Here is a 72,089-nt window from a genome sequence, read left to right on the forward strand (position 1 = left end):
GCTGTTTAGTGCTGTGCTGTGCTGTGCTGTGCTGTGCTGTGCTGTGCTGTGCTGTGCTGTGCTGTGCTGTGTTCTGCAGTATCAGTTCAGTGGTGCTGTGTGCTGTGCTCTGTCCTTCTGAGGTCAGTGGTGCTGCTGGGTCCTGTGCTGTGTCCTGTTCAGTCCAGTGGTGCTGTGTCCTGTGCTCTGTGCTTCTAAGGGCATAGTTATTTCCCCAATATTCCCCTGTGTTTAAAAAAATAAAAAAAAGTTATTTTAAAAAATACCAAAAACTACTTTAATATTTTTTAATTACCACAAAATTTTCACAACCAATCCTGCAGTATAAGCCCATTGGTACTGCAATATTACCAAGTTCACACATTCAGCAGTAAAAGTCCAGTGGTACTGCAATATTACAAAGTTTACACATTCTGCAGTATCAGTCCAGTGGTGCTGTGTCCTGTGCTCTGTCCTGCTGAGTTCCGTAGTGCTGCTGGGTCCTGTGCCGTGTCCTGTTCAGTCCAGTGGTGCTGTGTCCTGTGCTCTGTGCTTCTAAGGGCATAGTTATTTCCCCACTATTCCCAAGTTTTGTAAAAATAAAAAAAAAGTAAAAAAAAAGTAAAAAATTAAAAAAAACAAATAAATATAATAATTATAACCAAATTTGCAAAACCAATCCAGCATTATAAGTCCATTGGTACTGCAATATTACCAAGTTCACACATTCTGCAGTATCAGTCCAGTGGTGCTGTGTCCTGTGCTCTGTCCTGCTGAGTTCCGTAGTGCTGCTGGGTCCTGTGCCGTGTCCTGTTCAGTCCAGTGGTGCTGTGTCCTGTGCTCTGTGCTTCTAAGGGCATAGTTATTTCCCCACTATTCCCAAGTTTTGTAAAAATAAAAAAAAAGTAAAAAAAAAGTAAAAAATTAAAAAAAACAAATAAATATAATAATTATAACCAAATTTGCAAAACCAATCCAGCATTATAAGTCCATTGGTACTGCAATATTACCAAGTTCACACATTCTGCAGTATCAGTCCAGTGGTGCTGTGTCCTGTGCTCTGTCCTGCTGAGTTCCGTAGTGCTGCTGGGTCCTGTGCCGTGTCCTGTTCAGTCCAGTGGTGCTGTGTCCTGTGCTCTGTGCTTCTAAGGGCATAGTTATTTCCCCACTATTCCCAAGTTTTGTAAAAATAAAAAAAAAGTAAAAAAAAAGTAAAAAATTAAAAAAAAAAAAATATATAATAATTATAACCAAATTTGCAAAACCAATCCAGCAGTATAAGTCCATTGGTACTGCAATATTACCAAGTTCACACATTCTGCAGTATCTTGTGCTACATATAATGGAGACCAAAAATTTGGAGGATAAAGTAGGGAAAGATCAAGACCCACTTCCTCCTAATGCTGAAGCTGCTGCCACTAGTCATGACATAGACGATGAAATGCCATCAACGTCGTCTTCCAAGCCCGATGCCCAATCTCGTAGTACCGGGCATGTAAAATCCAAAAAGCCCAAGTTAAGAAAAAGTAGCAAAAAGAGAAACTTAAAATCATCTGAGGAGAAACGTAAAGTTGCCAATATGCCATTTACGACACGGAGTGGCAAGGAACGGCTTAGGCCCTGGCCCGTGTTCATGACTAGTGGTTCAGCTTCACCCACGGATCTTAGCCCTCCTCCTCCTCCCCCCCCCTACAAAAAATTGAAGAGAGTTATGCTGTCAGCAACAAAACAGCAAACAACTCTGCCTTCTAAAGAGAAATTATCACAAATCCCCAAGGCGAGTCCAAGCGTGTTGGTGGTTGTCAAGCCTGACCTTCCCATCACTGTACGGGAAGAGGTGGCTCGGGAGGAGGCTATTGATGATGTAGCTGGCGCTGTGGAGGAACTTGATGATGAGGATGGTGATGTGGTTATTGTAAATGAGGCACCAGGGGGGGAAACAGCTGATGTCCATGGGATGAAAAAGCCCATCGTCATGCCTGGTCAGAAGACCAAAAAATGCACCTCTTCGGTCTGGAGTTATTTTTATCCAAATCCAGACAACCAATGTATGGCAATATGTAGCTTATGTAAAGCTCAAATAAGCAGGGGTAAGGATCTTGCCCACCTAGGAACATCCTCCCTTATACGTCACCTGAATAACCTTCATAGTTCAGTGGTTAGTTCAGGAACTGGGGCTAGGACCCTCATCGGTACAGGGACACCTAAATCCCGTGGTCCAGTTGGATACACACCAGCAACACCCTCCTCGTCAACTTCCTCCACAATCTCCATCAGATTCAGTCCTGCAGCCCAAGTCAGCAGCCAGACTGAGTCCTCCTCAATACGGGATTCATCCGAGGAATCCTGCAGCGGTACGCCTACTACTGCCACTGCTGCTGTTGCTGCTGTTAGTCGGTCATCTTCCCAGAGGGGAAGTCGTAAGACCGCTAAGTCTTTCACCAAACAATTGACCGTCCAACAGTCGTTTGCCATGACCACCAAATACGATAGTAGTCACCCTATTGCAAAGCGTATAACTGCGGCTGTAACTGCAATGTTGGTGTTAGACGTGCGCCCGGTGTCCGCCATCAGTGGAGTGGGATTTAGAGGGTTGATGGAGGTATTGTGTCCCCGGTACCAAATCCCCTCGAGATTCCACTTCACTAGGCAGGCGATACCAAAAATGTACAGAGAAGTACGATCAAGTGTCCTCAGTGCTCTTAAAAATGCGGTTGTACCCACTGTCCACTTAACCACGGACATGTGGACAAGTGGTTCTGGGCAAACGAAGGACTATATGACTGTGACAGCCCACTGGGTTGATGCATCCCCTTCCGCAGCAACAGCAACAGCTGCATCAGTAGCAGCATCTACAAAATGGCTGCTCATGCAAAGGCAGGCAACATTGTGCATTACAGGCTTTAATAAGAGGCACAACGCTGACAACATATTAGAGAAAATGAGGGAAATTATCTCCCAGTGGCTTACCCCACTTAGACTCTCATGGGGATTTGTGGTGTCAGACAATGCCAGTAACATTGTGCGGGCATTAAATATGGGCAATTTCCAGCACGTCCCATGTTTTGCCCACACCATTAATTTGGTGGTGCAGCATTACCTCAAGAGTGACAGGGGTGTGCAGGAGATGCTTGCGGTGGCCCGCAAAATTGCTGGACACTTTCGGCATTCAGCCAGTGCCTACCGCAGACTAGAGGCACATCAAAAAAGCTTGAACCTGCCCTGCCATCACCTCAAACAAGAGGTTGTGACGCGCTGGAACTCCACCCTCTATATGCTGCAGAGGATGGAGGAGCAGCAAAAGGCCATTCAGGCCTACACAGCCACCTACGACATAGGCAAAGGAGTGGGGATGCGCCTGAGTCAAGCGCAGTGGAGACTGATTTCCGTGTTGTGCAAGGTTCTGCAGCCATTTGAACTTGCCACACGAGAAGTCAGTTCCGACACTGCCAGCTTGAGTCAGGTCATTCCCCTGATCAGGCTGTTGCAGAAGCAGCTGGAGAAAGTGAGGGAGGAGCTGGTAAGCCATTGCGATTACACCAAGCATGTAGCTCTTGTGGATGTAGCCCTTCGTACGCTTTGCCAGGATCCGAGGGTGGTCACTCTTTTAAAGTCAGAGGAATACATTCTGGCCACCGTGCTCGATCCTCGGTTTAAAGCGTATGTTGTGTCTCTGTTTCCGGCGGACACAAGTCTACAGCGGTGCAAAGACCTGCTGGTCAGGAGATTGTCCTCTGAAGAGGACCGTGACATGCCAACAGCTCCACCCTCATTTTCTTCCACATCTATGGCTGCGAGGAAAAAGCTCAGTTTTCCCAAAAGAGGCGCTGGCGGGGATGCTGATAACATCTGGTCCGGACTGAAGGACCTGCCAACCATTGCAGACATGTCTACTCTCGCTGCATTGGATGCTGTGACAATAGAAAAAATTGTGGATGATTACTTTGCTGACACCATCCAAGTAGACATGTCAGACAGTCCATATTGTTACTGGCAGGAAAAAAAGGCAGTTTGGAAGCCCCTGTACAAACTGGCTCTATTTTACCTGAGTTGTCCCCCCTCCAGTGTGTACTCGGAAAGAGTTTTTAGTGCAGCGGGGAACCTGGTCAGTGAGCGGCGAAGGAGGTTGCTTCCTCACAACGTTGAAAAAATGATGTTTATAAAAATGAATAATCAATTCCTCAATGAAGTACAGCACTGCCCTCCAGATACTACAGAGGGACCTGTGGTTGTGGAGTCCAGCGGGGACGAATTGATAATGTGTGATGAGGAGGAAGTACACACTGTAGGGGGAGAGGAATCAGAGGTTGAGGATGAGGACGACATCTTGCCTCAGTAGAGCCTGTTTAGTCTGTCTGTACAGGGAGAGATGAATAGCTTTTTTGGTGTGGGGGCCCAAACAAACCAATCATTTCAGTCAAAGTTGTTTGGTAGGCCCTGTCGCTGAAATGATTTGTGTGTTAAAGTGTGCATGTCCTATTTCAACAGCAGACCTCTCAACTGCAGCTCATCCCTCCTCTGCGGGGATAATGTCTCCTGTGCTCTGACACGTCACTCTGTGTACTCTCAGCCTCAGGATCTGAGACTACAGCTACCATGCCTCTTGTAGCAGCCCTCACTCCAGGGCCTCTTCCATGTGCAGTGTCCCCCTCTCTCTTGGGTTCACTATAGTGGCATGGAGTTCTCCCCCTCATCCAGGGCACACATTCCTTGCCCTGGCTCAGTCACCACGCTCAGACTTCCAGGCAATGCTGGGGGAGCCTGGGAGCTTCCACCCCAGGTCCCCAGCTACAACTCTCCTCTCCTGTGTCTTCTCTCTCTTTCTGACACTTTAAAGATCGTGCCTTTAAATGAAAAAGTCAGTCTTCATTGCACGACTATGTGCAACAGGGACATTTTTTTGGGTTTACAAAGTCAAACAATAACACTACGACCCTGTCTGTCTGGGGTCTGTCAATGACGAATTGTCTGGAGCATGTTTGGAGGAGGTATTGTGGCCCCGGTATCAAATTGGGTACCGGGGCCACCCCACTATGCAGTCCAGATACTTGTTTGGTGGAATTCAGACACGTGGAGGGTTTTTAAATTATATTGTGGCCTCGGTACCAAATTGTGTACCGGGGCCACCCCACTATGCAGTCCAGATACTTGTTTGGTGGAATTCCGACACGTGGAGGGTTTTTAAATTATATTGTGGCCTCGGTACCAAATTGTGTACCGGGGCCACCCCACTATGCAGTCCAGATACTTGTTTGGTGGAATTCCGACACGTGGAGGGTTTTTAAATTATATTGTGGCCTCGGTACCAAATTGTGTACCGGGGCCACCCCACTACGCAGTCCAGATACTTGTTTGGTGGAATTCAGACCAGTTGAGGGTTTTATTATTATATTGTGTGGACCACTCTATCTATACCACACTACAACTCTATACCACTCTATTTCCTACTTTAATTCTATTTAATTCTATTTCCTACTTTAATTCTATTACTAATTAATTACCATAAAGAGGAACAAAAAAAACCAATTTTACCCAAAGTATAATATGACTTAGACTTACAAACACTACACTTGAAAGATCGTGCCTTTAAATGAAAAAGTCAGTCTTCATTGCACGACTATGTGCAACAGGGACAGTTTTTTTGTTTACAAAGTCAACTAATAACACTTGGACCCTGTCTGTCTTTAACATACTTGATGGGATCTCAATGACGAATTGTCTGTAGCATGTTTGGAGGAGGTATTGTGGCCCCGGTATCAAATTGTGTACCGGGGCCACCACACTACGCAGTCCAGATACTTGTTTGGTGGAATTCTGACACGTGGAGGGTGTATTTATTTTATTGTGGCCCCGGTATCAAATTGGGTACCGGGGCCACCCCACTACGCAGTCCAGATACTTGTTTGGTGGAATTCTGACACGTGGAGGGTGTATTTATTTTATTGTGGCCCCGGTATCAAATTGGGTACCGGGGCCACCCCACTACGCAGTCCAGATACTTGTTTGGTGGAATTCTGACACGTGGAGGGTGTATTTATTTTATTGTGGCCCCGGTATCAAATTGGGTACCGGGGCCACCCCACTACGCAGTCCAGATACTTGTTTGGTGGAATTCTGACACGTGGAGGGTTTTTTAATTATATTGTGGCCTCGGTACCAAATTGTGTACCGGGGCCACCACACTACGCAGTCAAGATAGATAGATGCGTATCATAGATAAAGTACATTCAGTGGTGTGGGGCAAATTGAAAAATATTCCAAATGCACTGACATTATCAAAAACAAGAGGTTGTGACACGCTAAAACTCCAACATGTATATGATGGAGAGGATGGAGGAGCATCCGTATGTGTAGTGTAATGCAGATCTGTTGAAGGTTTTTTATATATTTTATTGTGGTGCCCAGTGCCCACTCCTCTACGCAGTCCAGGTACAATTATTGGTGCGAATCATAAAAGTTCAGGGTTTTTAATATATTGTGGTGACCCACTCCTCTACGCAGTCCAGGTACAATTATTGGTGCGAATCATAAAAGTTCATGGTTTTTAAGATATTGTGGTGACCCACTCCTCTACGCAGTCCAGGTACATTTATTGGTGCGAATCATAAAAGTTCAGGGTTTTTAATATATTGTGGTGACCCACTCCTCTACGCAGTCCAGGTACAATTATTGGTGCGAATCATAAAAGTTCAGGGATTTTAAGATATTGTGGTGACCCACTCCTCTACGCAGTCCAGGTACAATTATTGGTGCGAATCATAAAAGTTCAGGGTTTTTAATATATATTGTGGTGACCCACTCCTCTACGCAGTCCAGAAAGATACCTTGTTGCAACGTTTTGGACTAATAACTATATTGTGAGGTGTTCAGAATACACTGTAAATTAGTGGAAATGCTTGTTATTGAATGTTATTGAGGTTAATAATAGCCTAGGAGTGAAAATAAGCCCAAAAACTTGATTTTTAAACTTTTTATGTTTTTTTCAAAAAAAATCCGAATCCAATACCTTAAATCCGAACCGAGACCTTTCGTCAAGTGTTTTGCGAGACAAATCCGAACCTCAAAAATAACGAAAATCCGGATCCAAAACACAAAACACGAGACCTCAAAAGTCGCCGGTGCACATCCCTACTTTAAAACAAATAATAGCACATTGTTTGAAAATTTCTGTGGAAAAACAACCTACATTAAAACAAACAAATGTGCACTACATGGTAAAACTAACAGTTAATACAAAGAAGTATTATTAAAAAAAAAAATTGAAAATATAGAGAACAAAGGATCTATGTGTTGTCTGCCGCTCACATATTGAACACTTGTTAAAATATTTAGTACAGTTAACACATCTGTTCTCTTGAGAACCAAGGTCAAATTACTGTAAAACTCTATTACACATTCACAAACATCTTGCTATCAAATCCTTATAAGAAAAAGTATTTGCTCAATTAATTCTTAACACCATTTTTAAACATCACACCACAGACACACAAGCACACACGACTCAATAACAAGTAGAAGGAAAAATAATAACATTTGTGGTCACTTCATAGTATAATATCTATGCCATAATATTAAAACAAAGTATTTGTGTCAAGATCATTGCATGATGTGGACACAGACTTCCTCCAAAAACATACACACCAAACATAACATCCACCTGCCATATAACACACCTTCATACACTCACATATACACTGCATAAGAAAGATTACTTTCAGAACATTTACTTATATTACTTCTTATGACCAAACAACGATTTGGCCCATCAGCTACTCCTCTACATTGTCTCTTTACCTCCTCCTCAACCCTATATCAGCTGCCTTAACCTTGCTTAGCTAACCTGCTCCCAAATCCTCCAGTTAACATGCTCCCAGCTACCCCAGCTGCAGAATTAATTTAGACCATGGCTTGAGCCTTTAGATCTAAATGTAATATATGAAATGGAGACAGCACCCAGATGGTAGAGTAGTCCCACAGAAGAGGTATTAATACTAATGTAGGCCATAGCCTTGGCCCAAGCCTTAGCCTAACTTTGTAGTGTATCCAGGTGATGGGTCTGAGAGGAACTTTATCCCATCGCCCAGGTACCTAGCAGTGGTTTGCCCATGGGTAGAGCATGGCACTTGAACAAGTAGAGTGTGCCCAGGAGATGTGCCTATGACCCAGCAGCGCTTAGCCAAAGGGGTTCCGCACTGTTCATGGGAGTCCAGAAATAAGGAATTTATCTGTTCAACAAATGAGTCACATTTGCTAGTGACAAAAGCATTGAAAACCTACACCATAAAACAGAAATACTATTATATTTTTTATACACATGTGCACAAGTAATGCCCACTATAAGAAATGTTGCTACATCTACAACCTGATAAATAGAGCTGTTATTTGCCCATTCATCATTCCAAGTGGCTAATATACAGAGTTCTCGTCTCTAGTTTACAAAGCATAACTCATTCTACACAACTGTACAAAGGAGAATCTAGTCTTATGGGAACTATGCAAGGCTGTTCCAATTCCACTGTCTACTATACAAAACAGTCCCCACACGGGGTCCATTCTGATGGCAATTGTAAAATGCAGTGCCAATATTAGGATTTAATGTATAAAAGATATCTATTATCTAATTAATCTGCTCCAATCTGATTGCAATTATATAAAGAAGACAATCCAATGGATACTGTTTAATTCAGTTTGTAATATGCTGTCATAAAATGAATTAAACTGAAAATACTGTAAAACAGAAGTCTTTCTAGGTGCTGTCCTGAGCAGAATTTCGACTGCTTAAAAACTGGTGAATCTTGCTGTGTTCTACATGCAGTGTTGGACTGGGGCATGAAGGGCCCACTGGGAAACCAATGACTGGGGCCCATATAATAGCATGTAGCACAGGGGCAAACACAGGATTTGAGGAGGGGGGTTTCAACGCCATGCCACCAGGGGTAGTGACCAACATGCATGGGGGCGTACTTATAATTTTAGACACTAATAGGCTGCTCTCCAACTCTTCCAATTCTCCTTCAAATACATGAGCAATGCTGCTTGCACTACTGTTAGGTGAATGAGCAGAGCAGTGTGAAGCGGGACATACCTCCCAATTGTCCCTGTAGTTGGAACAAAGTCCTAAGTGAGTGGGTCACTCCCCAAACTCAGTACTGACCCACCCGATCAGGACAGTTGGCAGACTGTCCTGCTCTTTCCTACCTGTTCTTGCTGCTGCTGCTGCTCGTGTCCTAAGCTCAGTTGTGCTTGTCTGGATACCAGAATATTGAGTCCCTGTTTGGAAAAAGGATAGGTACATGAGATATAGAAAGCCTAGCAATGAGTGAACATTGTAGGGCTCCCTCCCTTCTTGTAATCCGATGGGACGGGTCCACATCGACTAGAAAGAAGGTGGCTGAGGAAGAGGACCAGCTACCTTCCTTGTTGTTTTTTTTAAAAATACAATGCAAAAAAGAAAAAAAAAACATCAGGCGTCCCAGGCAGAACATGGGTTTCCAAACACTAGGAAACCCTCCCTGGGTGTGCACCTGTAACGCTGCAAAGAGAGTGTTGTGGGCGTGCTCAAGTAAAAAATATATTTACATTACTCATTTACAGTGAAGGTGTAAAAAATTGAAAATTGTATTATTATTCCTACCTGTACTTGACAAATATCTGTGACCTCCTGATTCTCAGACTGTGCTAAAGATGGATTCAGTCTGTTCTGGTCCAGATACCCTAATGGAACTCATTTCCTGTCATTTCTGTGCTCTCTCCCAGATCACTGTCATTCCCTGTTGATTTGGATCTATTTTCAATTTTCAGTCCATAACACCCCTGAACCCAGCCTCGGACTGGCCTGCTGGGGAGCCGGGCTATCCACAGGTAGGCCCAGCGGCATTGAAGCTCCGCCCCCTCCATTGTTAGGGCGGAGCTTCCATGTGGCTGACTCCCGACCCTTCCGAGGGCAACACTTGTTTTAAGCACACTACCGCAAAAGTGCAGAGAGCCACTTCTGGGCTCTCTACACTTGCACAGTAGTGTGTTTTTCAGTTTCAGCAGGGGAATGAAGAGACGGCGACGAAGAGGTCCTGTTATCCAGCCGCTCAGAGGAGCAAGAATAAGGGACGCCAGAGCTTTGCACAGATAAGTGCGCACCCAAGGCAGCAGGCATGAAAGAGGGAGAAGGGGGGGCCAAGGCAAACAGACATGACAGAGGGAGAAGGGGGGGCCAAGGCAGCAGACATGACAGAGGGAGAAGGGAGGGCCAAGGCAGCAGACATGACAGAGGGAGAAGGGGAGCCAAGGCAGCATGGCAGAGTGTGAAGGGGGGCCAAAGCAGCATGGCAGAGTGTGATAAAGGGGGACCAGGAGAAGGGGGGAGCAAAAGCAGCATGGAGGGCGCAGTGTGTTCATAAGGGGGCACAGTAATGTGTGTGTGATGGCACAGCGGGCTTGTGGCAATGTAATGTGTGTGAGGTAGGTGGTGGCTAACTAATGGGTTATTTGTTTGTGGGATGATATTAGGGCAATTTCATTTTATAGTGGGGACTATTCATTTTAGATGGGGTGGTATGGGGACTGGTAATTTGGTAATTGAATGTGGGGCTGAGTTTGAGGAGCATGAGGTCTATTTATTAAATGTGAATATGAATTATTTAATGGCAGTGACGGTTGCGGAAAATAGGTATATTTATTATATGTAAATGCTATTAATTTATTGCTGGGCTTGTTTGGAGGAGGGAGATGGTTTATTTATTAAATGTGAATACTATTATTTTAATGTTAGGGCAGGAGGAAAGTATTAATTGTGGGCCCTATTGATTTAACGTCGGGGCTGTTTTGAATTTTCTAAATGTACCCATTTTTTTTCCAAATAGGGCCCCCAACATTCCAGGATCCAGACAAGCCGCAACTAAAGAAACCAGCAGCCACAGGTGGTGACAAGAACAGGTAGGACAGTCTGTCAAATGTTCTGATTCTAGTGGGACAATCCCAATTTTTGGTGACTGTTCTGCTCAATCTAAAGGGCAGGTCAAGACTGTGTACTCTTTATATATACACACTGCATTCTTTATATACTACACTATGGTGCTAGCTGTCCTTCACTGTCCACTCCCCCTCTAGTGTCCGGTCTCGTCTCTATGATGGCTGGCCACACCCCCTCTGGTGGGCCCCTAGCGTTGCAGTCCCCCGGTGGGCCCTTCATGCCCCAGTCCGACACTGCCTGAACCTCATACCTTATGTCTGCCCCTTTGTTGGCCCTGCTTCTTTGCCTTTATGGGCTAGATTTACTAAGGTGCGGGTTTGAAAAAGTGGGGATGTTGCCTATAGCTACCAATCAGATTCTAGCTATCATTTTGTAGAAGTACTAAATAAATGAAAGCTAGAATCTGATTTATTGCTATAGGCAACATCCCCACTTTTTCAAACCCGCAGCGTAGTAAATCTAGCTCTATGTCTGTTTCCATTGCCCCATTGTCTCTCACTGACTCTTCTGTCAGTTTATTTACATATAGTTTATGTTAATAGAATTGCAGGTATAAAATTTCACTTACCGAGACTCACCAATCAACTGTGCACATCCATAAATCCTTGCCATTCATAGACACACAGCCTTATTGAAAATAAACTTAAAAACTAATCATATGCCAGCAGCATATTTGCATAGTATCAACTGTAGGCCTTATACTTTTTGGTAATCTACATGTATGTCTGGACTTTTCATACATAAAACTGCAAGAAATGTCATCAAACAAGACATTAAATTAAGTACACATAGACCTGCAGCATGAAAGCTGTCCTGGCTTGATAAGTTAAAGGATTGGTGAAATACATTTTATTTTGACTATACTGGGTTATTTGACACCTGTTCTGGATATTTTAATTAAAGGGTTTGATGGCAATAGAAGCAATATTAAAGGTCTCAGTTACATTTGTTCTAGATTTAAATTATCTGTTATCAAATCTTAATCAATATTGTGATACTTTAGGTCTGGACTGTTTAAACCTAGCTTAGAGCAACTAAATGTACTTAGAAATGTATTTTTTGAATTAAAATGTTCCCACCAATAACCAGTATGTCCCTGTGCACATATGCCTGCATACAAATTAAATGTGCTTAAGAAATTAAAAACAGAAGAAAGATACTCACAAAGAACAATACTCTCAGGTGGGATACACAAAATTTTAGTGTTCCTTACAACTATCTGTCCTCTTCTTCAGATCCAAAAAAGGCCTTATTAGGTAGGAGGAGCTGCTGCCACTGGGCATGTACAGCAGTTCAGTTTCGCCCATTTTAGTATAAATGCTGAACTTGCAGTGCTTCTCAAATGTAGTTCTCACTCACTAACTACATTTGAGAACCACTGTTGCTGCTGTGCTGATATTAAATTGGCTGAAACAGAGTGCAAATGTAATCAGTGTGCCAGAGAGCAGAGCTATATTAAGGCTCTGGGGGGCCTGGTGCACTTAAGACAGGGGGAAGTTATCATTTTTGGCAAATTTTTGACAAATACAAAGGCAAAACTGTGTGCAATACTGTTAGGTGCACGCAGCTCTGCCTTCACGAGCAGTACAGTGTGAAGCGGGACATACCTCCCAACTGTCCTTGTAGTCGGACAAATTCTGACTAAGCAAGACAATCACCCAAATTTTGGACTGCCTCACCAGATTCAGGACAGTTGGCAGACTGTCCTGCTCTCTCCTACCTGTCATGTCACTTTCACCACCTGTGGCTGTTGGTTTCTTTAGATCAGTTGCTGCTTATCTGGATCCTGGAATGATGGAGGCCCTACTTGGAAAAAAATGGATACATGAAATTTAGAAATCTCCAACTATCCTCGACATTAAATTAACAGCAACCACATTTAATAATTAGGCCTTTCTCCAGCCCAACATTAAAGTATTAGTACTCACATTTGATAAATAGATCTATTGCCCTCCAAACAATCGCAACTTTAAATTACTAGTATTCCCATTTAATAAATAAACCTATTACCCTCCCTCCAAACAGCCCCAGCAATAAATTAATAGCATTTAAATTTAATATAACAATTTCCCACAACCATCCCTGGCATTAAATAATTAATATTCACATTTAATAAATAGCCCACCTCCCCAAACTCAACCTCACATTCAATTATAGATTCAAACCACTACAGCATTAAATTAAAGGTCGCTTCACCCCATCTTAATTTATTAGGCTCCACCAATAAATTAAATTGTCCCACTATCATCCCACAAATAAAATAGCATCCATTAAATAATTAGCCACCCCCTAAACTCCACCATTAAATTAATAGCCTACCTCCCACCCAAGAACTATTAAGACAGCCCCCTATACTCTCACACATTATAGCAGCCCCCCTCCCTATACTTTTCTCTGTGCAGCTCCCCTCCCTATAGTTTTCTCTGTGCAGTCCCCCTCCCTATAGTTTAGTATAGACAGCACCCCGTTCTCTATAGTACCCCCCTTATAGTGTAGTATAGGCAGCAGCCTCTCTTTCTATAGTATAATATAGACATCAGCCCCCAAGACTTTAGTTAAGGCAGCAGCCCCCCCTATAATTTAGTATAGTCAGCAGCCCCACCTTTCGATAGTTTAATATAGGCAGCAGCCCCCCCCCCACTAAAGTGCAGTATAGGCAGCTGTAACCTCCTCCCTACAGTTTAGTGTAGGCACCAGCCCCTCTACCTATAGTTTAGTAGAGACAGCAGCCCCCCTCCCTATAATTTAGTATAGTCAGCAGCCCCCCTTCCTATTGTTTAGTATAGGCAGTACCCCCCATCTCTATAATTTAGCATAGGCAACAGTCCCCCCCTCTCTATAGTTTAGTATAGTCAGCAGCCCCACCTTTCCATAGTTTAGTACAGGCAGCAGCCCCCCTAAAATGTAGTATAGGCCGCTGTCCATCCTCCCTACAGTTTAGTGTAGGCAGCAGCCACTCTCCCTATAGTTTAGTATAGGCAACAGTCTCCCCCTCCCTATAGTTTTGTATAGGCAGCAACCCTCCCCAAGAGTTTAGTATAGACAGCAGCCCCCCTCCCTATAATTTAGTATAGTTGGTAGCCCCCCCTTCCTATTGTTTAGTACAGGCAGCAGACCCCCCTCCCTATAGTTTGGTATAGGCAGCACCCATCCTCCCTATAGTTTAGTATAGGCAGCCCCCCTCCCTATAGTTTAGTATAGACAGCCCCCTCCCTATAGTTTAGTATAGCAGCCCCCTTACTCCATTACCTTCAGTTGAGCTGGCCTGTGTTGCTCCACAGATCAGACAGACAGGAAGTGAAGTGAGACTTCCTGTCTGCCGCACAGCACTGTGGGACCCCATACAGCAACAGGCAGCCTAGCGGTTGGCTGTCTGTTGCTGTCCACTGACCACCAATACTTTTAATCTCTTTCCTCCCTCCCAGCCCCCCCGCGATTGCGCCTCCCCTCTGCACGTAAAAACCCCCCAAAAATAAATAAATCACCAGCTGCTCACTGCTCCGGCCCACCAACGAAGGGGGTGGGTCTATCAGGCATCGGGGCCCCCTTTGGGGAATACACCATCGGGCAAGTCCAATGTGGTCTATATGGGCCCCCAAATGCATGAAAAATATCTAAGAATCAGGAAAAAACAACTGTGCTCGGTCCATCCCTTTTCATCCGCTTCTCTTTTCTTCAATGTTCCCTTCAAACAGTCTAGCCCTGCAGAAGTGATAGACTGTTCTCAAACCCTGTGCTTCTCTTTCCTATCTGGTCTTGCAGCTTTGACTACCTGGTGCTTCTGCTGATGGATTAAACTGCAGTTGCTGCTTTTTCCCAGATCTTGGAATGCTGGTGCCCTATTTTGAATATAGATAGTTATTATATACCTCCTGGAAAGCTGATCAATGAGTGTACAGTCTAGGCCACCTACACCCAACCAGATCTCAAATTAAATTAATAGCATTCCCATTTAATAAATTCCTCTTTCCCTGAATCAGTCGTGACGTTAAATGAGTACCACCAGCGTTTATTAATTAGGGTTTCTTTCCCCCAACCAGTGCAGCATTAAATTAATAGTGGCTACATTTAATAAATATGCCTCCTTCCCCTAACATTAAATTAATAGCATTTCCATTTAATAAAAAGTCCTATACCACAAAACATCCTGAATATCAAGTCAATAGCACACAAATTTCCAGCCATTTAACAGACATCACTGCCTCTTGAATATATTAACTATTAAGTGCTGTTATATTTGTATCTTTTATTATGTTTAATAGCATTTTATGTAACATAATAATTAAATATTTTTGTCAGGGAACTATTTACCTAAGGATGGTCATGCCATATTTAATTTTTATTTTTCTTCTACCTTGAATACTTCTTTCCTCGCTATTATCTTATGTATTCACCTTCCCTTTTCTCTTTGAGCACCAACTTCAATGCTATCTTATTTCACCATCAGAAAAGAGAAAATTTGGTATAAATATGAGAAGAAAGTACCATTTACAATTTGCCATACAAAAAAATTAGGACATAAAGCTATATGGTGAAAGCTTTTTTATAGGTGCTGGATAGAAAGAGTAAAAGATTAAAACTGTTCAGTAACATATTAATTTCCTCATTTTGCTGTAGAATTTTGTGCATTTATTCAGCAGTATTTGCCCTTAAGTGTTCTGCACAGAATTCTTCCAGGACTATTTTTCTTATTGGTTGCATTAAAAGTCATAACATACCATGATTTGCACCAGGAAATGTGAGACACACTAGAACAGCCTATGTCACTCTAAGACAGGTTGGCCCAGCACGCCTGTAAATGTGGCCCAGAAGGAGTTTTGGTTGTGGAAAAAAAAATCCTGAAAAAAAAAAGAAAAGAAAATACTTATCTGCGGTCACGTCAGCTGGTACTCCGGGTCCCTCCCTTGTCTCCTCCTCCATGCGGTGCTCGCAGTGAATGTTGGGCGTGATGTCATCACGCCCAACATCCATTGCGGAGCGCAGCACAGAGGAGTCACCCGCGTGAGAAGAACAATCAGCAGCACAGAATTGGAGAAAAGAAGAGAAGAGGACAGGAGAACAAGCCGATTAAAAGGTAAGTTAAGGGGGATTTTTTTAATTATTTCAAGGGACGCTGACCAGTGAATAAAAGTCACCTGGTCCTGGAGCATCATGGACCTTATCTCCCTGCTACATACTTCTACTTGTAATACTAATGGGGCATTATATATTATTCTCTTTGGCCTTTGGCCCATTATAAGTTGTTATCCCTTAACTAACATAGTGGTGTAATTAGCAAAGCAGGTCTATAGGGGGATTTGAAAAAAAAGTGATATATATATATATATATATATATATATATATATATATATATATATATATCACTTTTTTTCTCATATATATATATATATATATATATGTTAACTATGGTTTCTATGGTTTTTTGGATGATCAGCTATCGTTATTGCTAGTGTATCTTATGTGCGGCCCAAGCCAACTCGTCATCTTCCAATGTGGCCCAGGGAAGCTAAAAGTTTGGACACCCCTGCTCTAAGAGATGCTTTGAGAAAGTGGTCTTCATATGATGAACCTGGCCCTTCATCCAGAGGCACCACTCTTCCCTTCCCGAAGTCACCATCACCACCAGCAGGTCAGGTAGAAGAGGGATAGGAAGCTGTAGGTTATTCACATCCATTTAATAAAATGTAGTCCTATTTATCTGTCTATATGTATTTCAATATTTTAAGGTCTTTCTTGTAGAGTGATCATGTTTTTGAACATAAACAAGAATGTTAAAGAATGTTGAGTAAGCGACCAGAGGACCAAGGGCAGATTAGTTCTTGGTAAGAGTGGAGGTGTAGAGAGTCATAGTTTTGTGCTATCTTCAGATTTAGAGAACCATAAAAGTTTGCAGAACCACAAAAGCTTTGTCAGGGCTCATTTAGAGTAGGACACATTTGCTCTTAAAATGTACATAGGCAAAGACCCATATAAAGTATGAGTATTTATGTTCATGTGTTCAGTTGGATGCATCCCAAGATGTTTCTAGATCAAACCAAGTAGTGTTTGCGCCAGGCCATGTTAAGTATATATACTTATGCCCCACAAAAGCGTAGGGATATCATAAAGAAAGCATAGAAACAGATGTGGCTTGACAATGCTAATAGTAAATGTGAAACCCTATTTGTACACAAGTGTTATATACACACAAAAAAATAGTTTATTGAAAGGTAATAATAAAAGTAATTTTTCCATATAAAACGTAAATATATATACAAATTAAAGTAAATTAAGTTTAAAAAAAAATACTATTAAGGTGTCCTAGAATTCTGGAATTTTAACGGAGACGCAATTATAGCCAGAGGGAGGCAGTTTTGCTTGCCACGAATAGACCAATACTGGATGCAGTGTACAAAATGGCATTCACTGGTTTTGCCTAGAGGTGAACAAAAATCGGATGTTTGCCAAACTGTCTTTTACCAGCATACATTTTATTTACCTGGTCACCTTAAAGCACCTGCAAGCACCATTAGTTTCTGAGTCTCATAATTCTTTATCCAGATTTAATTTGGATAACATTAGACTTTTCCTCCTTTTAAAGTGTTTGTCATACATTCATTCCTTTGCCTCCATGATCCTGTGTTCACTATGGGTGGGTAACAATGTGTCTTTTAATACCAATATGCCACTGGTATTTAGATTGCAATTTGCCCATGTCCCCAGAGGTTTTTTAAAATATGGGATTGTTGTATAATGTGCATCATTATATTATATGCTGGTAATTTTGGCCCAGACTCCCTGGACCACACATTGTATAGCGGCATCTGGTATTCAAGAGGTATTCAGAAGATGCTTCCCTACTGTTCTGATTCCACTTTCTGATTATTAAGTCTTTTCCTAAACCAGATATATTGTTAATCATGCTTACATATTCCAGGAAAGATATGACAGTATCATTATTCATCTGATTTTTTCATGCTATTTCAATTTTCACAACAAACATCCTCTGGTATGTATGAGTTTTAGTCTAGCAGAGACATAATTTCTTCCCAGACAGCAAAAACTGGTGTTTTAGGAAAATCCATCTGCAAAGTAGTTTTGTGGTGTTCCCCAAACACTTTTATCAAGTCTTACAAGCTAGAGGCTAGCAACATTTGTTTCCCTCCCTACTTTACTGCTCAGTCAGGAGAATATACCAGATTACCTTAGAATATAATGCTATGACCATACCTACCAACTGTCCCGATTCCAGCGGGACAGTCCCGATTTCAGTGGACTGTTCTGCTGTCCCGCCTGACTTACAGTTTGTCCCGACAAGTGAGGAGAGGGAGGTTTGTTTTGCTTTTTTTCAATCTTTCGAAAACAGAATTAATAATATTCCCACCAAAAAACAGAAACTTCCTGCCTGACATTTCTATTTCTGTTGATAACAAGCTCACTGCCTAAGTGTAATTCTTGACTCACAACTGTCCTTTGTTCCCCACATCGATTCTATATCTAAATCATGTTACATACATCTAAAGAACATTTCCAGAATACGCAAATATCTCACACAAGACACTGCAAAAATCTTAATTTATGCACTCATTTCCCGCATCGACTATTGCAATTCCCTCCTTACTGGTCTTACCAAAATCAGACTCGAACCTCTACAATCTATTTTGCATGCAGCGGTTAGATTGATTTTCCTTTGCAAAGAGTTTTCCCTCTGCTGAGCCACTCTGTCAGTCTCTACATTGCCTGTTATTCAACAAATCCAATAAAAAATTCTTCAACTAACAAACAAGTCCATCAACAAAATTGCACCAACATATATCTCCTTACTTGTCTCAAAATATCTCCCAACTCGACACCTCCATTCTGTACAAGATCTGCGTCTCTCTTCCACTCTCATCACATCCTTCAATTCCCGGTTACAGGACTTTTTTCAAGCTGCACCCACTGTGTGGAATTCACTACCTCGCACAATAAGACTTTCCTCTAGTCTTCAAACCTTCAAGCATTCTCTGAAAACCCACCTCTTCAGACAGGCTTATAATATGCCTCAACCACCATCTTAATCTCCCTAGGTTACCCTATTACAACCCTATACACAGCTAACACAAGGCAGCAACCCTCTGACCAACATTGCTGTGTGACTGATCATACAGCCCACTCAATACTGTTTACCTTTGCATTCTAGCTGGTCCAATGTGCAATATGATATAGCACGTGCCCTTATGTATCAAACTCCCATTATCCCATAGATTGTAAGCTTACTAGCACGCCCCTCTTACCTCTCTGTATGTATTACCCAGTATTATTTTATTAACGTTTGTTCCCAATTTAAAAGAGCTACGGAATTTGCTGGTGCTATATAAATAAATGTTGATGACGATGATGATAATGAATTGAAATGTACCTGGTGGTGTTAGAGGCTCCGTGATGGGTTGGCTATATCCTGTGTCAATGCGTACCACCACTTGCACCATCTTATCATCTAAACAAGCCAATGCTGTGGTCTCAAGGGGACTGAGGTCTATTTCAGCCGTGGGGACCACCACCTGTCCCGTGAGCAAACATGCTGTGGTCCCTCAACTTGTCCTTAACTCAACGCTTAAAGTCTTGCCACCTGAGAGAAAAGTTTCCAAAAGAGAATGATGAAATTATTCAAAAATACCCTTACACATTTTAAAGAAGAAAAAACAAATTAGAGTTGTACAGTTCCAAAGTTACCTTTTTTTGGCCTCAGCCACCGTGCGTCTTATAGGAGCCACGGCATTGACCTTAGCAATTATTTCATCACAAATTCTCATTTTGGGTGGTGTGGTAGGCTGATGAGTGGTGGAGTGGAGCCTATCAAAAGCCAACTTCACCAATACCTGGATTTCAGGGTTTGTAAAATTGGGCTGACCCTGCTTCCTTCATGCAGAGGTGGAGGAGCCAGAGGGCTGACTATGTTCTTGTTCAGACATACCTAGAAATATAAACCATAGAGTGTTAGTTCTACATGCTATGTAAAGTGTCACACATAGGGCCATATTACTTATCACAAAATGGAAGGTAAGGCTTTGGCAGACTGGTCAGCCAGATATGTAGGCAATGTTAATGGAAAGCTATAGAAAATATAAGAAACATTAATTAGTCCTTCTCCTTACATGCTATGTAAAGTGTCACACATAGGAAAATATTACATACCACAAAATCACATGGAAAAATCCACTCCCCAACAGCTCAAATGTTAGGGCCATGCACAAATTGTACAAATTGTCAAGGCTGAATAATTGATTCAGCTGCAGTTTATAGCGGGTACCAGTGCATTCTTCTGCGTAAGCGTCAGTAGGCTAGGCCAAAGTCCCACCCCCTGATTGTCTAGATGTGGCACAGTACTTTATTTAATTGACAGGTTAGTCAGCCATCTTAGTAATGGCATGGAACTGTTCCACAAGTGACGTGAAGACACACCTACATGCATTACGAACCAATAGCTATGCACAATGTTGAAAATATTCATTCACTGCAAACATGCATGCAGCAACGTTCATGTGTGCCGAGCTGTGCGTGCTGACAACAACAATTGACCATTTGCTTTCAACCCGCAGCTCGGTATGTTACAAATGAGCAAAAAGTCAATGCTTACAGGGCAGTCTGCAGGCGGCTGCATTTCTGTAAATCGTTCAATTGTACAGCTGCAGCAGTGATGGAGCCATTTGAGGAGGAGACAGCCGACCTCCTCTGTGAATTAAGGGTAGAGATAGCTATGCGTAAGTTCGCTATTAATTTTATTGTCATATGCAAGTGCTCCATTAATATAATCTATATTATACTACAACATATAATATCACATATAATATATTTTCCAATCAGAAACAAGATGGCTTATAATAAACTTAATTGCTCCAAAGACCACCTTTGCTAGGCTTTAGTAATGTGTGTGATAAACTATGTTACCTGTCAAGTAAATTCCATATGAAACTGCTGTACATTTAAAAATAATATAACGGGTCCTATTTGTCAATGCATCCCCCACCACCACCGCCGCGAGGAAGCTCCACATGACCAGTTGGTCCGGAAGGAGGAGGAGGTGGCCCAGAAGGAGGAGGCAGCCGAGGAGGAGGAGGCAGCATTGGCCCTTAAAGAAAGCCGCAATTTTTACTACCCAGTCCTCAACCCCCCAACACCCCGCAAGCTGTCACCAGCTCCATGCTGATAGCACTAGGACTCTTCCCACAGCCCTGGGTGGAGGGTGTGTAACATTGATTTAATTATGACCAGAAGTGGGTTAAAGGATGATGGGGAAACAGACCAGGCATGGTCTCTCAATCGTAGGGGCGAGCCTCCTATTAGTGCCATGCCTAGTGGCAAAGTTTGCCAATTTTAGTAGCAACAAGCACCTACTCATGGCTGCCAGGGCATATTCACAATTTTTTAAAATGACATCCAAATATAAATGTTAAATCAGGATACTGGCCCATCCTCAGTGCTTATCCTTCTTCGGACCTAATTGTCCCTCTGCAGTATGTCTGTAAGCAGAAAAGCTGTTTCAGCAAGTTTTTGCTGATAATATCAAGTAACCTATTTTACCCACCTTCTTGCAGTTATACAATAAAATATTCAATTGGTTCTCTTATAGAATGTAGAACTTTAACAGTTTAGCTCTTTCAGGTTCTGTGTCACTAGTTACAAAATGACAGGGACATAGTTTTTTTTCTCTCTTATTTATAATGGTCAGCAGTTGCACTGTTTGTTAACAATAGAATGATAAACTCTCTTTTTTCTTTTTGGAAAGCACTAGATGCAAAAACAGTGGTACAGCAGCCATGAGTCATGGTCCGGTGGTGGAACTACCATCATGGCAGGGGCAGGGTATGCAGCCACTACAGAGCCCAGAGGTGAAAGGGGGCCAAGCGATAGTGGCCCATCTTCCTAAGCCCAAATGAGGCATGTGCCAGCCCTTTGCGTCCTCAGAAGAGCAGAACAGGGGCCTTGAGAGGGTGGACCTGCACCACCGGACCCTCGCATAAATTTTGCTATGGGTCCTTGTCATGCTGTGTTCTACCTTTGAGCCAGTAGTTAGGTTAACAAGATGAAAAGAGCATCAAATATCTCATCAAAGCTTACTAGTTATTATTCTCAATTATCAAATTAATTCCCTAACTTTAAATTACAGGGTATGTGGTTTGCAATTTTTTACATTGCAACTGGCATATACATTTCTGGGAAATTTCCTTTTTGATAACAATAAGTAAATATAACACTGAAACCGGATTTATTGAATAAAAAAAGAAGAAGACTGTTATGATCTGCCTTGTTTCTCTGTGTGCATATTACCCTGCAGTACCTGTGATCCTCCAGAGGTGCTGCTGTTAGGCCAGGTTAGCAAGTGGTTCACGCCCTCATCTTACCAAACGCAGAAGGATTAACAAATTATGTCTTTACTGTGCTAGTAAAGTGCATTTTTTACAAGACTGTCCATTCCACAGACCATGACAGCCTATGGAACTGTCTTCTGTTACTGCAAATTGGCTTCAGCTAAGTTATTTGCTGTGTTTCATTATTGTTTACCTATTTGGCAATATCTGGAAGCCATTGTTTCATTCAGCCTGAACTAGTTTCTGTTTATTTGCTTTCCCTGGACTATGCTTTTGCTGCATTAAACAGTTTAAACGTTTTATATCAAGTGTCTGGCTCCATGGCTGTAAGTAAGGAATTTGTTTTGAACAGAACCATAACAGAGACTTCACTTGTTCTTTCACTTCTGGAAATTCATAAAGGAAATTGAGGCTATTAGTGGGTCCTACTGGTTAAATATGTGATGAGGTAATCGGTACAAATGTATATAAGCTGTCACATATTGCTACAGACAACTGTCTACACTAGCTCATAGTCAGGGAAGATCTCTGCTCCAGCTGTCATCATGGACTCCAAGTGTGTTGTCATCATTTGCTTTCTCTTGTTCTCTGCTACTCTTATACAAGGTACAGTCATGTAAAGATGGGGTATCTTTTGTATCTACCTTTGTTACTTTCTTCGTAATACTTCATTGTTTTTATTTCTAATCAGGGTTTGCTGCACCTCAAGGGAACCGGTGTATGTGCATAAAACTTGCCAATAGGCTTGATTTGGAGAAACTGGAAAAGTTGGAGATTTTCCAAAAAAGCTCTGCATGTGAAAACACTGAATATATGTAAGTAGCTAGAATGTGGTCCTTAAATGTTTATTGCTATTGGAGTGTCAGATCACATAAATACCCATAGTCATATCTATCAATATGAAAAGGTTGTTACTGAAAAATAATACACAATAACTTTCAGTTAGTTAAGGGAAAAACATACCAAGGTATGAGGATCATCACATAAAAGCAATTCGTTAATGTAGATTTGTTGCTTCTAAATCTGTCATGACAAAAATATTACATGATATTATGTGGTAAGTGTAGCTCTCCAAATTCTATGGTACAATTGTATTGCAAATGTGATACTAAAGGTAAATACAGAGGATTAATATAACAACAAGCATTAAGAGTGATAACATTTCTGACAAGCAGACTATCATCTGTGTCAGTGATGTATACAGTATAATTACTGTTTTTGAAGAATCATCCCTATAGGTTGATAAGTTAAATAAAACATAATAAACAACCACAAACAGTCAACTGACAGTCTACTGTCTTACAATGTTCTAAGATGCTGTTTAAGATGTTTTTGACAAGAACATTGCACAGGCAATAACACAAATTCCAGGTATATGAAACATGGAAACGTCGGACTTTAATAAGTGTAATGTGTTATGATGTATTGTATTAGTAATTATGCTAATAGTCTTTTTGATGTCATTGTTTCACAGTGCTACTTTGAAAGGCTCAAATCTTAAAAGATGTGTTAGACCTGACTTAAAAGAAGTAAAGGCACTACTGAGTGGAAAAAATCAGTAGGTATTACTTTCTGTGTTGAAAAATATTTTTTCCCCAGTGTCATCTTGCAACTTTTCCAAGAACTGAATGGGTGGTGCCTACAAATCGTGTGTACATTTGCTGTACAAAATTCTATATACTTTAGAAAAAATATGAAATGATAATTTGAGATTTTTTTAAATTGCATATTAAAAAAAGGCACTTCTGATGTATATACATAGCAACAGTGACCGCTGGGACTCCAGGCTTTGAAAGAGTCCACTCGCATACTTCTGTTACAAATAGTGTCCCAAATGGAGGAATCGAGTACAAGGGAGGCTTAGCTGGGTGATTATACACAGTCAGTATGTACGAAGGCACGTAATTTAGGTTACGTATTTATTTATTGTTAGTAAATTTAACTAGGGCTGTCATTTTCTTCTGAATGCATTTTTTTCTTTTGGGAGTTAACAGCTGCTTGTCAATTATATTTGTTGATCACCTATATAGGGCTTTTTCTGTTTTTTTTATGTTGTCTGACATATTTGTACATCAACCTTTCTGTCCTCTACAAGTCACAATGGCCATGAGTCTGAAAGTGGTGGGTCATACTCTATAAGACTACAGAAAATAAATATTACTTAATTGCTGTATATTTTTTCTGTTTTGTATATTTTTAATACACCAAGAAAAAGATCCATATTCCATGTGTTTATTTAATGTGACATGCATCATTATAAAGTGTATATTTGTTAAAATATATAATATGTGATGCTTGAATAAGTATTAATGTCACATGACCCATATTTTAATTCCTCCAGGCACCTCAAACATATTCCAGTGGTCTGGCACCAATGAATGTAAGGATGAATGACAGGAAACCAAACAGATAACCTTTATAGTTAAATGCTGAACTATCTGATTCTGTACACATGAAAATGGTACACTGTAGTGACACAAGCAGCTGTAATATGTAAAGCGATATTGTTTGTGTCTTTATTTTTTACTAATGCATGCAAAGATCTGTATAAAATATAAAAAGATTAATTTGTATCTTATATGTCTGAGTCTCTCTTCTTTTATTCTTTATTCTTTAAAATGTTTAATAACTAATCGTGTAAGAAAAAAAATATGCAGTTATTCTGAAAAGTATGTATATGAAGCCTCAGAATATATTGTCATTGTGCTGCTCTTAACCTTAAATAATTAATAGGTCTAGCTAATTTTAAGTTGTAATACTTTTAGCACATTTTATTTAGACAGCATGGAAAAATATTACAACAAAGTCCAAACTAGCATCATTTATGTTGCTTAAATTAATCATAAGTGTGAGAGGACATCTGGAATTTTATTTATTGCATACCATCTCTGTTTGAATGTTTTAATTATATTAATTGAGATTTGCTTACAAATGCATTCTCTTGTAAAAGTGCAACTGTAAGGTGCAAAATGTTATCTCAGAGGTCATGGTTAAGTTCTGTTGTAACCATTGTAGGTGGAAAAATCTAATTTTTGTATGTGGTCGCCTACATAAGTGCACTCATGTGCCTAGCCCACCCTCGGCACAGAAAACTCCCAATCCACCCAGCGCCTCCCATCCAAGTACACTATTTTGCACCTCCACAGATGATGCCATCTTGGCCTACAAAGTTATACGGTTATTTGCACCAATATAGGTGTTGGGTGACAAAAAACTTCATGTGTACTTCATTTTTGCACTTTTGTAAAGTAATCTAAGGGGGGAATTAAACTGACCGTGAAACTGTAAAAAGTAACACAGCCTGCACACGATTACCGATACTACAGTAATATTGCGCATAATTACTCTTAATATGGTAATTTCAACGCTTGCTTTTTGCTGAGTTAAAATTACCGTATTAACAGTAGTAGGTTTTACGTGGTACTATTTTGGGGGTTATTGAATTAAGGATATACTTTCCACTATTCAATCTCTTAACCCCTTTTCACACAGTTTGCACAATTGAATGAAATTGTATCCCAAAACAGCTCAAACACTCTAAAGCTGCCAATGGGTGTCCTTGGCAAACATCAGCACATTTACAGCACACTTACAATATAGCACAATGCTATCCAACACTCAAAGGGTTAACACAGTCAAACAAAATTTATTCTCTATTTGAATTTATTTAGAGCATCAAGGTCGTAATTTATAAAAGATTTTGCTTTAATATAGAAAGTACTAAGCTAATTCATACCAATGACTATAAAAATGGCACACTTCTAAACATGCTAATAGTTACACAATATAAAGGATAAAGAACTAAAGTCCTCTGTATTACTGATAATTCTGGACAGTTTTCTGGTTATGGGGAAGGAGAAGTTTAATTATATATTCATTATCAGAAACAAATATTGGGACCCTTAGCAAAATTTGTGAGTTATGCCCAGCGATGGCTCTGATCTCCTCACGCATGGTGTAGTACCGTCTGACCTTTCAGTTTCACTGAACATGCATATCAAGGTCCCCTCCAATCGACCCCATAGCAGCTACACTGGTTATAATTGTGTCCATGCTCAAGAGTTTAGCAAAGTATGTTTCCTAGAACCTAGACTGTATAAATCTTCTTTTGGAGTCAAAGTACAAATATTATTTGGAGCAATGAGATATTAGAGCCTATGTACTTCCCCAATGCAAATACTTATGACACACATCAAAGTATAAATTAAAATCAAAATAAATGAAGAAACTAGAGTGAGTACAATAAAATAAATAAATAAATAAAAATTATCAATTAAATAAGCTCTAAGAACCAAAGTAGTGAGAAGTATATAAAATAAGAAAAAACAATATAAGGGTAATTAAATTTTAATGAGAGAAATCATATAAATTAGTGCAGTTCAAGGATTGTGATAGTTCAGTGCAGATGGCGTGGGAACTACCGGTACTAGCAATCTTGTGGTGTCTAATCGGCTTGAAGTATATCCTTAATCTGGTTGGTGGATAGTTTTTCGTGGTTGATGCCCCTAAGTGCATATAAATGAAGGAAAGCCTGTTTTTGAATACATGGTTATTTAACAATAAAAAAAATGCAAATACAATCTATTTTTGGGTGTGCACTGTGTCACAACACTACTTTTCAGGCTTTAGAACAGAGAGTAGGGTGAAGAGTCTGCCTTCCTTTGCTCTTGAAAGCTGTCCCGCTCGCTATAGGTGTTGAGGTCTGATGTTTCAGTATGGAGGCCTTATAGGTCAAAATATTTTCCCTGTGTCGAATCTATATCAGATTGTTCACCTGTAAGTGTCAGATTATCAGTTATGAGCTCATCAGCTGGAGAGAATTAAATACACTGCATGGTTTGAGTGTACAAAAAACTCTGCTTTATTAGTTACAAGTTCCTATCTATATAGCAAAAATCACGTATTGCAGAAAACTACGCCCCAAAAGGTTTTAACCACTCATGTTCCCTTCACACAGATGTTAGTATATTCTCTCATTATCCACACTAGAACTCCCCAGGAGGGGGGCTGGCTTATCTCCTGTCTGGTATGTTCAAGTTTATAAGCTTAGCCTTGCAAATAATGAATTACTCCTACAAAACAGGTGCATCTAATTGAATTTAAGCTATAACAGAACAAAATGGCTATAAGGCAACAAGATGCCGTCCGCTTAGTAAAATCACATTTCTCATTTCCCATCTTTTTATTCATTATTTGCCCTAACACTTCCTATCAGAGATCACATTCTTGCTGTCGCTTTTAATGGGTACTTATATGCATACATCCTTCTAACAGAACATATGAATAGGATTGCCTAAAACTGGATACATAGAACAACCCATCCCCCATCAATAACAAGTCCATGATCCCTCTTCTAGCTGATAGATGGTCAATGAGTCGACAACCGTCTTGCACCCGACACATGTCCTGATGTCAGATCTTCACATATATCAGTGAACATGAGAGACTCTGGGGCCTCTTGTGCTTCCTTTTTTTCTTTTAACTATGGATTTTTTTAGCGAAGGAAAAAAGAAAAGGAAGGGAGAAAATACACAGTGCGCTCGGCAAGTGTTATATGTCACTTATTTCACAATAGAAGGGATTGTCCATTGTGCTGTATATCTTCATAAGGATAAACTTCAGTAATGAGCATGTGGATTCCAATGAAAAGGTACTTGGTTTCTGCACTGATCACAACTGGCAGTAGTACTGAGAGTTCCACAAGGTTCACACTCATTAGATGGGGTGTACAGTACAGCGGTTAAGACAGATGTGGTAACTTTAATTTTTCTGGAAGAGAAACACTTAGCTTTAATACACTTGCTAATAAGCCACATCAGTTTTAATAGTATATATATTATAATAAGGATTAGTAACAGTCCTTGAAGTACAACATGTATAAAACCTGATAACCATCCTCCTATACCCTTGAACCAATCGGCCAGGTACAGCCATGAAAACTATCCTTCTAGATAAGCCACTATCTCCAGTGTACTCCTTTAAAAATTTATATTTCATGTCTTAATTTTTTGTAAGTGTTCATCAAACATTTTCTCTGGATCATCTGCGTCACTAGTTAAAAAGGTGCAACCCTGGGCTTCAATTTACATATTTAGGGTCAGACAGTACCCTCCAGACTAAGCTGTCAGGTAGTCCAATATTAACCTATTGTCTTGTGTAAATGTAATAATGTGTTGGGCCACAATACACACAAAAACTTTTCTGTATTGGGTGTAAACCCTTACAGTCATGGGTTGATCTTTTCTTATTTGGTTGGGTTAAACTTTCATATTAGAATTTTTCTCATTATGTATAATGATCTCTACATTACTATTGGCATGAGTCTGGTTCTTCCAGACCTAGCTTTCCTTTCTAGACTAGTACACATCTACAGCCTACAGCAAAGGAACATAATGTGCAATCAATATTCCTCCTGTTAATATCAATGAACACCACTCTCTGGTCTCACTGGACATTTAAAAAACTTGTAAAATACATTTTAGTCAGACTCCCCTTGTCTGAAGATCTTGCAGTGGGATGCGTGTATTCAGGTGTCATTTCCCTGTACTTCCACTACCATGGGAGTCGTCAATAAGACCTGGGAAGGACTCTCATATCTGGGTTCAAGACTCTTCCTGACGTGCTTTTTCACGACCACCCAGTCCCCTGGTTGCAGTTTATGGGTACCTGCATCAAAATTAGTGCCTGGAATGGAAGAAATCACTTGACCATGTATTTCAGTTAGTTGTTTCTATAATAAAGCAACATAGTTCAACAAATCACCATGTACATGCTGTAGTTGCTATGGAAAGTAACAGCCTGTTCTGTGTGCTGTGCCAAACAGTATCTGATTTGGTGCTAAACCAGTGTCTTTCCTAGGAGTGTTTCTTACTCAGTGCAGGTAAACATGAGATCCATGGCAGGCCTGTTTCAGCCATTATTTTCTGCATTTTTAATTGCAGAGTACCATTAAGGTGCTCCACACATCCCAAACTTTGGGGTCTGTGAGGGGTGTGAAGGGCAGATATGATTCCCATGTCTTTTAACAGTTCCTTGAATCCTTGCCCCGTAAAGTGTGTCCCTCTGTCACTTTCATTGACCTCTGGTACCCCATATCTGCAGATTACCTCACTCGTAAATTTCATGGCTACTGCTTTAGCATTTGCTTTTCTATACAGCCATGTCTCCAGCCAGTGACTAAAGAAGTCGACACAGACTAGCACATTCTCAAAGCCCGAGCATTTGTTAAGTTTTATAAAGTCTATCTGTATCCTCTTATAGGGATATTATGTCTGGGGTGTGGTTTTCCATAGGACAGACTTGCCCGGGTTTTTCTATGCACAGATTTAGGGATCCTGCCACTAATGACTGTGCTGCTTGGACAAACCCTGCTGCTATCCATAACCTGCTAGTGAGTACAACCATAGCATCTTTCCCCAGATGCACTTTCTCGTGTGCTATATTGGCCATAATCATGCGCAATTACAAACGCATAACTTGAATCAGTGTAAATATTTACTCTTTGTCCTTTTGCATATATGCATGCAAGTGTCAGGGCCTTTAATTCAGCTTCTTGTGCTGACATGTGACTCAGTAGATTCTGTTGAATCACTCTTTCTGTGTGTGTGATTACAGCACACCCTGTATAAGAAACACCATCTATGTGGTAGCGTAACATGTCTGCATTTGGTAGCAGTGTATCTATGTCAGATAAAACCAAAGATCCTTGTCTCATTAGTTCTACACAATAATATTCAGAAAAATTTTGTGTTTGCATTTTTTTCTTCCTGTTCAAGCTGGGATGGGAATCCCCCAAATCCCTAGGGGAACCACAATATATACAGGTACTTCTCCCATCTTTTGAAACTTGCTGCAATAAGGCAGCAGGATTCAACATTGTGCACCACTTAAGTGTAACGCTACAGGGAGTTAGCAGTGCTACTTAGTTTGGCTGCTGAGAAGTGTTTTGTTTGTGCTTGATTTAAAATTTCTGTTACCGCATGTGGCACCATTAGGGTTACTGGGTGCCCTAGCACAATATCTGTACTTTTTCCAAACACTATGGCCGCTGCAGCCATTGCTCATATGACTGGGTCTAATTGTGCAGAGTAGTATGCAAGTGACCTTAGCTTGCGACCATGTATTTGTGTCAGTACTCCTTGTGCATGTGCACTTACTTTATAACAAAGTAATGTGAAAAGCTTGTCATAATCTGGCAAAGTTAGTGCTGGTGCTGAAGTTACTTCAACTTAAAATTAGTAAAAATTTGGCTCTGCTCAGAGGAGAGTATAAATGGCTTATTATTATCCAGAAGTGCTATTGCAGGAGCACAGATAATAGCTCTTAAAGTCTTAAGGCTTTTTCATTTATGTACAACATTGAATTCCCATCAATGCATTACCATACCCATGATACAAAGAGGTATTTACAGTATATGATGATTATAGCACAGTAAATAAGGGCAGTGAATGTCCTTACAACACTGATTGACTCAAAACTAGTATGAGGATAAAAGAATAAAAACCTTTGTTATCCACCATAATTTCACATTACATTGCATTACTTTCTTTCAAACCATCTGATAAAAAATTTGGTTAAAAAAAACCCAAAAATAAACTTAAACACTATTATATATTCAACTTCAATGTTAGTCCATTTCTCCTTTTCTCTTTAAAAACATCTTCTCACCTACTTTGACATACAGAAAAACCACCTAGTTCATGCATTTGCTATGCGAATAGCCCATAAACTCTAATATCTCTTTCCAAAACAAGGTAATCATTACTCAGCAGAGTCTATGTTCTTTAAATCCTTCATTAGTTTATACTTATGTTTGTTGTGGCTGTAGACCAAAATATATTTCATTGGAAGCTGGATCAATGCAATCTGGATTGAAAGGGTGCTTTGTAGCTGGAGAGCTTCTGTGAAGAAAAAAAACTTTTGCATAGAGATTAACATTTATTCACTAGGAATTACAATAACTGTTATTAATTCACATTGAACAGCTGCTAATACGACACTTGTTTAAAAGTTTCTCTTTGTAGCTTAACTGTGACGCTATGCGTTCCATGCAATGAAAAACTGATTTCCTCAAAGAGGCAGTCCCTAATCTCACAAACAGGGAATGTCAAAGTGACGAGACCTGGGCGAGTGTTCAAAGCCACTCCTTTCTCATCATCTCTTTGTAAACCAAATATTCACACATATTTCCAGATTCTGTGATTTCCATGTTTAAAGTACAAATATATATTCACAATTCTCGCTCACGACGACATTTTATCTCGTAACATTTCTTTATGGGCATAACAAACCCTCCTGATTTCTGAAAACATTTATCAGCGCCATTTTACACAGTTAAAAAACAGCTTGTAATATCTCTCCATGTAAAACTCACTGCCACAATTCTCAACTTCAGAAACAAAATTACTTTGTTTAAATACAGAAAACGGCTTGTTGGACCCCAGCCAACTTTGTTCTGACACCAGTAATAATAGTAATAATGTACATTATTTACAGTCTTGTGACGGACCAAAGATTTTAAAACTTCTTTTGTATCTCTTCAAAAGCATTACATTTACAACTGTACAGCTTTTTCAACCTTGAAACATGTCTCTTGTAAAACGGTCAAGACAGACAAACACGGATCTCCCTCACACACAGTAAGACGGAGATAAAACTCACATACAGAGAAAGAAAAATTAACTGCTATCTTCCAGCCTACTGCTGTGGAACTACAAGTCCCAGTATTAGACTAAATACACATTAGCTTCAACATGCTACTATCAATCAGCACTTCGGACATATTTTTTCTCTTGAAATATTGAAGCAATGTTACATACATTGTCAGATAACAAAAAACAGCGTGCTTCTTATCTCAACACACTGAAAACTTTTACACAGAATAAGGGAGGGGCACAACTCACTCTTCAGCTTCGCAGCATCAAACACACATTTTTAGTACACAACCTACTTGATTCATTGTTTTAGTCATTATATCATTTAGCTTTCTAGATCTCTTAACTTTCCTTTGCCACCTCAAACTTTCTCTTGGGGTTTGGGCTCAATACCCCTTTGTTCTTGTCACATTACCACTTGCAACACCCTTGTTTCTTCATTAACACATATCAATTCCTTCTTTGACTATCCCCGCTTTCTTGATAAATTACTTGCAGACCTTCTACTCCCCGCACATCCTAGAAATCTGCGCATCATTTCTATGGGGGGGCGGGGGGGGGGGGGTTGCTGTCATCTATCTGCTTACTGTCTATATTCCCCTATATTGACAGTACTTTTGAGTCCCAATAGAGACTCTGGTCTAGTTTCTGTGGGTTGTCCCAATAGTGGACGTCCTGTTCTGTGGACTCCTAACAGTGAATGTCCGGGTCCGTGGGCTCCGTACACTAGATTCCCCTGTTGGGCTCCATACACTGGATGCCCCTTTTTGGACTCCTTATACTGGATGTCCGGTTCTGTGGGCTCTGTGCACTAGATCCCCTTTTGGACTCCTTACAGTGGATGTCCCTTTTGGACTTTTTTACACTGGTTGTCCGTTCAGAATAGCCTGACAGCATCTGGGATGAAGGTCTGAAAACTCTTTCTAAACTTCTTGACAAAGTTCTGGGGATGGTGTATCACACATGCACTCAAAATTCACTCATCTTTCAGGAATCTAATTACCAATACAATTACAATACACAAATTGTAGGTAACTGTATAATTCTGAGACTTACAGATCTGCGTGCCTGATACCTTAGACAGACATGAGATAGCTCTAATCATAGGAGCCTGACGAGTAGAAAACTACTCACCCGGGTTGTAGTCAGGGTCCTGTGTCCAGGGCGACCTCCAGTTCTGTCTGTCCTTGGCTCAGGTCAGCAGTCTCAGTGGTACCTCCAATGCTGTCGAATCTATATCAGATTGTTCACCTGTAAGTGTCAGATTATCAGTTATGAGCTCATGAGCTGGAGAAAATTAAATACACTGCATGGTTTGAGTGTACAAAAAAACTCTGCTTTATTAGTTACAAGTTCCTATCTATATAGCAAAAATCACGTATTGCAGAAAACTACGCCCCAAAAGGTTTTAACCACTCATGTTCCCTTCACACAGATGTTAGTATATTCTCTCATTATCCACACTAGAACTCCCCAGGAGGGGGGCTGGCTTATCTCCTGTCTGGTATGTTCAAGGTTATAAGCTTAGCCTTGCAAATAATGAATTACTCCTACAAAACAGGTGCATCTAATTGAATTTAAGCTATAACAGAACAAAATGGCTATAAGGCAACAAGATGGCGTCCGCTTAGCAAAATCACATTTCTCACCTGCGGAAAACCCTGTGTACAAATTAGGACCATTATACTTTTCCCCTTCTTGCCAACTTCCTAAAGGAATTCTAGCATAAAAAAATGGTTGTGAGATGAAAAGACTATACATTAGAGGTGGATTTATTTGTAGCTTTATAGTATGTGGGATAGTACTAGTGACAGATTAGACTAGTAATCTTTTGGTAGTCACTAAAATATAGAGTTATCTAGATTCTTGTTAATATTCATATAGGAATTAGTAGTAGTAGTAACAGAGGAGCGGAGTCTAATGAACCCCCAGTTTTCAACAGGGACCTCCACAATAGGGTTTGGGCTTTCAACGCCAGACGGTCCATGGCACTCTGCTCTGCCTTCAGATATAATAAACTGGTAACAGAACAGGGTGAGTCAACAGCAATCAGGAACATAAGCAGTACCAAATAACAGGCAGCAGAAGCCAAGAATGGTTGGGGACAGCAATCAGCCACAAGATGCACAGGAACACTGGTGTACAGTTATTGAGCCTAATACTCTGGAACAGAACTGTGCACTGAGCAGATTGAATTAGGAGGGATTTTGATGTCAGCAGTCACATGACAACAAGCACCAAAATCTTACAGGGTCATGTTCCCCTTACTGTACATAGGGAAGCAGTGGGGCAGGATCTGACATCAAGAGTGGAAAGTAGACCCGAAGGATCACAGGACACCATATCCAGTAAGTGGCAGCCAAACTCTGGATCCTGCGTGTGACAATATATTCACAAAGATAAAGTGAAGGTGAACCTAATACTATAGTTGTATAGTGAATGTTATTGGCAGCATAGGCTCGCTGGGACTTGCAGTTCCACAAAGTAAAATGGTGTTTACACATACATTAACCCTTGTATTACCCCACACCCACTGCCAGGGGCGGATTGGCCATACAACCTATCGGGACTTTTCCCCGTAGGACGCTGGCCTCAGGAGGCCGCCAAATGTATTTTTTAAAACAAATAAAAAAAATTGTGAGTCCCTTCCTTCCCCCCCGGAACGGGTGGTAGCAGAGGGGGTCAGTATGGTAGTGGGTGGCTGGCCCCTCCTTCGGGACCAGCCACCTTCCTTAATGTGGCAGTGGAGCGGATCCCTGTGTCTGGCTGCTTCCTATTATTAGAGCTATAGACAGGAGTCACATGCAGGGGCAGGCTGGGCTGGGGGGCATCTGCCTCCCAGGCCGGTCCAATAGAGGGTCATTTTGGGCTGGGTCAATGGGACATCAAAATGTTGTGTGTATATATATATATATATATATATATATATATATATTGTGCGAGCGGGGTTCTTAATATTAAGTGCAAGGGATGGAAGGGAGGGGGTTTCTTAATATTAAAATGCGAGGGATGGGAGTGAGGGTTCTTAATATTAAGTGCGAGGGATGGAAGGGAGGGGGTCTCTTAATATTATGTGCAAGGGATGGAAGGGAGGGGGGTTCTTAATATTATGTGCGAGGGATGGAAGGGAGGGGGATTCTTAAAATAGAGTGTGAGGGGGGGGCTCTTAATATAATGTTTGTGGGAGGCAGGCTATTAAATTAATGGTGGTGTTTAGGTGGAGGCTAATTATTAATGGATAATATTTTATTTGTGGGGTGATGTTGGGGCAATTTATTTTATTGGTGGGGCCTATTAATTTAAGATGGGGTAGCTTGGGATCTATTAATTGAATGTGGGTGCTGAGAGGATGGCTATTTAGTAAATGTATATGCTATTGATTTAATGCCGGTCATGGTTGCAGTTTTCTAAATTTCATGTACCTATTTTTTTTCCAAATAGGGTCTCCAACATTCCATGATCCAGAAAAGCAGCAACTGAGCTAAAGACAACAGCAGCCACAGGAAGTGAAAGTGACAAGAACAGGACACACGTATACAGGTACATACACTAGGCACACATACTCTGGGCATATGAGCAGACACATTGGGTGCACACACAAACAGGGCCATGCCTACCATTTGTTTGGCCCTGCCCACATGAGGCCACTTTCAGACTTTTTCCAGGGCCACTTTAAGTTCCCAATCCGCCCTGCCCACTGCACAATGGTGTGGGAAGAGCAAGCACTAGGGCCCTCACAGCTTTTGAGGTTGGCTTGTCATTATGGCAAGTGGACCCCCTGCTGCAGGTTCCCCCATTATAGTGCCAACAACCCCATCTGGTTTGCCTAATGTTGGTTTTTGGAAAGTCGGGAGGACCCCACACTCCCCCGATTTTGTGGTAACCATCAATAGGCTGGCAGGACTAGGGTTGACAAAATTAGGAGGAGCAGAAGTCTATTTTTTATACTATATAAAGCTGGCGGGTTGGGCAGCTATAATGCTGCCCAACCCGCTGTCTCACCTTAGACTAGCCCCAGAGCTGGAGCAAGAGATACAGATGAAAATCAGGTTACTCTGATGGACGTAGTGCTTGCGTGTGCTTGAGTTTGGCACGCCTGCACTGTACATTGACTACGGCTGAACGCCCCTTCCCTGTCCAGGTTACTCCCCAATGTAGCAGGCAGTAGAAAGTGTCCTTTGTCCTCATCAGCGCATGGAACAGGCCTGCATTCACGGGCATATCTGTAGGTTCTAGGAATGATTTTGCGCACGATACGCTCAAAATCAGCAGATTACGTGCCTTGATGAGTCAGATCCAGAATAAACACCCTAATGTGACTGAAATTAATTAATTCAATAAATGAATTAAAATATGCACCAAATTTAAAAATAATAAAACAAATAATAAATCACAATTTTCAGAATAATTTTCACATACAAAATCAATAACATAAAAATTAATAAAATAATAAGATTAAAACTAAATATCTAAGTGAAAAATGCAAATTAAATTAGACGATGGTTTAGGAATATTTTTCAGATTATTTTCCCGAGAGCGGAGGAAGTGGAAAATTATAATAACCTTGTCATTTGTATTTAACCCATACTCAACCTGATTTTTTTGGAGAAGGTGTATTAGTAGTATACAAGGTGTACATATTGATGTGAAACATACAAAACATTTGATAAGAAAAGCAGGTTTTATAGCTAAATATAATTTATTGACAATTACATTGTGAGGTAAAACTAATGAATATAATTTACTTGTAGTTATCATGACAAGTGCAATCTTGGCTGCAGTATAACCAATGCAGTACCAGCCACTTTGTACTGTACGCAACAGTCTTTTTTTTTTCAGTACTGAAAGAAGCCTATTGTTTACTCACATTTTAGTTATTCATGATTTTATGGTGCAGGGCAAACATACCTCACACTTAGAGGTTGTGTATTTTACAAATACACCAAAATATTTTAAATGAAATACTGTAAATTAAGCATAGAAAATATGATGAGAACAAAAATGGAGTCTGTTCACAGTTTGAGTTTAACACCCTAGAAATATACAATTAGGGGCAGATTTAATTCCCCGCGTTGGTCTTTAGAACAACAGGGGTGTGCATCATTACCGTTAGTACAGTGATTTTACCACGGATTTTTGGTCGTGGCACACAGAATTACGTAGTAACTGTAACATACTTGCCAACCTTTGAAAAGTTAATTCTGGGAGATTCCGGGCAGGGGTCGTGGTTGGAGGGCGGGAGGGGTGGGGCGTGGTGAATCGCGTTATGTTGGCCTCGTCCCTGCGGAAAAAAAATTATGTTTTGTCACGGGGGCGGGTCCAAAATAACGCGATTCACCGCGAGTCGCGTCATTTTGACGAGTAAGTGGCAGTATGCGGGATACTTGCCTGCTCACCGGTAGTCCTGGAGACCTACCCGAATTTCGGGAGTCTCCCGGACATTCAGGGAGAGTATGAACTGTAACGATGCCCGGGATTTGAATCTGCCCCTTAAAATTGTTTTTAAATAAGACTACAAAGTGTAGGATGTGATTATGAAATCTTAATAGCTGTTTCAAAGTATGTTGTGTTGCATAAGCAAAAATAACATAAAGAAGTGAAACTGAAAGTATTGCTTCCTGGAAATTACACTTATAGGCTTAAAATATGCATTTCCAGTTGTACTGGCTATTATAGGAATGTGAAACTACTCCTGAACAAGAAATAATTGTTCTCTCAAGTACAACATGTATTTTTGGAAAACCACCACAGAAACTATATATCCAGCATGGAGGTCACACTCTAACGGGAAATTCCACAGCATGGAGTACTCCTGTCATAATGATACAATATAGTTTATTGATAAATGTAAAAATGTTTCAATGAACTGTATTGTATCATTGCCGTTAGACCCAATGGATTCAGCATGGGGCTATATTTTACTAGTTAGGGACTCGCATATTTTTTTCAGTCCCATGCTGAACAGGCCAGGGCTGTGTCTAATTAGGACACTGTGAGGACAGACGTCAACATTCCTGGAATTCCTAGAACCAGCTAATTATGCAGCGCCCACTGCAATTGTCTCAACCAGCCCAGATTAGGAGCACTGGTGCTTGGATCTCTTTCGGTGAAGGAGTGCACAACCGTTTTAAACAATTTTTTAACAATGCAAAGGTCCGTATCATGATCATCAGCCATGGTCTTTGCTCCAGGGGTAGAGCACTCGCAACAGATACACCTTATGATAGGCGTATTTGCATCTGTGTCCAGCTCTATGTATAGAACAATTATGTGAACATGCCTTTACTGTACTTTGCCTATGCTTGCATGCTCTTTCCCTCTTCTCCTCCAACTCAAAATGAGCCCTTAATTTCTAAATACAGGGTACACAAAGAAGGACTTGCTTTTTAAAATGTAGCTACCAGCTCACAAACAACTAATTATTATGCAAGACCTAAAATGGTGGTTTACAGCATTCTTATTATGAAGGAAAGCTATTATGTTGTACTGGGCAAAAAATCCTTTTAATGAGCTCACACGTCACTCAAAATGGTCTGCCCCCCCACGTAAAGTCCAAAGTTGCCTACTCTCCCAGAATGTCTGGGAGACTCCCAAGTTTATAAGAGTTTTCCTGGAATGTCTGGAGGGTGGTGCATTCTCTCGCATCCAGGCCCCTCCCCCCAATGCGTTAGGCAGCATTTGCAGCAGTTGGCAGCAGAGTTCAGGCCCCAGACTCGGCAGCAGGATCTGGTGATCAGAAATGTTGGCAAGTATGGTTATGTGCCTCCTCAATAATGCACCATAAGAAAGTATGGATTTTATAGACACACCAAATATTGTTAATTAGGTATTTAAATAATACAATGAAAGCAATAGGGGATTGTGGTCACCAATTAATTTTAACTCTCTGTTAGATCTATATTTAGTAGAGGATTAGCAGTACTTCTTAAATAAGACTGCAAATAGTGCTATGTTATGGTGGCGTAATAACTTTTTATCCACTGTAACAAAACGCCCCTTTCTTATGGCACTTTTGTCACCTTCTGTTGCAAGAATACCCAGTAGACATCAGCAACACGAAACTTCTTGTTTTCAATCAAACATATTTATTGTTGGCATCACAATAAATAACACTTCTGTCAGGATGACACCAACAAGCAATACCTTTACTTGCACCTCCTGATGACCCTAAACACTAACTAGACATAGCCCAGCTCACTACTGATTGGCCAACTAGTTCAGCGTCAGTCACCTCTGACAAGAGCACAACTCCAGTACATTACTGAACTTAAGCCCAGTGCTACACCTGTCTATAACTTGGTCTGCAGCCTTTTACCTGCAGACAGTTAGCACCATAGGTAATTCCACCATTAGAGGCCTGTGGAAAACCACTCCCATTGCCACACCACTTATACGAGTCTGTACTATTATATACGTAAGTACAATATATAGATTGTTAAACAATGCACCGCCACTGAAAACAATCCTCAACATGGTGAGAGCAATATGTTACATGTGGTTTATAACATATTATTAGAAATTCCATTTGTCTAATACAGATTTGTATCTGTATTAAAAAAAAAAAGAAGCTTCAATGTTTTATATAGTGAGATACTGTAGGTTAGACCAAATTTTTGAACTCTTGAATTGTGTAACACTAATAAAGAGAAAAACATACACTGATTGACATGTTATAGTATGATTAAAGACTAGCTCCAATTTGGAATTATTTTTACAAATAAAAAATATCTAAAAATAATTCATGATAAAAAAATAATAATTAGTTACATGCACACATTCTGCTTCAGAGATTGCTATGGCAATTATTTTAAATATTGAAGAACTTTGAATATGTGACTGCATCCAGCAACAAGGTTTAAACAACCTGTAAGAATAGCTTTCTGTAATGTGATTCAATGTGTTTCAATTTGATACCTTTTGTTGGGCCAACATCTTCCTGTTAACAACTGTTTCACTCAACTAATATCTCTCTGCAGTAGATCCAGGTCAGGCGCTGAATTAATCAGCTCTTTCAAGTGACCCTGCCCACACCATCTTCTAACCTGCTTTGTTGTGTAGCCATTGTTAACTGCAGAGCTCCAAGCATTGTGTGCATGACAGCAGGTGGTGAATAATGTATACTGAATGGCTAAGCATTTAACAAAAATGGAATTCTGTCTCACCCTCAGGGTGTCCTGCCAACTCATAACCACACCAGCAATGGACCTACATTACTTCCACCAGCCCACCATAAGTCTCTTTGGAGGCTGTCCCACACGTGTCTGACTCCATGACCATGGGATAATGAAGTTTAGTTGTAATTTTCACACTTATTTGCAACTCCTTCCCTTCATACTTCCCATAATGTGAGGTCTAGCCTCCAGCATTTTCTGGAATAGTTTCATGTCAAGTTATTCTCATGACTCTCTCTGGCTCAACTATTTAGCGGTTTTACGTGCGGTTCTCTCCCCTTTTCCGCTCCCAATCTTCCCCACCTTTTTTCTATTCCTGCTTGCTGTCACCATCTTGGCCTTGAAGCAACCACTTTTGGTAGTACCAGTCCCTCTGCCTCTCAGGGATAGGTGGTAGCATCTGTTCAATTGAGGTTGACTTCTCCATTCACTCCATAACCCCAGTGTATCTGAAGGGAAAAGGTTAGTCACAAAAGTCCTCTAACCTGCTCTAGGCTCTGTTTTGTGGTATGATTAAACAGGTGAATCCTCCATTTTTGGATGCCCTTTTCTGTCCTGGCTTGGATCCAGGGGGCGGAGTATAGTCCGCAATGTCAAGGTTTGATTGCCTGTTTGCCTCTCCAAACTTCTGAGTAGGAAAAATAAAAAGTCCATCCCAGTACAGATAGTATATTTCACTGTGTTTCCCCCAAAAAATATTAGTGAAGCAACTTAGCCACTGACTCTTCACAGAAGTACTCTTCACCTTGCTCCCCCTACACACTAGGCTCAGAGTGGCACCATGTCCTCCCAATCTCCCTGCTGTTTTTTGTAGTTCATGTCTACTTTTCAAAGGGCTCTAACATGAGAAGAGAAGGCGCTCTCTCTCTCTCTCTCTCTCTTACACACACACACAAACACACACACACTATTTTGTATTATTATTAATTCATCACAACTAGTATAGAAGCTCCACAAACATAATAAAAACATAATAAAAGTGCTATTCCATCTGGTGGTGACCTCCATTTTCACCATGTACAATGGCAATTCCTTTTTAAACTGAAGTATATGTAACTTGTTCCAACCCAGGATTTTTATTGTAGATATAAGTGAGAGCAGATTTTTTGCACCAAAAACAAAATTCTTTATACATCAAAAGCACTGTATGTTTGGTAAATGGGAAAGGATGTGTCAGCCCAGGGTTATTTACTGGTGAGAAAACGGAAAACTCTGTTTCTTCATCTTTATCAAAATGTATATAAAATGTATCTGGACCCTCTTCCTCTGCTTCCCCCTAAACATAATAGCTAGATGAATGGCTGCTATGACAGATAAAAAATAACAGTATAGCAGCTACATCATTTTTGCTTAAATTTTAGTCAATGAATCCTTTTACAGCCACTATTTTTTTTTACCACACTATTGTTTTATTTCAGCATATATATTTAATATTGTGTTAATTAGTAATGCAGCAAACAAATGTCACATGGTCATAATTAAAATCTATGTAGTGCTTTGCTTCATGTATTATGAATAAAAACAATACAAATACTTCCCCACCTTTTGAAGTTTTACTGAGTATTGCCTGGTAAGAAACTTATATACTTTATCAGTTGTTAGTTGAGAATGTCTATTAGTCATGAGTGGAGAAATGTCAAATGACATTTCTGATATATAAGCTTTATTTCTATACCTAGATTGCTATATTTTCAATTTTTTTTTAAGAAAATTCAATTTAAATTTGAGTCATCAGTCGGTCAGTCTCACGCACATCAGTCGGTCTCACGCACATCAGTCTGTCAGTAAATTACACACACATCAGTCAGTCGGTCTGTTACATCCACATTGCTGGATTTCTTCTCTCCCCCTGATCCCTTCCTGGTACCCCTGCATCATTTGCCCCTCATTTGCTAGTCCATCCTCTCCCCTTGTATCCTTCCTCTCCCTACTCCTTTAGTTTTTCACCATGTCTCCTTGCTTCCATCCAGTACCCATCCTCATCCCCTGCCTTCATCTCCATCCCAGATCCAGCCCATCTCCACATAGCCGCAACTGCGCCAATGTCATCAATATCTCTCTACTTCCCTCTCTACCATTCTCCTGTACTCTCTGGAATTCCAGATCCAACTGCAACTGCCTTCTAGCTATGACCTCTTCATTTCCAACTCTCTTAACCTTCTTGCCATCACAGAAACCTGGCTTTCTTGCACGGATATTGCTTCCCTACTGCTCTCTCTTATGGGAGCCTCTCTTTCATCCACTCTGTCAGATCTGATGACCGCCCAAAAAGTGCAGTGGACATCCTCCTATCCCCCAATTGTACCTCCCCTGAGCCCTCCCTATCATTCTCCTCCTTCGAAGTTCACTTTATCCATCTCTTCTATCCCATCGATCTCCGTGTCTCAGTCATCTACTGTCCGCCAGGTTTCACTTCCCAATTTCTTGATAATTTTGAGGCCTCATTTCCCCCACTATCTCTCCTTAGACCTCCCCTCCTTTATCCTAGGTGACTTTAACATCCCCATCCACAGCCGCACAGACTCAGCGTCCATCACATTTCTTGCCCTTTCTTCCTCCTTTGGCCTCTCACAATGGACCTCTTTGTCCCACCTACTGTCTCGGTCACTCCCTTGATCTTGTCTTCTCCCTTCAATGTGCTCTTTCTGACTTCTCCAACTCTCCCTTCCCACTCTCTAACCACCATCTCCTCATCTCCTGCACCCCTCCCCATGTCCAAATGTACCCTTTCTAGATGTAAGCCTGATGCCCTTGATCCTGCTAATTTTGCCTCTGCACTTAAAAATCTCCACACTCTTCTAACCACCCTGCCTGTCCCAACTAGACAGCCTCCATCTACAACCACACACTCACCACCGTTCTTGACTCGGCTGCCCCCACCTCTTCTGTCCACCTTCACCTGTCTAAAGCCTATCTTCAAATTTATTCGGTTCCTTCATCAATGAACACGTACCACTGAATGCCAGTGAAGGAAAATCTCATTCCTTGGCAGACTTCCTTCATTTCACGTTTAAACTCTCATCGTACAGTTGCACCATCTGACTCGCTAGTCTTTCATCCCTTCACAGTCCTCCATTCCCTGCCGCCTTTTTGGCACTTTCAACACATTCCTTAGCCCCTTCTCAAACCCTCCCATCCTTTCTTACTGCCACTTACTTTGCCTCCTTTTTCACTTACAAAATTGAGGAGCGAAATCTCTTTAATCTCCTCCTCCCATCACTCTTCTGCCACCCCTACCACTCCACCCATCTTCTCCTCCAGCCACCATCTCTTGTTCTCCTGACAAAGTCCATTCTCTTATATTATCCTATTCAGCCTTAACCTGCAACCTGGATCTCATTACCTCTCACCTCCTTCGCTCTCTCACTCCCTCTGCCTGCTCCCACCTTGCTCACCTCTTTAATCTGTCCCTCTCCACTGAAATCTTACCCTCATCCTTTAAACATGCTCTTGCCTTACCTATCTCCCTCACTCTCTAACTAACCTTTTCTCTTCTCCGTTTTTAATAGAGCTCCCTCTAAAATACTTGAGCACTATCACAATCCTTAACTTCTCCCCATTCCAGTATCGCTTGCATCCACTCTGACAGTGGGCACCCAATATTTTTGGGTTTCAGCAAGTCTCATGATCAAGTCAAAGGGTGGGTAATTCAGATCTGGGCTCTATTTAAACCTCACTCTACCACAGTAGCAGTGTCAGAGCAACAGGTTACTACCTCCTCACTCCCTGTGGATTTCCCTCTTGGATCTCTTGATCTCTGGTGATCTTCTTATGTATTGGAAATAAATGCTATTTTACTCCTTGTGTACCAGTTCTCGGCCTGCCTTCTGACCTTCCTTGGGCACTGATTCTGTACTGCTATTGTCCTCCTGTGTACCAGTTCCCAGTTCCTACCTGTTCCAGAAACTCTTCTAACTACTTCCAGCATTCGTACTCTTACCTCAGCTCTGTCGACATCTCTTCCACTTACTTATTATGCCTTGAGGCAGACCTGAAGGCTGCAATCTGCAAATTACCAGCAGTGAAGCCCATCCCACCTTGCAGTGGTTCTTCATCCCAACTGGGGGGAAGGGCTCGTTAGACTCTGCGCCTTTGGCCAGCCAGCACCAATCTTGACTAACACTCGGAATCCAAACCATCTTATAGTGATTGTTACAAGCGGCTTGTCTACAACCATCTCAGCAGTTACATCTCTGACAACTCCCTCCGTGATCCTCTCCAATCTAGCTCCCGCCCCCTCCATTCCACAGAAACTGCCTTGACCAAAGTCACCAATGATCTTTTCTCAGCCAGCTCTAGGGGCCACTTTCCCTGCCTATCCTCCTGGACATCTCTGTGGCCTTTGACACTGTAGATCACCCTCTCCTACTCCACTCCCTTAACATCACTGGGCATTCTAGCACTATCCTTTCGTGGTTCATCTCCTACCTCACCAACCGCTCCTTCTCAGTTTCTACCTCAGGTTCTTCCTCTCCTTCATCCATCCTTCCCACAGGAGACTCACTGTCCTCTGCTTTTCTTTGTACACCTCCACCATGGGTGAACCCATCAGTTCCAGTACCACCTCTATGCCGACGACACTGAACTCTAATTCTCATCTCCTGATCTCTCCCTTTTCCTCCTCTCTAGGTGTCCAGTTGCCTCTCCAGCATCTCCTCCTGGATGTCCTTACACTTTCTCAAACATAACATGGCCAAAACTGAACTCATTGTCTTACCTCAATCAAGAGTCTCTTCCACTCCCGACCTTTCTATCACTGTTGACATCACCACTATCTCCTCTGTTCCCCAGGCTCATTGCCTAGGAGTCATTTTTGACTCCTCCCTTTCCTTCACCCCTCAAATTCAATCTCTTGCCCAATCCTGTCGCTTACAGCTCTGCAACATCGCCCGTATCAGACTGTTCCTCTCCCCGGATGCCATCAAAACTCTTATCCACTCACTGATCATTTCTCATCTTAACTACTACAACCTTCTCCTTACTGGGTTCTCCCGCTCCCATTTCGCTCCTCTTTGATCTATACTTAATGCTGCAGCTAGATTTATCTTCCTGTCTCGCTGCTCCACATCTGCATCCCCCCTCTGCCAAACCTTACACTGGCTCCCCTTCCCCTACTGAATTCTTTGCAAACTCCTCACCCTCAGGATTTCTCCTGTGCTGCCCTCCACCACTGGAATTATTTCCCTCATTCTGTCAGACTATCCCCTAGCCTGCATAGCTTTATACGGCAATTGAAAACCCATCTGTTTAGAAATACCTACCTGTCCTCCACTTAACCATGTCACATGAAGTACACCTCACCCTCTTTTATCCTGCATCTATCCCCCTCTTACATTGAGTCACCCCCATATGTCAGTTGTTTATCTGCCCCTTGCCTTTTAGATTGTAAGTTCTAGTGAGCAGTGCCCTTTTCCCTCCTGTTCTCATTAACTATAACTTTTGCTCACCAGCTACACTGCGCACCTCCTCCTTGGGTTCTCTGCACTTTGACTCCATTCCTCCATTGTCTTTGCACTTCTTTTAATAGCTCTAAACCTGTTACGCCAGTTTCCGTAGTATAAATTGAACACATTTACGCTGTGCATGCACACAAATAGAATGAACGCATATGTGCCAATGCATACTAGCACATATCTGACACTTGCACCTTTTTGTGATTGAAGAAGTGGAATGGGGGGGGTGATGTACAACTGCAGACCGGGCACAGTAAGGGCATAGTCATGCAAATACAGCTCATACAAACCTGCAGAAACATTTATATATGCCTTTAAGAAGGTGTATCTATAGGACCTGTTGGATGGCAGGTGCAAATACACCCTGCTGATAAGGACTTGGAGTAAGGCAATCACATATGCTGCCAATGTAGAGCCATACACATCTCGAGATGTGTACTGCTCTGCATATGGCCCAAAATACGTTATTTGTGTTGTTTTTTAAGAGAACATTTACACCCATTTTGTGACCAACATATCATTAGTCCCTATATGTCTGCTTTTGATTTCAATTATACTGTTTATCTCAAAAGGCTGCTATTACTGTCGTATATGTGTTCATAACAATATACATATATATTATCTGAACACTATCTCATTAATTAGTCTTTCTACTTTGAACTTTGTATTCCACCTGCTCCAGTAATCACATATAGAACAAATCATTACATGAACTGAAGGAGATTCATATGCGTAATATACTGCATTTATAGCACATTAACATTTGTCAAAAGCCTATAAACAACATACCAATACCTACCTCTCTTCAAAGAGCACTATTTGTGGTTCTAATCTTTCTAACAAGATTTATATCTATGTATGGTGGATTATCTACCTAATGTGGGTCTAAACTTTCTGCTGTGATTTCTCAGTAATACAAGGGATCTTAGGGATTCACAACACAATCCCTGGCAATAATGAACAATGAAGACATAGAATAATAAACTAGCTTGCCATAACTAGTCTACTCTCATATATAATGTAGACTAATAATGTATCTATTTGTGTGATTAGGGAATTCTATATGACTAATATCTTCTATAGCAGATTAAGAATCACTGACTGCAGTCGTTTTTTCTTCTAATCCACATTTCTTTATTTTCTTTCACTCACACATAGGTTTTAATATTTCTTGCCTTAGGTAGGAGCAACTATTGTCTCCTTTTAATGAACTTTTATGATTTTAAAAGTATGCACTTTATTCTCTTTGTGTCTAAAGTCTCCATCAGACATAAATAACCAATCTGTTTCTTCTATTATTCTCGACTATCAAGTTGTTAAAAACTAAAATTTAAAGTATATATTGTATGTAAGGCGGCCTTTGTTTTTTCCATTACAACTATCATAAACAATTCTGGGAAATTTCCTTTATGTCACAGGAAAAAGTAAATATATCACTGAAACAGGAGTTTATTAAAAAAAATAAAAATAAAGAAGATTATTTAATTTATACTTTCAGTTCTTCTTATCTTCCCAAAGTGGAAATATTTAAAGGAAATTGAGGTTGATTAGTATATCCTACTCATGACTCATGAGATGACGTAATCCAGTACAAATGTATATAATATGTCTGGTATTACTCCACACAGTTGTCTGTACTAACTTATAGTCAGGGAAGATCTGTACTGCAGCTGTCATCATGGACTCCAAGTGTGTTGTCATCCTTTGCTTCCTCTTGCTTTCTGCTACTCTTATACAAGGTATAGTCATATAATGATGGATTATCTTGAGCATATTCCTTTGTTACTTTCTACATAAACACTCATCCTTCATTGTTTTCATTTGTAATCAGGGTTTGCTGTACCACGTGGGAACCGGTGTTTGTGCAAGAATTTGTCCAAAAGGCTAAATGTGATGGCAGTGGCAAAGTTGGAGATTTACCCAAGAAGCTCTTCATGTGAAAACATTGAATACATGTAAGTAGCCAGTCCATATGTTTATTGCTGTTGCAGTGCCTAAGGTGTGTCAGGTCATGAAACTACCCTATAGTCAAGTCTATCCATATGGAAAGACTGTTCTTGCGGAAATAAAACACAAAAACCTTTAGTCAGTGACGACAAAGCACACTAAGATATGAGGATTATCAGATAAAAGCAATTTGCTAAAATAGTTTACTTGCTTCTACATCTGTTATACTATTACATGTATGATAAGGCACAAAAGAAGCATTTACTATCTTATCTTCTAAGATAATTTTGACAAAATTTGCACAAGCAATAACACAAATTGAGGTATATGAAACATGGAAATTACAGACTATGTATTTTCTTATGTGTAATAAAGCTTACTAACTATGTTAATAGCCTTCTTGGTGTCATTGTTTCACAGTGCTACTCTGAAAGGCTCAAATCTTACAAAATGTGTTAGTCCTGACTTAAGAGAAGTAAAGGCTCTACTGGGTGGAAAAAATCGGTAAGTATTACTCTCTATGTTTAAAAACATTTTATTTCTGATTGTGTTAGAGACATCTTCGTGTAAATGTATCAAGCTGGGAGTTTCCACCATTTTTGAAAAGTAGAGATGTTGCCTATAGCAACCAATCAAATTCTAGCTGTCATTTTGCAGAATATACTAAATAAATGATAAGTAGATTCTGATTGGTTGCTATAGGCAACATCTCCATTTTTCAAACCCGCTAGAAACTCGCAGCTTGATACCTTTACTCCCTAGTCTTTTTGGCTTTTGACTGTGTCTCAAGCACTGAACAGCTTGAATGGGCTATGAAAAATAGTAAATGAAAAAATGTTTTGCCACAATGTTCTTATTTAATACTTCAAATCATTTTAAAGCATGTTTATTTAATATGGAATGCATAATTGTGAATGCATATGGTAAATAGTGTTTATTGGTTACAATGTCATATGAAATGCTTAAATATGTATCTACTTCACATGACCCATATTTTAATTCCTCTAGACACCTCAAACATATTCCAGTGATCCGTCACCAATGAATGAAAGGATGGGATAAAACTGACCAATGTGGCAGCCTTCATAGTCACATGCTCAACTTGCTATTACTATGAATAATGTTACAATGTTGTGGAACAGGCAGCTATAATGTTAAAATCTGTTTTGTTTTATATTTTTACAAATGTTCTGTGATGACCAATGCTCTCTATTTCTATTTTAAAATGTGCAATATTTATGTAAAATGTAACTGTATAATAAATCCTAATTTTATACCAGTACATGTAAATATATTTAAAATATGTAAATAACAGAACATATTTCTAACTTTAATTTTCCATTCATTAATTTTATATTTTTGTTGCAAAATATGGCAGAAATGTTTTAGATTATGGTGCAATCCTGCATTGTGATTGGCTGTATATCTTTCAATAAAAAAAATAATTTATATGTTATATGTCCTATTTGAATTTGTTTTGCTTTATTCTTTATTAACTTTTGTGAATTCTGACTATGAGAATCACTATAGAAATGTTTATCTGTCACAGGTTATTTGGAACAAAGCATAGCTCTGCAGATTTCAAAAGTGATTCTTAAAGATTAAACAAAAAAATAGTAATATAGAAACCAAAATGGGAACTCTTCTATTTGGGAAAAAAATATTATTGATGTTAAAAGATGATAATATATTGTACCAGCTGCATGTCAATATGCCCATGCTTGGTATATCCCATATTGTATATGGTACCAGGTGCATGGCAATATAAATGCACACATATGTATATAAAAGAAAAAAGACAGCTGTCAGCGCTTATCCTTAAGACTGCATATCTGTGTGTATCTAGCAAAATGAAAACATGAGGTATTAGATCATATTTTGATCAAAACATTTAAGCCTGCATCCCAGCATCAATAGCACCTTATTATATGCAGGTCCTATGCTGACCTATATGCTTTAAACACCATTAAAATGCAGTTAAAATCAGATGCACTCACTCCCCAGGTATAGGGGTTTATATATAACAAGGGTTGGCTTGTGAGCCACATCCAAATGTACCTTAAATAGTCTTGATGGACAGCTGCTATGACAATAAGGCAATATTTTGAAACAAAACCAGAGAAAAAACAAGCCCATATTTAGTATATCCCATATTATATATGGTACCAGCTGCTTGGCAATACGCCCATGCTTGGTATATCCCATATTGTATATGGTACCAGCTGCGTGGCAATATAAATGCCCATATATGTATACAAAACAAAAAAGACAGTTGTCAGCGCTTATCCTTAACACTGCATATCTGTGTTTATCTAACAAAATGAAAACATGAGGTTTTAGTTCATATTTTGATCAAAATATTTAAGCCTACAACCCAGCGTCAAGGACACCTCATTATATGCAGGTCCTACACTGACATATATGCTTTATACACCATTAGAATGCAGTAAAAATCATCATTGTAGTCAGACTACCTAAACCTGAAAGACTAATAACAGAGAATAATGTCTTTCCTCAACGAGAGTTAACAAGATTAAACATCAAGGGAAATATCTTTATGTCCAGTAGATGTAGATGCACGTGTAGTCGTTTACAAAGAATGCAAAAGTATTTATTCAATGTTTTTCTCACTATATATGATTGTCGTCATTAGCAATGAGTAAAATGACATACAAATTGAGTTTCCTGGCGGAATAGGCAGTGGTGCAAAGTTATGGTGATACAATCTTTGAATTATTCTTCTGCTTTGCCCTTGCATTCAATGATCATTTTGCGCTGTATTTGTACATTTTTATTTAGTTGAATTTACAGTCTATATATAGAGCTGCAATGACAATGTCAATTCATTCTGCTCTGTGGTGTGGTTGTGGTATAATAGGGGAGAAGTCTGGGTGGAAATAAAATCAATGGGAAGTCCAGTAGAACAAAAAGTATATGGGGAACTCTGTGGAACATTAAAGCCCAAATTCCGCTGGCGGGATGTGTAATACTCTGCAGCCAAATATTCTGAACAGTTTTAAAAATTTCACTTATCTCTAGCAAACAAAACAAACAATAATACCGGATAGTGAATTAAGTGAAATGCAATTCAGTCTTTCAAAGATCCCCATACATTACCTTTAATATATTATTATTATTATTATTATTATTATTATTATCATTTATTTGTTAGGCGCCACAAGGATTCCGCAGCACAGTACACAGTACAAACAGTAGACCATACAGGGTGACAAAGTACAGAACAATAAACACAAAGTACCAATACTTCAGAACTCTGGGTAGACATATGGGTAAAGACGGAGCAGAAGAACAGGTATGGAGACAGGAGGGGAGAGGGGCCCTGCTCATACGAGCTCACATCCTAAGGGAGGGTGAACAAACAGGCACAATATGGAGCCATTAAAGTAAGGGAGAGAAAGGCGGGGCTAGGGGAGAGAGGGAAGAACGGGGCAGCACGGTGGCTCAGTGGTTAGCACTTCTGCCTCACAGCACTGGGGTCATGAGTTCAATTCCCGACCATGGCCTTATCTGTGTGGAGTTTGTATGTTCTCCCCGTGTTTGCGTGGGTTTCCTCCGGGTGCTCCGGTTTCCTCCCACACTCCAAAAACATACTGGTAGGTTAATTGACTGCTATAAAAAAAATGGACTCTAGTCTCTCTCTCTCTCTGTCTTCTGTGTGTGTATGTTAGGGAATTTAGACTGTAAGCTCCAATGGGGCAGGGACTGATGTGAATGAGTTCTCTGTACAGCGCTGCAGAATTAGTGGCGCTATATAAATAAATGGTGATGATGATGAGGGACAAGGAGTTAGGCATCAGGGATCCTAACCCAAGATCCACCACGTATAGCAACAATAGAACTGACGAAGGTCAGGAGTACCCCCTGCAGACCACTATCAAGAACCCAGACCAAATACCAGCGGAGTTATCACCACACAAAAAAGCACATCTATCCAACCAGATTCCCCCTGATCAAACAACTTCTTAAGTACAACAGCAGCAAAAGGACTTATAAACATAGAAAGTCCAAAACCGCGCATAAGAACCAATAACAAAACCCGACTGCTAATTACTAAACACAAAGAGATGGAAACTGGTTACGTCAAGATAGTTAGATCCAGGTTTGATAAGGGAGCACAGCATATTGAGAAAGATCTGGAGCTAGTAAGGACCTCACTCCTGGACAGCTTTTCTAGTACCCAAGATTAGTTTATAACAACGGGTGGGGTACGCTATTACGATGCTGATTACCCCGACATCTAATATATAGGCAAAATAATTTTGAATACTACAATTTCAACATAAATAAAATATAGACTATTACAAAGACACAGAAGATCTCTGACATGGCTTTTATTAAATCTGAATACAGAAAATACTGGCACTTAACATTGACGTCACTTAATACAGCGACATTAGTATTTAAAGCGCCCAAAGCAGGTAACAGTGCCTAGCCCTAACCCTAACCCTAGCCTTAACCCTAACCCCAACTCCAACTCCAACTACAACCCTAACCCTAACCCATAGATTACATTGTACAGTAGGTCCTGGTTTTTCCGCTTTAAATACAGAAATGTCTATGTCGCTATATTAAGTAACGGCAATTTGAAGTGCCAGGATTTTCTGTATTCGGATTTAATGACAGCCACGCCAGAGATCTTCTGCGTCTTTGTAATAGTAAGTCTATATTTTATTTATTTATTTATGTCGTAATGCAAGTATTCAGACTTATTTTGCCTATATATTAGTTGTCGGGGTAATCAACATCGTAATAGCGATTACCCCCGATAACAACACCCAGGAATCACAGATTCACCGTACCCCAATTAATTTTTTACAATTATGCCCCAGTACTTTTCTCCCACCAGACCCTGCTCTGAGGCTAGATATTTCAGTCCCCAACAGCCCCATAGGCCTCAAAAGAAGCTTGAGACCAGGTTCCACAGTGGAACTAGAGGAGGAAGAACTCCTCTTTGTAAGACCAAAAAATAAGAAAATAAGTCTCAAAGGAATTTTAACCTTTGTGTTACCGTCCTAATGGAACCACAAATATAACTATTAGATAAAGGACTCAAATTTGCCCCAAATAATACTGTGAAAAGTGTAAGTTAAGGTTGTATGCCTTTGTGACTTTTTGCCTTCTACATTTTGGATTGATTATTGACTTGGAAATCTTTGAGACATTCTCTTTGAACAATTTGAACGCCTTATAATAATATTGGGAGGATTATTATTTACAACAAAGACTCTATTCTTTGCACCAAGGATTTATCTTATTACCAGCTTAAAAGCAATATTGGAGCTTTGCTATTGCACGCACAATCTGCATCCTCAAATAATAGGGGATCTTGCTTTGTTATTAATCTCTCATACAAAGAATTTACTAACGATCAATTTATAGTTTTGAGACTTTATTACCTTTGGTTAGAAGAATATATTTCAGTTTTGTTACTAGTTTACTCATCTTTATCAGGTACTATTTACCAGCAGACAAGCACGATTGTTTATCTATCACCACATGCTGTTGCTATGTATTGTCTTTCACCTTGAATCTGAGTTTTATGTTATTTGCTCTGTCTTAACCCTTTAGTACCCTTCTAGCCAGGACAAGATTGTCATTGTATACTGTTTATTTTTTATATCTGTGTACATATTAAAGTGTTATTGTATTTACTGTGCTTTGAATCATACACTACATGTAGGATTACATCCTATTCAGCCAATTTCTTTGTGTATGCATATGCAGATATTCACAAAGCGACATGGAGGTCTACTAATACATATAGATAGCTCGGCGTACAGTACAACTGGGAACATTATTAGGTAGTAATATTAATGCTGTCAGACAGCAAATGTTCTGTGAATAAAGAATGCAATCAAATATTTAATAACAAATTAAGATTCACATTGCTTTAAAGCGGAACTGTTGAAACTAACCTGGTAATGGTACTTGAATAATTAAAAAAATTAGTATATTTGTGGAGCATCAGTTACTAACACTGATGTCTGTAAAGAGTCTCTACAAATAATTTACAATGCATAAAACAGGATACAAGATATGTGATTTGTAAAAGTAAAACTGTAGCAGTAAAAAAAGAGGAACTGAGATAATTACATATTTCAAAGCAGTCTATTGCAGTAGAATTATAAGAACAATTTCCAGGAACCACAATGAACTCATTGAAAGGAAATATGATGTTATTTACAAAATTTAGCATTTATGCTGACTGCTATTAAAATAACACAAACCAATGACTAACAAACCCCACTCTCTGCATTTTTATGCACCCCCAATCTTTTACAGCTGGTTTCAAAGACTTTTTTTCTCTGTCCCCTTGGCAGGAGGAATGTGTACTCTAAATCCATGAACTTTGCAGCAGTCCATCCATACACAGCTCTGTTTCTTGAGACAGACATCGATAGGCAGCAGCAAAAACATGACACATTTACAGAGACAATCCAGGGGTCTAGTCTAACCTCAGGGATAGGGGCTGGCTGGTCTGGTCTGGGGGGCAAGGGGGCCTCTCCCCCCTCGGCTGGTCCCATATTGGGGTACCTGGGGCTGGGTAACTGGTACCTGCATTTTTTCTTTTAAAATAGACTACTGATTTGAATCTTGCTACTGTAATGCTAGTAACAGTGGTAGTGGGTATAGTGAAGATATAAAGAATGATTTGTTTGTTCTCTGTTTGTACTCTGTACAGTGCTGCGGAAATCTTGTGGCTCCTTATAAATAAAGGATAATAATAATAATAATAATAATAATAATATAATGTTCAGTCAGTGCAGTTGGATTTTCCTGAAGTATATTAAGATAACCGCGACTTTACATGCTATGCAAATTACATAATTTACTTGCATGTTGCTTACGCCTATGCTTTTGATTGAAATTGCGTCCAACTCTACATATGGCTCATTATGTAGAAGTATTACATTTAATTTACTGTAATCACGTGTGTATCCCTCAACAAATGTAATGTGTATTATTATTTTGCATTCATTGGTTGTTTGTAAATGTTGATGGTTGTAGGAAGAGACTATGACCAAACCAAGGTTGAACATCACCTTGACACATTTGAGGGAACACTGTGCCAGAATTATCCTTCATAGATGGCTCACCAGGTTGTCAGCGGATGTGGTTGTATTTCTCCTGGGTGTTACAGAGCCCAGAAAGATGTGGAAAGTAGGTTTGAACTGAGGAACTAGAGATGCTTTTTCTGCTTTTTTTACACTTATGTAAACTAACTCATAATTAATTTCTATATTTTGTTTTTAATATCTTGTAACATTTAATTAGTTAACAAGTTGTCCTGTATTTTCTGCATTCTCACATCTTTATATGCTTTGTTATTGCACTGATATTGAATGCATTATCACATCTTTATATTATCACATCTTTAAAAGTGTTGCTATTCTTATTAGCAATAGATCATTAATATAAGTACTGCTTGTATGAGGCAATCTCCTCCTATTGAATCATTGCACTTTCCCTAAAAGTGTCTCATTTCTGTTGTTATAACTGAAATTTGTAAAGACAGCTATGGAACCAGGAATAAGGTGAAAACATAAGTGGCCTGAGTCATTAAAGAGAGCAAAGGATAAAAAAAGAAGTAACATTGCACCTGGGCAAAACCATGTTGCATTGGAGGGGGAGGTACATTTAAAATGTGGGGACAGATTTAAAGTTGGGATAGGGCATATCCTAGATCAACTTTAAATTTCAATGTAGAAACAAAGCTATCAAATATTTGTGTGCTAGATGAAAAAACAGCCAGTATTTAACGTATGCGGGAAAAAATAGACTAATTTGCACCCCTTGCATTGTAACATGGTTTGTCCTGGAGAACATTTACTCCTTTTTTTTGCCTTACTTCCCTTAATGACTCAGGCCCAAGGTGTTTTATTGAGGAAACAACTCAATCCCGATATGCAGTGAGGCTTTAGCCCTCCGCCCCTCCATCACCCAATACTCTCTTCTCTGCCCCTCAAACTACTGAGACTACACTATTCACCAATGTTGTTTTTCCTTTCCAGGGATTACAGCAGATATCATTTCTCTCTCAGTCACAGTTTGAATTTCTAACAGTACAGAATAGGCCATATTCTGCCCCCTCACCATATCGGTCTAGTACCTCAGCTGTGGTACCCCCTTAAAAAGTTCTTGTAGCTTGTTCTATGTCATTGTCTGATACTCCCAGGAGCTCAGTACCAGGCATCTTCTGGGGTCCTTCTGTAGCATTACACCAATCATTAGCTTCCTCACTTGTCAACAACGCCATCACTCCTGTTTGGTAACAGATTTCTAAGTGTATAACACTTGAATGTAAAAAGGCTGGGAGACTGTAAATAGAAACACAGGATCTCCATGAGGTAATCAGAGTCAGTAACGTTTCAGCCGAGGGTTATAACAGATGAAGAGCATAGATTTGATCGTAAATCGCATAAAACTGTTAGGGCTGACAGTGAATATCATAAACTTGTAGAACAGGCAGGAGAGGTCTTCACCTATATCAGCCACCTTTCCTGTAGAGCTGGACGCGCTTAGACGTACTCAGATGCCCCCAAGTCTTAAACTCAAAGTAGTACTAGTTTATAATATTACTGCAGCGCAGGCGAGAGCCTAATAGTAGATAGTAGCAGAGTCCAGCAAACAGGCCAGGGTCAGAGGGACAAAAGCAGGCAGCAGAGTGAAGTCCAGGCAAGGGTCAGGGCCGGAAAAAGCAACGTATCCGGAAAACAGGCAGTGGTCAGGGTCAAAGGCAATCTAACAAAATCCAGTAAGCAAACCAGGGGTCATACACACAAATAATCTATCCAGAAAAACACAAGAGCAGCAGCAGGAGAAAGGAGCAGGTAAGCCCTGACAACAGGAAGCTATAACCGGCAGTGAGGCTCAGTCCTCACTGCCTTACGTAGTGATGTAGACCAATCCCCTGCAGAGTGCACAGCTGCAATTCCCCAGTCAGCCTGGCTGCACTCACACACACACCTGCGCGCGCACGCCCGACTGTTAGACAGCTGGCCGGGCGCGGTGGCAGGGCGAGTTGAGCAGGAGGAAGTGATGTCCCAGTCGTCATGGTGACTAACGGGACGCCAGGGGCAGAAGGAAGCAAGCCGCAGTGGCCAGCCATGGAACCGCAGCTCGTGACAGAAACATTAACGGTGTGTTCACAGGAATTGGCATGCTTAAGGAAAGCCTAATTGTTATAAACTAGTTTCCAGCACCAAAGGATAATTGTAGCTGTACCAGCCCCTGTGTGCTATGGGGGTAAGAAGCATAGGGGGCCAGAAAAAAAAGTGTATTGTAACAGTCCAATAAAAACAAAATACTAAATAGGGGAATAGCATACTAAACCAAAAATAATCATTTTATTACCACAGTAAAGGCTATATAGTATTTTCAAAAGTAATGATAAAAGTTTATTTACTTTTAGTAATTAAAAAATATTCCTAATTAACAGTATAACACAAATAATAATATATAGGGAGGAATTCAACTGGCGACATCACCGAAATGTCCGGCTGTGCATATCACAGCTTCCATTAGGGAATCTCTGCTCAATTTCCTGTGCTCGTCTATGCAAAGAAAAAATACAGGCAATGTATTGCCACAGATCCCTTCGAGGACCCTTCAGGAGACACTACGCGACACATTGCTTCCAGTTTTTATTATTGGGTTTGCATTCTGTTATAGCCTATGGAAAGCTTGTTTTCTTCAGTTTGCTAATATATTAACTAATGCATTGCGTCAAATGTAACTCAGATTGTCTGTCTGTTTGCACACGTTACCACAGACCTTGTTATTTATACAGTAATTATGTCACTATTTGCTTACATGCCAATATTATGTGGAAATTGTATGGAAAAAAATGAGCGAACAGAAATCACCTAAATAGGAACTTTACTTTACATTACAAGAATTAGGAAGTTACATTATGTTCTCTTTTATGTCCTCCTGACAAGTATTGCCTAATGCACACAGTTTTAGGAGATATTATTGGCTCATACTCAGTTAGTCCATTACAATGCAATATAGGAAATAATTTTAACAGTCTAGGGTACACAAGTGACAGCCACTGCATTGCTCGACAGGAACTGCTTGACCTACTATTGCATGTAATCATTTGGTGCTTCTGTGTCTGGCCACATTAGCCAGAAGCATATGTAACCAGTTCCATAGGTTACCTATGGTTACAGAGCTGCCAATAGATTCTTTGTAAGTGCCAGGTGTTTGCATTCCACATGATCACAGAAACAATAACTAAAATAGCTGAGCTTTAATCTATTTAAACAACTAGAACGAAATTCAATAGACAACTGCAGTCATTAGATTCCTATTTATGCTGGTGCATTTTTTTGTTGTTGTTGATTTATGATGCAAACTTATGACAATTCGGTCATTTGGCCCAATCTTCAAAATACAAGATTTTGGACCAATGTTTGTCTATTCCTATAGTGTGATAAAATACACAGATCCAGTCATTTGGATGTTTGACTCAAAATCTGGATTCTCAGGGGGCTGTTAGCAGTGTTTCAATGGCCAATAACCACACACACACGTGCAGTCATTGGCTAATCATATTCTCCATCCTACCGATGAGGTCACACATGTTCATCATCATCAGTTATTTATATAGCGCAACTATTTCCACAGCGCTGTACAGAGAACTCATTCACATCAGTCCTTGCCCCATTCGAGCTTACAGTCTAAATTCCCTTACATACACACACACAGACTAGGGTCAATTTTGATAGCAGCCAATTAACCTATTAGTATGTTTTTGGAATGTGGGAGGAAACCGGAGCACCCAGAGGAAACCCACACAAACACGGGGAGCACATACAAACTCCACACAGATAAGGCCATGGTTAGGAATCAAACTCATGACCCCAGTGCTGCGAGGTAGAAGTGCTAACCACTGAGCCACTATAGAATATCATAGCTTTCATAAAGAGAAAAGGCTGTTCTATTCAAAGAAATTACAGTATACTCCTCAAAGCAAAAACTGGTTTACCTCAGAAGTACCACACCTGATATATTGCCATACGAGAACACCACTTCCTTCAGGAACATTTAGGTTTACCTGTGCTCCCCTCCCCCAATTGTCCCTGTCCTTGATAGTAAATACATCTTCATTCCATGGACATATTTTGGGTTCTTCATTAGGGCATCAACTCAATACACTCAAAATTAGAATCTGGGATGTGTAATCCTCTTAGTCTAGACTTAAGAATTGGAAAGTGTGCGAGTTCTGAAGCACCATTTGGATGCCCCAACAAAATTCAGTCATTACACACTGCCTTTATAAGCCCAGTTTGGTAGCAGTACCAGAATGACCAAGATATATGATAAATGAAGGCTAATGGTGAATTGTAATGAATCTGAGGCCAATTGTATTTTAAAGAACAACATGTAAAACTATAAAAAGAAAAGTGACTGGAAAAGTACTGTATATTGAAGGGAAGATTGTAGCAGTAGGCTTGCATGATAAAAGTAGGTGCCAATGAGGTGGGTAGAACTTGATTACTGCTGAAGGCAGGTAGGTAGATTTTATTCACATGTGATTTTCAAAATATACTTCAAGTAGTAAATCTGGGTTTCCAAGCTAGTAAGATTCAAACAGTTGTCATTTGACAAAATATAACGATTAAACAAAACATATTAAGGTCCATTTAGAAACATTGGATTGGTCTAAATATCCCACAACTACTGTTGCAACATCACAAAAGTTATTTTCAGACCATCCAAATTTTAGAAGATGTGTACAGCAAAAAAAAAGAAAGAGTACATGCACAAGATGATAGGCAGAGGTAGAGGTCAAGTAGGATGTCTGCTCTGACGTGAATCTTTCTAGTAGTGTTTGTTTAGATTCTGCATTACGATATTGGTAGGGTCCTACTCCTTTCCTTGAAGGATTACCGAAGCACATGAGGTGTTTTACATGTTCATGTTAGCCGTGGCCTTTGTAATACATATTGATTTTCAGAATGGCTAAGATATTTTGGTAGTCTGCCCTTGCATTATAGGTATGGGGAAAACCTAGTGGATGAACTATGTTAGTAGTGCTGTGGAAAGAGTATTGTTAGCATGTACTTAGTTTATATGGTATGGCGGTGTGAAATAACCAGTTCTCTTTGCCTGCACTCTTAGAAGACTATTTGCTATTGTGCAGTCTAAATAGTGGGGAGAAAAAAAACTATTAAAATTATTTGAACCTTACCTGTTGTGGTAGTATTGTAGCTGCCTAGATAGGGAGTGTGAGTAAAACTGTATCAGTTGTCCTAGAAATTCATTAAATCTCCTGGATCTAATACAGTAGTTTTTTCTCTTTCTTGTAAGTGTCACGAGCCGTGGCGGTACGCCACATACTGGCGTGAGTTAGCAGCTGAGCACGTGCATTAGTTACAATGCACTATTATCTCTGTGGCATAGAGTAGGAGGGTGTAGGGACATCCTCCAACTCCAGGGGGAGCTCTCGCATGATTCTAATCTGTAATTTATATTTTCATACATGTTCTTGGTTTGTGTTATGACCTATGCTAGTTCTAGCTTGTAAGTAATTAGCAGCCTCCTGAGGCTGATTGTCACTCCTGTCCTCCTCCTTTCTGATTTGTCCATCAAGGTATTTAAGGCAGTGAGGACTGGGCCTCACTGATGGTTATAGTCCCTGCTTGCTAGCATACTTCTCCTGCTGTTGTTGTACTTGCTGTCTTCTGTTTTACCGTTGCTGACCCCTGGCCTGGATTTTGAAATTGCTGATTTGCCTGTGACCCTGATTCCCTTGTTTGGATATTGACGCTGCTGATTCACCTGTAACCTTGACCCCTGGCTTGAATACTGACTTCGCTGATTTGCTCGTGACCCTGAAACCTTTGCCTGGATATCGGATTCCTCCTCTTTGTAATACCTGCACTACAATCTCAGGTTATCAGCTCCTACTACTACAGAACAAGACCTGGGGGCATCTGAGTACCTGTGAGCGTGTCTAGCTCTACGGGAAAGGCGGCTGCTATAGGCGAAGACCTCTGAAGCGGTTGATACCTCGGGTGTGAGCCGTAACAGTAAGCTGTGTTTCTTCCAGTGAGGCTAGGAGACACTGCAGGCTTTTGATGTTATTATTTCCTTTCATATTTGTGTGTGGAGTCTGTGATGAACCACTCACCTGGAAGTATTCTGTGCCTGCCACTGTGAGCGGTTGCCTTAACTTATAGGGGAATTCACCCACCCAATATAGGGTGACAGCAGTTCCTTGAGTAAGGTATAGGGAGATGTGAGTAGTAGAGCTGTGACTCCCAAAGTGTGCAAGTGCAGCACTGACCTTCTTTAAATTAATGTAATGGGTTGACATGTTGAGCCAACCTATTACATCTAAGGAGTGTACTCCATTGTAAAAAAAGACAGTCGCTCACAATGCTGACCTGTAAAAGTACATTTACTGAACTGAGTAAGTTATGCGCTTCATCATATCTGCTCAGTCACAATCTGTTTGTGAATGACAACATTTGAAAAAAATACACAGGAACACGATGCACATCCCAATAAGATCACTATGTCAATGATTCTCAAACCTAGTCCTCAAGAACCTACAACAAGTCCTCAACAAGCTTTGCGGATTTATTTAGTCATACACAGGTGAATAAATATATTTGGCTGAGTAAGTAATTTTCCCACCTGTTCTCTCAGACAGAAATTCACAAAATATGAGCTATTGGGGCTACTGGCGAATTGCGAAGCTGCCTGTTGCTGAATGGGGTGAGGACTGTGCCTACACAGACTGAACAGCCTCTTTCCAACTTTAACAGGGGCACTCTGTGGGTTCTCCTGTTATACTGTGACAAGTCCAGCCTGTCATAGCCTGTTCGTACCCCCACATTAGTGGCAACCAACCCAGGCAATTTCTATCTTCATGCAGATATATATAACAATAAAAAACAAAGATAGAAGTGCCAATCTATATACCAAATGGAAACATTTTGGATATTTATCTTATAATGAATAGGACAGAATAAAATCAAAACAGGCTGCTAGATAAACGTAAATATATTTATTAATACACATATATGTATACAAATAACTTAATCTCTAAATAAAACTTTAAAAGAATACCCAACAATTTAAAATCCGGAGACTGAAAATATCTCACTGAAGGATAAAAAATAAGGATAAAAAATTAATGATGAATGGGAGATCCAGATTCATTCTTTGCAATCTTGTAATGAGTCTTTTAAGTATTTCAAACAGTTGCAACTTTATATAATAGCATAGGATGTAAAACCCCACTGTTGGCAAATGCTCAAGTGTACTCCAAAACTCTGAGAGCAGAGAATAACAAATAACTCAATCATATACGTTTATAGTACCTTAAATACTTCTGGGATCCTCTAACACAGCGAACAGGAAAAGTAAAGAAATATTGGAGTAGGTGAATGGCCAGTTCACCTCACTCTCCTTACCGTGGGCTTCTGGTGAATGAAACCCATCACGGAGTTGTAAACAGTCAGCTGATTAGATGCAAGGCAACCCCAACCCAATACCTCCACCACCACATTGATGTCGACAAAGACTCACTAAACCTTAAACTGTTTAAGTTTTTATACAGCTACCGTGGTTACACAAAATCACGGTCCTTTATAGCTAATCTGTACGGTAAGACGAATGTAATTCACAATACAGACAGATGTAATTCACAATACAGATGTACTAATGCTGATACCTTCCATTATCTGGTAGGAGTACCCTTGCTTTTATGTACGTCTATAAAAAAATGTTTTTAGTTACTACCTTAGAGAAGTCTTTTGTTATTTCCTCTCTATGAATATTGGTTGAGATGACGGAGGAATAAAGAATGTTTTTTGAAGTGCCAAACCTAAAGATTATCGTTTGTGAGTAGAAACCCCTGTGGGAGATCCTTCACAGCGTATAAGGATAAATGATTACACCTGGTGAAAAGTTACTCCATATACCATTATAATCCACTCTGTTGGTGAAGGCTGTTATGTGTGTATTGTCGCTAACCAATAACGATTGTCGAACCTCGATTTGTGTTTCCAACGCACAATGATTTATTCGCAAATAGTAGAATAATATGCTCAAGCGAATTGATAATAAATAAAGCCGTTACTTATCGCAGGTGCTCTGGATCCAGTGTGCAGTCATTCAATCCTGAAGTCTGGGGACAAGATCTCTGAACACTAGATGTGAAGCTGCTGCTTATATACACACAGAAATACAATGAAGGTGGTATAGCTTGCATCTATTGGTCCAGGTCTCAGGAAGGTTCAAGGGGTTGTCAATCATTGGCTAGTTCATCCTAAGGAATCCAATGGAGGGGGTCACCTCTCCAGGGGGTATGCTCGGCTCTTCCCGCCAAGATTCCTTAGTCTTTAGTAGTTCATAATTCCCTATCATTCATAACTTGTGTATGCACCCTGCGATTCCTTCGCAGAGTGAACCAAACAGTAGCAAATGTAAAGAGGTTTATTATGATACCACTCATGATATGATTCCTTCAACCCGTATATTTCACTAATATGCATGTAACTTTAATATAACATATAAATACTACTATATCTCGAAATAACTGACTATGTGTTGCAACTACCATTAATGTGTACTATTTTATAAGTATGCGTGTTTGTGCGAATGTATGGTAAAAGACCAATTTCTGTTGCTGCCACGTGTAGTGGATGCTTACGCCCTTTCACGCCGTAGCGTGCCCTTGTACGCCGTAGTGTACCGTACGCATCTTTTCAGACAAAAACAACCAAGTTTGCTCGACTTTAATTGAAATGACTTTATCCAATTTGCTGACTTCGACAGCTCCACCCTTTGATAGTGTAATAAACTATCACCCAATCACCGTTTCAAGTTCAGGATTATACAATACTTCTTCACAGACCATGATCTCAGTATCTGGTACCACCCTTTCAGTCGCTTTCTCAGTGTTACTCCTCTGAGACCATTTTCCACACTTCAACACAGTAGGAACACATTTTACAACTAAACCAATTGCTAAGATGACACCCAGTATAAGGAGAAAGAGCTTTCCTACACTAGCAACCATTTCCTGTACCCACTCCCCCAGACCGGAGAACCATTTCACAGGGTTCAACCATGAGAACCAACCCGCCACCTTTTCCCCGACCTCATATAACGAAGAATTATGGCTCTTTCGAAATTCCCATTTCAGCTTCAAAATTTCATCCATCTTCCGGTCTATAACCTCTTTAGGGTCATCCGTATTATTAGTGATGTACGTGCAACATTTGACACCGAACTGGGTGGCCAGTGTCACACAGCACCCACCAGTAATAGAGGTGAGATAATTTAGTACCAGTCTATGTTGCACCAACTCCTTCTTGTATGCTTGTAGCTCCCTTCCAGTATACCTGAAAGTGTCATCGTACATCTCGGTGATATTATCTATTAATTTAGCTAGGTCTTGGATATATTTAAAGTTTAATGTTTCCCGAGCGGTCCTGGTGAGGTCTAGAGCAACCATAACTTGGAAACCAGCAGTTTCACTAATCAATTTTGTAGCTATGGGTTCCTCACCAGGAATCATATTTCTCTTGCCACGGTGTTCATACTGTGTGTGTATGTATGGTGGTGATGTAGTCTTGTGAATACCAACCATTTCTTCATGAGTAATAGTCATGATTTCAGGAACCAGTTTAGCTAAGAAACACAAGCCCTTGGAACTCGGAGTCACCCAGGAATAAGCTTTCCTTCCACAAACAAAATACACATCATCAGGGAGAACATAAGGAACAGTATGCCCATGAATTATATCACACAGAGTTTTGATAAAACTACCCATGCCTAGTGTCTCCATTTGCTCTAGACACGTGTCGGCATTAATGACATTTTTACATTTATCTGTAGACTTTTCCAATGGATACCTTCTTATGTTTGGTTATACGCCCTAATTTGTGACTTCCATCAACATTCCTGCCTAGTAGTGACCTTGTGATTCTCCTTCTAAAATGAGTGTGGCAAGCCATTGTCTGATCTGATAGGTCAGCCTCCCAATTCTCCAGGCGCTTTGCATGAGATATATTTAGGCACAGCAAAGATCTGCCTATGGAGTATTGTCGAAGCGTCAGACTAGGGGACCTAGTGTTATTGTACCTCCCGTCTATGGGCCTCCCACCCCTCAATTCGAGTACTTCAGATATGTTTAGAGGGAATGGCACTAGTCCTATATTATGCTGCCCTTGCGGCACGTGAGAGCACACCCAACACTCGGTTTAGTTTAGAACCTTACCCACCAGTGAGTGATAATCCTCCAAAGGATGCCCGTCTATATTCAGAGTACTGGGGGACTGGCATCGTTGGATGCATCTCTCTTCAACTAGGGAGTCGCAGAACTTGCAGATACAATACTCATCAGACAATAGCCCCTCACACTGCCTCCGAGTTCCTGAGCTAGCAGACTTTTTCATAACCCCCGGACCAAGTTTGATAATGGGCTGCTCTGAGTATCCTAACAACTTTTCTTCTGCCTCCATCTCATCCGTATCACTCCCAGAACCTTCCTCCGTCCTCCATCCTCCTTCACAAAAATAGAATGTCCTAGAAAGAGTAAAAACAAGGAAAATCCTGGAACAAAAGAAAAATAAAAACCGCCATTCCATCGCTGGAAATATAGTTCTGGGTCAACGTCTCTGGTTCAGATGTCTCGACTGCAGGCTTTAGGTCTCCCGGAACAGACTCACAAGTGACAGATCTATGTCGTCGGTCTTAGTTTTATCTTGCACTTTCTCCGGATTATGGACTCTCCTGCAGTGGGTGGAATGGACCCAAGTGTCTCTCTCTGCAACCTTCAGTGATGTAGTACTGGTCAGCAGCACTTGGTACGGGCCTTCCCAACGGTCTGTTAAACAACCTGAACGTAAGAAATTGCGGATCATAACATAGTCTCCAAGTTCAACATCATGACAGTTTGTTTCTGGCATACCAAGTGACAGCATTTTTAGTTTTTGTTGTTGTTGCTTTAGCTGTCTACTCATTCTTATAAGATATTGTACAGTCACTTCATTATTACACTTCAAGTCGTCTTGTGGACTCACGATCAAATGAGGCTGTCGTCCGAACAGTATCTCAAAGAGGGACAGATTAAGAGGAGGTCTAGGAGTAGTTCGAATGCTATGGAGGACCAATGGCAAAGCCTCAGGCCATGCCAACCCAGTTTCAGCCATTATCTTACCAAGCTTGTTCTTTATAGTATCGTTTACTCTCTCCACCTTACCACTGGCTTGTGGTCGGTAAGGGGTGTGAAGTCTGCTACCGATTCCCATGAGTTCACACATATTTTCGAAGATATCACCAGTAAAATGGGTACCCCTATCACTTTCAATGAGTCTAGGGATACCGAACCTACACATAAAGTCTTGTACAATTTTCTTTGCAGTGAACACAGCAATATTAGTGGCTGCCGGATATGCTTCTACCCAACCGGAAAACACATCAATACAAACTAACACATACTTTAAATTCCTGCATGGTGGTAATTGGATATAGTCAATTTGTATTACCTGAAAAGGTCCGTCTGTAGGAAGGATGTGGGATGGCATTTCCTAAGTCTTTAACAAATTTCTGACATTTAGCCAACTCCTTTCTAGGATCTGGGAATTTAGTCATAATGGAACGTAATTCTGATCTAGTCCAGGGACAATGCATTGTAACATTTCTTAAAGGAACTACACCATCCTTATCCGGCTTCCCATTGGGAACTGATATTGTGCGGACTGGGTACACACCCTCTGGTTCACTGACTTCAGGGGACACTACAGGATTTGATTGATCTATGTTCTGCTTTCTTCTCAGTCCCTCTTCACCCTGACTGCCAATACCTTTTTGCATTCTCCTACAGGGGAGTGCAATACACATGGACCAGACTACCCCAGGGGAAGGACCGTTGGGAAGACCCGTACCAAGTGCTGCTGACCAGTACTACATCACTGAAGGTTGCCGAGAGAGACTCTTGGTCCATTCCACCCACTGCAGGAGAGTCCATAATCCGGAGAAAGTGCAAGATAAAACTAAGGCCAACGACATAGATCTGTCACTCATGAGTCTGTTCCGGGAGACCTAAAGCCTGCAGTCGAGACACCTGAACCAGAGACGTTGCCCCAGAACTATCTTTCCAGCGATGGAGTGGCGGTTTTTGTTTTTCTTTTGTTCCAGGATTTTCCTTGTTTTTAACTCTTTCTAGGTCATTCTATTTTTGTGAAGGAGGATGGAGGACGGAGGAAGGTTCTGGGAGTAATACAGATGAGATGGAGGCAGAAGAAAAGTTATTAGGATACTCAGAGCAGCCCATTATCAAACTTGGTCCGGGGGTTATGAAAAAGTCTGCTAGCTCAGGAACTCGGAGGCAGTGTGAGGGGCTATTGTCTGATGAGTATTGTATCTGCAAGTTCTGCGACTCCCTAGTTGAAGAGAGATGCATCCAACGATGCCAGTCCCCCAGTACTCTGCATATAGGCGGGCATCCTTTGGAGGATTATCACTCCCTGGTGGGTAAGGTACTAAACCAAACCGAGTGTTGGGTGTGCTCTCACATGCTGCAAGGGCAGCATAATATAGGACTAGTGCCATTCCCTCTAAACATATCGGAAGTACTCGAATTGAGGGGTGGGAGGCCCATAGACGGGAGGTACAATAACACTAGGTCCCCTAGTCTGACGCTTCGACAATACTCCATAGGCAGATCTTTGCTGTGCCTAAATATATCTCATGCAAAGTACATGGAGAATTGGGAGGCTGACCTATCAGATCAGACAATGGCTCGCCACACTCATTTTAGAGGGAGACTCACAAGGTCACTACTAGGCAGGAATGTTGATGGAAGTCACAAATTAGGGCGTATAACCAAACATAAGAAGGTATCCATTGGAAAATTCTCTACAGATAAATGTAAAAATGTCATTAATGCCGACACGTGTCTAGAGCAAATGGAGACACTAGGCATGGGAAGTTTTATTAAAACTCTGTGTGATATAATTCATGGGCATACTGTTCCTTATGTTCTCCCTGATGATGTGTATTTTGTTTGTGGAAGGAAAGCTTATTCCTGGGTGACTCTGAGTTCCAAGGGTGTCACGGTCGTCTGAATTTCTTGATCCGATTCGGGACCCTTGGGACTAGCTGGAGCAGGAGTGAAACAGAACTTAGCAGCCTGGATGAACTTCTTGCTCATGTTCGTGCTGATTGTAGAATATAGCAGGGGAATTAGCAGTCTGGAAATGTAGACAGGAACACTGCACTTGTAATGCAGTCAGGAACACTGCACTTGTAATGCAGTCAGGAACACTGCACTTGTAATGCAGTCAGGAACACTGCACTTGTAATGCAGTCAGGAACACTGCACTTGTAATGCAGTCAGGAACACTGCACTTGTAATGCAGTCAGGAACACTGCACTTAGGAGTGCAGACAGGATTACTGCACTTGTAATGCAGTCAGGAACACTGGAGCCAAGAACTATCCTCTGGAGAGAAGTGTGTTGTTCTGGCAATGAACAGATCACAGCAGCAGGTTTAAATAGGATGTCCCAAACAACTATTGGCTGATCAGTTCATGTGATCACAGCTTCTGAATCTGGTTGGTTTGGAATGATCACCTGACTGCATCCAAGATGGCCGCGCCCATGCTGCAGGACAGACAGTATGTGTTTGTTTACAAATGAAGGTGTGGAGAACGGGAATGCTGCAGATGACCAGAAGGGACCCAGGTAGCCGTGATATGACAGCGGCGGATGAGGTAAGTGCGGCTAAGATCCCGATTTGTGACAGTACCCCCTCCCTTACGAGTGGCCACTGGACACTTAGATTGGGGCTTAGTTGGAAACTTGCGGTGAAATTTTTTGATGAGAGATGGAGCGTGAACATCAGAAGCTTTGATCCAGGCCCTCTCTTCTGGACCATAGCCTTTCCAGTCGACTAGATATTGTAAGGTTTTATGTCGAAACCGAGAGTCCAAGATCTCTTTAATTTCATATTCGTCACCATGTTCAGTCTGCACTTCAGGAGAAACCAGTTTGGGTGTATAAAACCGATTTAGCACCAGTGGTTTCAAGAGAGAGATATGAAAGGTGTTGGGTACCCTGAGGTAAGATGGTAGATGTAATTTGTAGGACACTGGATTGAGGACTCGGGAGATGTTAAACGGTCCAATAAAGCGAGGAGCGAATTTCATAGATGGAACTCTGAGGCGTAGATTGCGAGTAGACAGCCAGACTCTGTTTCCGGGTTTCAAGCTTGGAATGGCTCGTCGCTTTTTGTCGGCCTGAATTTTGTAGCGTTGGGACGCTTTAAGTAGAGATTCCCGTACCTGGCGCCAGTGGCCTGAAAAATTCTTTAGGAAAACTTCAGAGGCAGGTAATGAGGCTGTAGGAAGTGGAGTAAACAAGGGTACCCTGGGGTGTAGGCCATAGACCGTATGAAATGGAGTGGAAGCAGAGGATTCGTGATAATGATTATTATGAGCAAATTCTGCCCAAGGAAGCAGATCTACCCAGTCGTCTTGAGAAGAGGATATGTACAAACGGAGAAATGTTTCTAGGTCTTGATTAACTCTTTCCGTTTGCCCGTTGGATTGGGGATGATAGGCCGAAGAGAAGTTTAGTTTGATCTGTAGTGCTTGGCACAAGGATCTCCAGAATTTCGCCACAAATTGAACTCCTCTATCTGAGACGATTTCTTCAGGACACCCATGCAAACGGAAGATCTCCTTTATAAATTGCTGAGCCAGGATAGGTGCTGATGGGAGTCCACGGAGAGGAACAAAATGCGCCATTTTAGAGAATCGGTCAACGATGACCCAGATGGTATTGAAATTATTAGAATTGGGCAAATCGGAAACAAAGTCCATAGAAATATGGGTCCAGGGTTTGGTGGGAATAGGCAGAGGCAAAGGTTGACCAGCTGAAGATTGTCTTGAACTTTTATGTTGGGCACAGCTGCCACATGCGGAAACAAATTGCTGAACATCCTGATGAAGCGTAGGCCACCAGTAGCTTCTCAATATGAAAGATTGAGTTTTGCGGATGCCAGCATGACCGGCAAATCTGGAACAATGTGCCCATTGGAGCAATTTTTTACGCAGATTCTCAGGAACAAAAGTTTTCCCCTGGGGAGGTGTATTGTCGGGTCTACTGACTGCGATGCTGAGTGGGCTGATAATAGGCCGTGGATCCACAATGATGGAATCTTCTTCTTTTACCATAGAACGTGACAGAGCATCGGCCTTGCGATTTTTGGAACCGGGACGGAAGGTGACATGGATATCAAATCGAGAAAAGAATAGTGCCCATCGGGCCTGACGTGGATTCATGCACTGTGCAGTTTTAAGGTAGAGCAGATTCTTGTGATCCGTGTATATTGTGACAGGATAACGAGCTCCCTCAAGTAAATGTCTCCACTCTTCAAGCGCCAATTTGATGGCAAGCAGCTCTTTGTCCCCTATGGCATAATTTCGTTCAGCTGGTAAAAATTTTCGGGAGAAGAACCCGCAGGGATGCCATTGCTCATCAGCTGGTTTTTGGGAGAGAACTGCCCCTACTCCGACAGATGAGGCATCAACTTCCAAGTAGAATGGACAGGTTAAATCTGGTTGCCTCAGTATGGGAGCAGAAATAAATGCTTGTTTCAGAAGTTGAAAAGCAGATTGGGCTTCTTCAGACCACTTGGCAGGATTAGCTCCTTTTTTGGTGAGGGCGGTGAGTGGTGCTACTACAGTAGAGTAGCCACGAATAAATTTTCGATAGTAGTTAGCAAATCCCAGAAATCGCTGTACTGCCTTTAGTGTAGATGGTTGAGGCCAGTTAAGAATAGCTTGCACCTTCTCTGGGTCCATACGGAGACCGGTGCCCGAGATGATATACCCCAAGAATGGAATGGATTCAACTTCGAAGGTGCATTTTTCAAGCTTGCAATACAGTTTATTCCTTCTGAGACGGCTGAGGACCTCTTTAACATGTCTGCGATGGGACTGGATATCAGAGGAGAAAACGAGGATATCGTCCAAATATACCACAATAGTATGGTACAGTAAGTCCCGAAAGATTTCGTTTATGAAATTCTGAAAAACCGCTGGGGCATTGCTCAGACCGAATGGCATGACAAGATATTCGTAGTGCCCATCCCTGGTGTTAAAGGCGGTTTTCCATTCATCGCCACGCCTGATACGGATCAAATTGTAGGCCCCGCGGAGATCCAACTTCGTAAATATTTGCGCACCTTTGACTCTGTCAAATAACTCTGTGATGAGGGGCAGAGGATACCGGTTCTTGATGGTAATGTCGTTGAGACCTCGGTAATCGATGCAGGGACGTAATCCACCATCTTTTTTTTTTACAAAAAAGAACCCGGCTCCTGCCGGTGAAGAGGATGGGCGAATAAAGCCCCTTTCCAAGTTCTCTTTTACATATTCAGACATAGATTTTGTCTCAGGGATAGAAAGAGGGTAGACTCTGCCACGCGGTGGGGTTTTACCCGGAACAAGATCAATGGGACAGTCCCAATCCCGATGAGGTGGTAGAGTTTCAGCGGCCTGCTTACTGAAAACGTCTGTGAACTCTTGGTAGGCAGAAGGAACTGGCAAAACTTCCTTATCAGAGGTGGAGCAATGTGGAAGAACACGTTGTAAACAAGACCCGAAACAAGTTGGAGCCCACGCCAGGATTTGTGGAGTCGACCAGTCAATATGGGGGTTATGCGTTTGAAGCCATGGAAACCCGAGAACCACAGGGCTAGTGGCTTCTGGGATGACCAAAAAGGTAAGAGACTCGGAATGCAGAACTCCTATTTGGAGCGTCACTGGAGACGTCTGATGCGTAATGGTACCCCCTGGAATACGGCTACCGTCAACCGCAGAGAGAAAGATGGTCACTGGAATTTTCTCCAGTGGAATGGCTAGTTCAGCAGCTAATCTGGCAGACATGAAATTCCCAGCTGCTCCAGAATCCAGCAGGGCTGAAATGTATTGGGAGCCTTGAGCGTGTTTCAGAGTGACTGGGATAATACAGTCCTTGCCTTGTGGGGAGCGAAGAGCCACTCCTAGGCTCACTTCCTCATTGTCAGCTAGGAGGTTGTGTTTACCCGGCTTACGAGGACAATGATGTAACAGATGTCCGAAACTGGCACAGTATAAGCAAAGTTTCTCTCTAACTCGCCGTTCTCGCTCGGTGGGTAAAAGACGTGCTTTGCCTAATTGCATGGGTCCTTCAGGGAAAGGAGACGGTACACGGACCCGTTGAATAGGGTGGAACTTGGGGTGTTTCAGCTTCCTCTTTTCTAGAGTTCTTTCTCTGAACCGAAGATCAACCCGATTGCAGGTGGTAATCAATTGGTCTAGCGTTGTAGGTAAGTCCCGAGACGCTAATACATCCTTAATGTGGTCAGACAGGCCCTGCCAGAAAACCGCAACAAGAGCATCGTTATTCCAAGATAGTTCAGAGGAAAGTGTTTGAAATTGAACGGCATATTGGCCCACAGACTGCTGCCCTTGCCGAAGGCGCAGAATATCTAAAGCGGCTGACGTTGTTCTTCCAGGCTCGTCGAATATTCTGCGGAAGGTAGACAGGAA

At 40.9% G+C, this 72,089-nt stretch overlaps 1 protein-coding gene across 3 annotated transcripts; it reads left to right on the forward strand.

Annotated features, from left to right (window-relative positions):
* The first annotated feature begins 22,310 nt into the window (after nt 1–22,310).
* Nucleotides 22,311–48,941, forward strand: LOC142106576 (C-X-C motif chemokine 10-like). Of its 3 annotated transcripts, none has more exons than XM_075189582.1 (4): nt 22,311–22,881; nt 47,384–47,507; nt 47,920–48,003; nt 48,508–48,941. In XM_075189582.1, exons 1-4 carry the CDS (start codon nt 22,821–22,823, stop codon nt 48,542–48,544), a joined length of 306 nt encoding a protein of 101 aa, XP_075045683.1. In that variant the 5' UTR covers nt 22,311–22,820; the 3' UTR covers nt 48,545–48,941. The 3 variants fall into 3 exon arrangements, with proteins under 3 accessions (XP_075045683.1, XP_075045665.1, XP_075045673.1); XM_075189564.1 differs by lacking the exons at nt 47,384–47,507; nt 47,920–48,003; nt 48,508–48,941 and adding exons at nt 22,967–23,090; nt 23,750–23,833; nt 24,617–24,853 and having other exon boundaries at nt 22,317–22,881; XM_075189572.1 differs by lacking the exon at nt 22,311–22,881 and adding an exon at nt 47,196–47,291.
* Nucleotides 48,942–72,089: the final 23,148 nt, after the last annotated feature.

Source organism: Mixophyes fleayi, chromosome 1, assembly GCF_038048845.1.
Source record: "Mixophyes fleayi isolate aMixFle1 chromosome 1, aMixFle1.hap1, whole genome shotgun sequence".
Lineage (NCBI taxonomy): Eukaryota > Metazoa > Chordata > Amphibia > Anura > Limnodynastidae > Mixophyes > Mixophyes fleayi.

Coding starts and splice junctions, on each gene's coding strand:
- LOC142106576 (XM_075189582.1), top strand. CDS start 22,821: ATGGACTCCAAGTGTGTTGTCATCATTTGCTTTCTCTTGTTCTCTGCT. Junction 22,882..47,383: donor CTCTGCTACTCTTATACAAG/GTACAGTCATGT, acceptor ATTTGTAATCAG/GGTTTGCTGTACCACGTGGG. Junction 47,508..47,919: donor TGTGAAAACATTGAATACAT/GTAAGTAGCCAG, acceptor ATTGTTTCACAG/TGCTACTCTGAAAGGCTCAA.